Source organism: Myxocyprinus asiaticus, chromosome 46 (assembly GCF_019703515.2).
Source record: "Myxocyprinus asiaticus isolate MX2 ecotype Aquarium Trade chromosome 46, UBuf_Myxa_2, whole genome shotgun sequence".
In the NCBI taxonomy this organism is placed as follows: Eukaryota; Metazoa; Chordata; class Actinopteri; order Cypriniformes; family Catostomidae; genus Myxocyprinus; species Myxocyprinus asiaticus.
The window spans coordinates 5,013,986-5,086,074 of record NC_059389.1 but is presented as its reverse complement, the minus strand read 5'-3'; the positions used below and the strand labels follow the sequence as shown (position 1 = coordinate 5,086,074).

At 38.5% G+C, this 72,089-nt stretch overlaps 3 protein-coding genes across 4 annotated transcripts in view; 1 reads left to right on the top strand and 2 right to left on the bottom strand.

Moving 5' to 3' along the window:
• Positions 1 to 24,517: 24,517 nt before the first annotated feature.
• LOC127436253 (beta-1,4 N-acetylgalactosaminyltransferase 1-like) lies at positions 24,518 to 35,583 on the bottom strand. The gene is made up of 12 exons (XM_051690293.1): positions 35,555 to 35,583; positions 35,181 to 35,305; positions 34,284 to 34,343; positions 33,153 to 33,290; positions 32,908 to 33,014; positions 30,598 to 30,635; positions 30,007 to 30,187; positions 28,623 to 28,709; positions 28,300 to 28,481; positions 27,937 to 28,080; positions 27,622 to 27,847; positions 24,518 to 27,317 (listed from the first exon to the last, which is right to left on the bottom strand). Exons 2-12 carry the CDS (start codon positions 35,297 to 35,299, stop codon positions 27,136 to 27,138), a joined length of 1,464 nt encoding a protein of 487 aa, XP_051546253.1. The 5' UTR covers positions 35,300 to 35,305; positions 35,555 to 35,583; the 3' UTR covers positions 24,518 to 27,135.
• An 8,987-nt stretch (positions 35,584 to 44,570) lies between these two features.
• On the bottom strand, positions 44,571 to 60,426 carry LOC127436254 (beta-1,4 N-acetylgalactosaminyltransferase 2-like). Of its 2 annotated transcripts, none has more exons than XM_051690294.1 (10): positions 60,304 to 60,426; positions 59,473 to 59,610; positions 59,200 to 59,306; positions 58,969 to 59,006; positions 55,172 to 55,424; positions 50,923 to 51,009; positions 50,466 to 50,647; positions 45,995 to 46,138; positions 45,681 to 45,906; positions 44,571 to 45,161 (listed from the first exon to the last, which is right to left on the bottom strand). In XM_051690294.1, exons 1-10 carry the CDS (start codon positions 60,396 to 60,398, stop codon positions 44,980 to 44,982), a joined length of 1,452 nt encoding a protein of 483 aa, XP_051546254.1. In that variant the 5' UTR covers positions 60,399 to 60,426; the 3' UTR covers positions 44,571 to 44,979. The 2 variants fall into 2 exon arrangements, with proteins under 2 accessions (XP_051546254.1, XP_051546255.1); XM_051690295.1 differs by having other exon boundaries at positions 55,172 to 55,352.
• Positions 60,427 to 69,546: 9,120 nt separating this feature from the next.
• LOC127435676 (uncharacterized protein K02A2.6-like) overlaps positions 69,547 to 72,089 on the top strand; it is a 2,838-nt gene continuing 295 nt past the window's right edge. Inside the window, exons 1-2 of the mRNA XM_051689314.1 lie at positions 69,547 to 69,585; positions 69,670 to 72,089. The exon at positions 69,670 to 72,089 is cut by the window's right edge and continues 295 nt beyond it. Of these exons, the coding sequence (XP_051545274.1) occupies positions 69,547 to 69,585; positions 69,670 to 72,089 (2,459 nt within the window). The remainder of the gene's footprint in view (positions 69,586 to 69,669) is intronic.

Here is a 72,089-nt window from a genome sequence, read left to right as displayed (position 1 = left end):
CCCCCTCTAGATTGTATAGGCTTGGTCTTAAAGACACACCCACCTGCTGGTGATGCCAATCAGAAGATAGAGACACAACCCATGTTTTTTGGGGGTGTGTTAAGATCCAAGAATTTTGGTTGAAGGTTCAGAGTTTTATATGTGACGTTTTGGGCACTCAAATTTCATTCTGCCCCAGACTCTATTATGGGGGGTTAAATGTAAAATGTTGATTCGGTGTATATATGTTGTGTTTTTTATTTTGTTATATGTTTATGAATCAATAAAAATGTTAACTGAAAAAAAAAAAAAAAAATGATGAAGGTCTGGTAAAAAGTTTCCAAATAAATTTTAATGTGATAATCATTTAACAAAATTAAAAAGTTGAAATCTGTTAGTTGTAATAAAAATCAGCCATTGGGACTTTTTTTTGGCAAAAAACACCCACATAGGGTCATTTTGGTAGGGTCACTGTTGCCCAGATTTTCCAATTTGGGGCATGTCATATTAAGAATCATGGCAGAATGAGCTAATATTGGTCATAAGTTGTAATTTTAAATGTTGAATGAACAATTTAGTTTTAGTTTCCAATTTAGCATTTTGCGTTGCACTTACAAACTGCACTTACTTCCTGTTTTTGTCGGGAATAGAAATAAAGAGATAAAGAAATATGAAATTGCACAGCATGTTTATTTCATTCCGAATAAAATCACTTGAACACACTGTGATGAGGAGGAGGGCGGGGCCGGGCCGTGACTACACGCGCCCGGCCCCCAATCAGGCTAATCAGCCGAGGAGAGGGATAAGTGCAGCAGGATGCGGCAGTTAGAGAGATAGAGAGCCACACGCAGCTGCCGTGTGTGCATTTATGTTTTGTGTCTTTTTGTTTAAGTTTAAATTAAAATATTACTTTGACTGTTTTGCCGGTTCCCGCCTCCTCCTTTCCCATATTAACTTACCTTGTTACTTTGGTGCCGAAACCCGGGAGGGAGGAGGGATGCGCTGTCGTGGAGTCCTTGACACTGCCGTACGCCCAAAGGAGCAGCCGTGGTCCCCGGGGGACGGAGGAGACGCTGCTGGCTGCCTGGACGCGGTAAGTTTTTTTCTCTCTCTCCTCAATCTCTCTCACTATTGTTGCGCCTTGCCTTTCCCTCTCATTTTTTTTGTTTTGTTTTTGTTTTTCCCTCCCCTTGTCCCCCTCTCCAGCTCTAGAGAGGTAGGGAAAAGCCTGCCGTGTGTAGTCACAGCCCGGCCCCCAATCGGGCTAATCAGCCTAGGAGAGGAATAAGTGCAGCAGGATGTGGCAGTTCGAGAGAGAGAGAGAGAGCCAAACGTGGGTAAGTTTATGTTTTGTGTCTTTTTGTTTACATTTAAATTAAAATATTACTTTGACTGTTCAGCCGGTTCCCGCCTCCTCCTTTCGCATATTAACTTACCTTGTTACACACACATTGCGTCATTATTACAATTTTTGAATGTGCAAATAAGAATTCCTAGGGCGACTTAAATGCAACATATGCATACACATTTTGGAATCCTTGTTTATTTGGCTGAAACACAGAGAGGGAGGGAGGGAGGCTGAGTTCTATAGCTTCATTGTTTACTGAGTGTCACTTTTTGCTTAGTGATTTATGAATATGCAAATGTGCACTTCTGGGAAGAGAGCAGACACTGCCCCAAAGACTCATGGGATGAATCAAGAGTGGCGGCCCTGAGTCACACTAACACAGCTGAGGCAGCTGTACACATGATGGAAGTGAGAGAGAAGGAAAGACAGAAGAAGAGGCAAAGATAGCAAGATAAGGAAATGAAAAAGGGAGATCTAGTAATGAGATCCTTGCAGAGAAACAGTCTTCACCGTCGTCCATGGTGAGTGATGAGTTACAGGCCAGAGCAGACAGCACATAGAAGAGAGTAAGACACACAGTGTGTGAGAGAGAGAGACAGGGCCCAGGGTCTATATATGTTGGTAGTTACTGTAACAGAGAGACAAAAGGCAATATGAATGCAAAAGTATGTTTATGACTCATAACTTTTAAGTGTGATTGGATTGTTTACAATTTTGCAACACACCAAATATGACTCTATGTCTACACTAAAAAAAGGCAATTAAAAGTACATTTTAACTGTATAAAATTAAGTATAATCCAATTTATGACAAAATATTGATTATACTGAGTGAGTAAATTTTACTTAATACAGAAATTTTACTTACAAATCTGATGAATGTGGTACTTAAATATTCTTTTTTTTCCTCCCCCCTTTATCTCCTCAGTTTGGAATGCCCAATCCCCAATGTGCTCTAAGTCCTCGTGGTGGCGTAGTGACTTGCCTCAATCCGGGTGGCGGAGGACGAATTTCAGTTGCCCGGTTGAAGATCATCAATCCGCACATCTTATCACGTGGCTTGTTGAGCACGTTACCGCCGAGACTATTCACACTATTCTCCGCGGCATCCACGCACAACTTCACCACGTGCTCCACTGAGAGCAAGAACCACATTTTAGTGACCACGAAGAGGTTACCCCATGTGACTCTACCCTCCCTAGCAACTGGGCCAATTTGGTTGCTTAGGAGACCTGGCTGGAGTCACTCAGCACGCCCTGGATTCGGACTCATGACTCCAGGGGTGGTAGTCACCATCTTTACTCACTGAGCTACCCAGGCCCCCGGTACTTAAATATTCTTAGTAAAATAGTAAAACATTTTATTAGAACATTACACATTTTGAACTTTCCTTATAAACACATGTTTAATCATGTACCACATGACATATGAAATCCTTCTACATGAAAATGCAATACATGTAGTCTATGAGACAACATCACCTTGCATAACAGCAAAATAATTTAGGGCTGCGCAAAACACTATGATGTTAACAATCAACAGACTTTTTTTGTTTTATTTTGTAATGTCCTGACTATACTTTGTGATCAGTTGAATGCTACTTTGGTGAATTATAGTACCAATTCCCTTCTGAAACAGCAAAATCTGTACATTAGATTTTGGTCACCAGTATATATTACTTATATTTAAGTTTAATTTATTTTGTAGTAATAAAAGCTCACTTAGTGTGTGAGACTTCAATGTAAATTACATGTTTGTCTACACTCTATGTAATGTAGTGTTGTTTGTTAAAACTGCTCTGTGTGAGTAAAGTTATGTATTTGTGCACACTTCTTTTGATGTTGCTGCCGTTTTGCGCTGAATTTCCCCTCAGGGATCAATAAATTCCATCTTTTCCATCTGTCTGTATTTGGGTCTTCACACTCAACACCGTTTGAGCTCACTCTACCGGTCCAGAGTATGTATGCACTCGACGACTACCCAAGTATCCGTCATATCTCACCTGTCAAGACACCTTGATTAAATTTAACTACCCATAAAAATGTGAATTCCTCATCCATCCTCTTTCAGACCTTGAGACAGTAAGTCGATATAGCCTTACTGCTCATTCCGTTCTCACAGACTAATTCATACTAATTTACTTCCCTTACAGCAGAAATTGCTGCATCTTTTCCCCCTCAGTAACTTATGAAACCTTGGACTTGTGTAAAATAGAAGGACTTGGCGCCTGTAAAGCGGAGAGGTATCCTAGGAGCCATTAGAAAGATTGTGCGGCAGATGGAAGGCCCTTACAAGCGGGAAGAGGCATTGCGTGAGATCGCTGAGCCGAGAAAAAAACATCACACATTCTGTGGTGGCTTATTTTAGACACACGTTGCGTTAAAGCGTCGCATCTGATTCATCATCGCACACCTTTGCTGATCAGAGACTGTCTGGATAACTGTCAGTCGATGTAAAATCTTCCCAATCAAAGTGGAGATTCTAAAAATCCTTCTGAAATTGTGAATGTATGAAACACCTGTTCAACTAGTTACTGTGTAGGCTATATCACTGCGCACCTCTAACAGATGTCAGAGACTATATCTTCTAGCAGGAGGATGGCACTTAATCCATTTATTGAATAAAACAACATTTGGATGAAAACATATGTCTTTAAAATGTTTATTATGTAGCAAAACATATTGTTTTAATGCAATAAGGCACTCGTGGCCGTGCTAAATTGTGATTATATCCACAGCTGAATGGGTTGCACGCGCTTTAATTTGGAGGATTAAGAATATTTCTAGAATCAATTGATTTTTCTAGATAGCTGCAGCTTCACGGGGTGATAGTGACCTTAAAAACAACGTACCATGGTAACCATATTTTCCCACCAAAATGTCAGTTTCTACATTTGTTGCTAGTGTAAAATCATCAAAGGGACAGTTCACCCAAAAATGAAAATACTCTCATCATTTACTCACCCTCATGCCATCCCAGATCTGTATGACTTTCTTTCTTTTGCTGAACACAAAGATTTTTAGAAGAATAGAGCTGTTCAGTTTGTAGTCCAAAAACCCAGAAGTCTAATTCATTAATTGAAGCCGTAGTGAGTTGCGAACTTTTTTAAAAAAACACACGGAGGCTTTATAATCCACGTTTGAGTGTTCAAGTGTGTAAATTATGTTGTAGAATAAAACGTCTGTGAATCGTCAAGTAATGTTTACCACAGACCTTATTTTACACATAAGTTCAAAAACCCCATTATAAAAACCAACAGGAAAATCTTAAAGGAACCCATAGCGAATTAGACTTCCGGGTTCGCTTACAAATTGACGTCACGGCTGAACATCTCTATGTCTCATCTCTTTAGGTCCATACAATGCTTTGAAAATCCAAAAGGCACAGAAAGACAGCATAAAAGTAATCCATACGACTCCAGTGGTTTAATCCATGTCTTCTTAAGCGATCTAATTGATTTTGAGTACTGACCAAACTATAACTCCTTTTTCACATACATCTTGCCTTTGCAGTCTCTAGTAACGATCATGATTTCAAGCTCGATTACATTTCCTAGTGCAGAGCGCTAGATGGTGCTATAGGAATTGTTATTGAGCTTGAAATCATGATCGCCAAGGAGACTACTGATGTCAAGATTTGTTGTGAAAAAGGAGTTATATTTTGGTCTGTTCTCACATGCAAAACCAATTGGATTGCTTCAGAAGACATGGATTAAACAACTGGAGTCTTATGGGTTACTTTTATGCTGCCTTTATGTGCTTTTTGGAGCTTCAAAGTTTTGGTCACTATTCACTTGCAGTGTGTGGAGCTGCGAAATTCTTCAAAAAATGTTCGTTTGTGTTCATGAAGACATTGGAATTTTGTCTTAAAACGACAGCTATTGCTCACAGAGAGAGACAGAGAGAAAGTGAGAGTTCTCGTGTGGGCACAGTGTAAACCCCCAGCGATTTCATGGTGCAGGAAGTATGGCGTGGGTACGGCCTAGCTGCTCAGCCTGATCCAGTGCCATCACTCTGCCATCTGTTAATCTCTGTTTCCATCCCTGAGATCCGTATCCCAGTCAAAGGAAAGATGATGGGACCCTCAGGCTGCTTTCATATGCTCTGATCTTCAGTGGGTTTTAACATGTAAACCTTCTTACTGGACTAAAGCACAAACCAGACTAACAGACCAAAGCAAAAATCCTGCTTTTTATATTCTATAAGAAAAAAAACTGCACATTAGGAGCAACACATTTTGACATAATATTTGTTTTGGGTGAACTATTCCTTTAAAAAATATGATAAAGTATCAGAAACTCTATATTTTCTTTTGAAATGCAGGGCTAAATAGCACTGACACCACATTTACACCTTTAGAAAAAGGAGGTTTCTAGAGTAGAAAATGTACAATTACCTCTGAGATACAATTTGGATAGAGAAACTTTTGGACAATATATCAATGACAGATGTGGCCTACGTTTATCAGACCTAAAAACCATGCATTTCATAGAATAGAAAAAAAAAAAGTGTTGTGAATAAGTTCTTATCTGAATGATTTATGAGTTTAAAGAATGGAGACACAAATCTTTTCCATTTCGTAAGTGGGCCAGCGCTAGAACAATACTTAAGAGCTGTGTTCCTAGAAATAAAATTCTCCTCATGACTGGTAGGATTGAACATTCTGCTGATCCTGAAGACTTCATTCTGTCAGTCAAAGTGCTGACATCACATCACCACGGCGATCAGTCATCGTCGGCCTGTCTCGCTGAACTCTGTCACTTTGGCAAACCACATCAGCACAATGGAAAAAACATCAAAGTGACAGACTGACTGTGAGAATCCGATTGAATCAGACAGTGGACAATCTAACACTCAAGCCTCATATTACTGAATGTGTTTACAAAATAAATTGATTAAACAAAATAACTTTTATTATTATTATCAGGGTCATTCCTACTATGCAGTATGTTTTGTTCCCATGTTATATAAATATTGAACTCATTTTTAATGATGGAAATCAAATTAGTAAATTAACAATATAAACTGATAAAAACATACTGTTATTATTATTAATACTATTACTATAATAGTAATAATAATAATAATAGTTATTATTATTATAATTATTGTTGTTGTTGTTGTTATTATTGTTAGGGATCCAGACTTTTAAAATAAATAAATAAATCTGACACTCAGGACTCATATTACTGAAAGTTTTTTCAAAATAAACTAATAAAAAATAACTATTATTATTATTATTATTATTATTATTAGAGGTCCAGACTTCTAAAATAAATAAATAAATAAATAAATAAATAAATAAATAAATAAATAAATAATACATCTGACACTCAAGCCTCATATAGCTGAATGTTTTTACAAAATACACTGATAAAAAAACTATTATTATTATTATTTTATTATGACTAAAAATAATAAGAATTGTTGTTGTTGTTGTTGTTATTAGAGGTCCAGATGTCTAAAATGAAAAATAAAATAAAAATAAAATCTGACACTCAGGCTTCATATTACTGACATTTTTTTTTACCAAAAATAAAATAATAATAATAATAATTATATATATATATATATATATATATATATATATATATATATATATATATATATATATATATATATATATATATAAAAATTATTATTATTAATATTATTATTATTATAATTAGAGGTCCAGACTTCTAAAATTATAAATAAATAAATATAAATAAATAAATCTAACACTCAAGCCTCATATAGCTGAATGTTTTTACAAAATAAACTGATAAAAAAACTATTATTAACTATTACTATTATTATTATTATTATTATTATTATTATTATTATTATTAACATAGGTCATTCCTATGCCGTACTCGGTAAAATAAATATTCTATAAATAAATATTCCAGGTCTTTCTTCTTTTTCTCACTTCTCTAATCAAAATAATTTTTTCAAGCAAAACATGCTTTCTTGGGAATATTCTATATAAGTATATGAAAATCATGCCAAATAATTATTGTAAATTTAAATAAAATTACCCTGAGGGTACCAAACAGTTTAAAAAAATATAACAGTTTATATATATATATATTCTTTTTTTCTTTTGTCAACATGAACTCAAGAACATAATTTTACTATGCAACAATTATTTAATTAGGGCCATTTTAAAGATATATACATTAATACTGATACACATTTATATGTAGAAAAACAGTACTGTACAATAATTCTGTAGGTTTTAACTTCTTAATAATGCATGGATTGTTTTCAGTTGCATTTAACGTTCACTTAATAGTTTAATGTCACAATAACAATCAATTACTGACATCTAGTGGTGGTTAAGTGTACTACAGGTGAAAGTGACGTTTACATAGCCGTGATGACACTGAGAGATTTTGCCATTACTTTATGATTCATGCCTCTCATATTTCAGATTTTTGGTATGTGTTCCGCGAAAATGAGCACCTAAACGGGTCACACTAGGCTTAAATAGACCATCCTGATTTGTGATTTTTTTTCACAGATCAGTTTTTGCCATTTAACCAATTTTTTTAGTCCTTAAGTCAACAGTTTACCAGAGTTATAGGCTAAGTGTTATAATTGCTCTAAGACAATTAGAAAATAATACAATAAAATATATTTTGATGTTTTATTTTTCATATATCAAAGAGCTAATGTAACAAATCTGGACAAATCTTGAACAGGATTCATTACATTCACACTGAAATTTCATGTGACACAACTGGCACATAAGCTACATATAAGTATTTTCTCAGGCACATATTGAGTCCAAATAGATTAACAACTTACATAATTTCAGTAATACACCCAAATTACAATAGTCATATCATACTGTTCATGTGTTTTACTTGCTATAGTTTATTTCCATGTTGTTTCTTCATCAAATAGCAATATCAGATGTAAATCATGTCAATCACTGAAACAACAGCGCCACCTTGAGTAAGAAATAGAGTGTATATTATGTCTGTGTACACGCAATTGCTGAAGCAACCAAGTCATTTTGTGGTGCTTCTATGACACGTTCAGCTCAAGTGTCGACTCGTTTTGATGTCATTAAATAGCATTGTGTGTGGAACAGGGCAAAAATTAAGTGTTTTACTTGTGATCTCTGTGAAAGGGAATAAAAGTTGTTTTGCAAAAATGTAGGAATAGTTATGTGTTTCTCTGAGACCATGGGTAGGTATTTACAGTAAGGTCTAGGGTTATGGGGCCTTTGCTCAAAGGTTGCATTCTAATTCATCCCAATGATGTTCAATGGAGTTCTTTGCAGAGGCCAGTCAAGTTCTTCAACTCCATCCTCAATAAATGGTTTCTGTATTAATCTTGCTGTGTGCACAGGGCCATTGTCATGGTGGAAAAGACCAGGGCTCTCCCCAAAGAAAATATTGCATGGTTATGCTTGTTTTGACACAAGTTAGTAATGGGTGCAGCTGAAATATCAAACCTTTTAATCAGAACAGCCTTTGGCCATTTAGTGCAATTATTTAACTAGAGATGCTGATTTTCGGTTTGTCCTGTCCAATAAAATTACTTTCATTTCAAGTTGTTTCTGACTTAAACATTTACTGTATGCCTTCAGAAGGCTTTGAATGATCCTTTTTGGTCCTTTTTATTTAGTTGCAATGAAAATACTGACAGTGATACTCACTAAAACATCTTTTGTGTTCCTCATGAGAAAGAAAGTTGTACAGGGTTGGAACATGAGGGTAAATTATGACAGATTTAACATTTTCTTGGTGAACTATTCCTTTAACCTGAGGATCATAAACACTGTTCTCAAAAATTAAAGTAAAAATACAGTAATACAGAATGTAAGTTTTACTTCAAGTTTTTCCATTGGCACACAATAAACACAAAGGCCTATTTGAAGGAGTGATATCATCACAGAGGTAAACAAAACGAACCCCATTCCAGAACTGCAAAAGAGTACTTTTGTCTTGTTTTCCAGTAGAAATATCTAAACAATCTTAAAGCAAGCAAAATTTACTTGAGAAGCAAAACTACATTAAGTCTTGTTTTCAGAGAAATTGTCTCGGTTAGTCTTGTAACCTTGGTTTCCTGAAAGGAGGGAACGAGATGCTGCGTCAGAAGCTGTGGGAGCACCTCCCAAGGGCAGTGAACTTTATTAGGAACACTGTGGTCCTAATAAAGTGCCCAATGTAGTATTCTGCTTTTGTAGCCTGTCCGCCTCAAGGTTCGACATGTTGTGCATTCTGAGATGCTATTCTGCTCACGACAATTGTACAGAGTGGTTATCTGAGTTACCGTAGACTTTGTCAGCTCGAACCAGTCTGGCCATTCTCCGGTGACCTCTCTCATCAACAAGTTGTTTCTGTCAGCAGAACTGCCCCTCACTGGATAGAAGCGCACCATTCTGAGTAAATTCTAGAGACTGTTGTGTGTGAAAATCCCAGGAGATCAGCAGTTACAGAAATACTCAAACCAGCCCATCTGGCACCAACAATTATGCCACGGTCCAAATCACTGAGATCACATTTTTCCCCATTCTGATGACTGATGTGAACATTAACTGAAGCTCCTGACCCATATCTGCATGATTTTATGCACTGCTGCCACATGATTGGCTGATTAGATAATCACATGAATATGTAGGTGTACAGGTGTTCCTAGTAAAGCGCTCAGTAAGTGTAATATTACTGATTTTTAATGTGTATCTATATTTAATATATATTAATGGATATTTTATAAAAACCAAAACACTGACTCCAAATTTGACTCAAATGACAATTAGATATAATTGTTTTTAAATAAAATTATATTATACAATAATAATCTTTGAAATCCCTTTAAAAAACAAAGAAGTGTGGAGAACAGAGTGTTGTAAGAGTTTTACACCTAAGAGACATGTCATCTGGAATGTTCCTTTGTACTTCATGCATTTTAGATGGTTCTTGAAATAACGGTGGCTCATTTTATTCACCAGATCACTTTTTGGAGGATGCCAGGAGGAACCATACTTGCCTGAAAGTCTGCGTTTCTGGTGACCAATCCTCAGACCTTTGCAGCTGACAACTAACAAATCTCCAAGTCCATCGACAAAGAATTCTGAAGACAGAGTTAAAGGATGAGGAAAACAGAAAAGATGCAATTTAAAAGGGAAAGATTGTTTATTCTTGCTGATCACATGCTAATATAATTTTATTGTTAGGTGAATTGAAGCCTATGTTGAGACTAAATAATGAAAAATGAATATTCTGTCATAAATTTAAGTTCACTAGTACATGAGAGACGCTTGTTCATAGTGTCACGCATTCACACGAGAGTTGTTTTTTGTGCTAAATTACGCAAGTTCTTGCATGAACATGCAAGCCACTGAGAATGAGCTTCTCTCATAGTGATAATGAACATGCAACAACATTATAGGTAGACAGATATGTTGGTTTTACAGTTGCTTTTTGGAACTATCGGTTATCGGCAAAAAACTAAGCCGATAGCTGCCAATAGTTTTTTTTTTTCTCTTAAAATTACGTTTTTAAATTGAAGCAAGGGCATGCAAAGAAAAATGCGACTTAATAGAAACGTCCTTCGTTAGCACATAAATATTTGCCAAATGGAGCACTACAGTGGGAATTACGGCTGCACGGGCACGGAACCATACTGTACACCAGGAGTACGGTCAGCCTGGTCCAACCCCGGATGATAAAAGAACAGCTGGGTCGGTCCCTTTTACCCATTACCTGCATCCATGGGGATACTCGCTATGTTCCAGCCCATAATGTGACTTGCTGCTGAGCTGGGTTCTTGGACTGTGGAAGTTGGTGTGGTGGAAGATTTACCAGTCCCTTTGCTGCTGGGGTGGGACCGGCCCATGTTGGACCGTCTTCTCGCTCCGGGGAGAAACACCCCCTCCAGGAGATATTGGAAGGCCCACGCCCAGCTGGCACTTCTGGCCATGGGAAGTTAACGGGAAGTTGAGTCAGCTTCAGATCACTTCAATCTGTATTCTGATCTGTTCCAACAGATAACAACAGGAGGTTTCTTTGGATGTGAACAGCAGGAGGACGACTGATTGAAGCACTGTTGGACCCAGGTCAGGAGCATCGAAAGAGTAGAGCAACAACTGCCGCCTCACCCCACTCCCCACTTTGTGGTCCAGAATGGCTTATTGTACTGCATGGTGATCAGGCAGTGCAAGGAGAAACAGCTGTTGGTGGTGCCACAGACCAAGACGGAGGCGGTTCTCATGTTGGCCCATACACACCCATCTGGGTGCCGAAAACACTCTACAACACCTTCGAGATCGGTTCCACTGGCCCACGATGGAAGAGGAAGTCCGACAATACTGTTGCAGTTGTGAAAGTTGTCAACAAACGGCCCCTCAGAGACTGCCCTCCAGCTCCCTGATCCCACTGCCCATCATCAAGGTACCCTTTGAGCATATAGGTATGGATCTTGTGGGCCATTGCCAAAGTCTGCCTGGGGACATGAACATATTTTGTGATTGTCGACTATGCCACATGGTACCCAGAAGCTGTACCTCTCTGAAAAGCCACATCGGCGAATATAGCCAAGGAGCTGTTCATGTTATGCAGCCCTGTGGGAATTCCAAAAGAAATCCTGATGGACCAGGGAGCTCCAGTCGTCACCCGGCTGATGGCAGAGCTGTGTCGGCTACTCAAGGTTAAACAACTCCACATCTCTATATATCACCCTCAGACAGATGGCTTGATAAAATGATTTAATCAGACACTGAAGGTGTTGGCACAGGAGGAACTGCCAGTGGTAGATAATCAGTTTAGCAACATATTTTCAACAATGTCAGGGTGGACCAACATAATCTCTAACAACATCCATACACCCCCTGGATTTATTGTCAGGCAGCATCCCTACAGGGTCCTAGAAGCTCGCCGAAAGGTCAAAGAGGAAGAGGTAAAATGGATGTTAAAGCTAGGAGTTATAGAAGCCTCCAGAAGCCCATGGTCCAACCCGATAGTGATGGTCCTGAAGAGTGATGGCACCTTCCGGTTTTGCAATGACTTTTGGAAGCTAAATGACTCCTCAGCTTTCGACAGTTATCCAATGACCGAGTGGATGAGCTGGTGGAATGACTAGGGAAGGCCCGGTATATTTCCACACTAGATCTCACCAAAGGGTATTAGCATTTCCACTAGCCCCAGCTGCCAGAGAGAAGACCACCTTCAGTACCCCAGCTGGCCACTGCAGTACCGGGTCCTCCTAGCGACGTTCCAGCGGATGATAGACATCATCTTGCAGCCCAACCACCAGTATGCTGCTGCTTATCTAGACGCCGTGGTCATCCACTCGGAGAGTTGGGAGGACCACCTAGACCATATTCGGAAGGAGTTGTCGGCTCTACGTCGGGCAGGACTCGCAGCAAACCCCAAGAAATGCCACCTGGGACTCACAGAGGCACAGTACCTGGGATACCACATCAGCCAAGGGTGGGTCTTACCACAGGAGATTACCCTTGCCCCATCACGAAGACCCAGGTACCTACGTGCTTTTCTAGGGTTGGTGGGATATTATCGGTGCTTTATCCTGGGTTTTTCCTCTGTGTATTGTCCTCTTACAGACCTGACCAAGAAAGGAACAGACATTTCAACATCTCAAGATGGCCCTGATGTCTCAGCACATTCTGCACGCACCAGACTTCTCACTGCCCTTCATTCTACAGACTGAAGCATCTGATACAGGACTGGGGGCCATCCTTTCCCAGCGTGTTGGTGAGAAGAAACATCTAGTAACTTACATCAGCCGGAAGCTGAACCCGGCTGAATCCAAGTATGCAACAGTGGATGAGGCCTTGGCAATCAAATGGGCAGCTCCGGTATTACCTGCTTGGAAGATCTTTCACTCTGGTCATGGACCATGCCCCGCTCCAACAGATGGCCAAGGTGAAGGACACTAATGCCCGCATTACCCGATGCTTCCTGGTGCTTAAGGACTTACATTTCACTCTGAGACATCGGACCAGGCCAGCCCACTGAAATGCGGATGGCCTCTCACGAATGTTTAGCCATGGCTTAGGTCTGGTAAGATATTCCCCTCCCTGCAGGAAATATGTGGTGACAAGTCCCGGGTCGACGTTTGGGGGTTGGGGGGGAATCTGGCGAGTCACCTATAAACAGATCAGCATCTCCTCTGGCAACAGCAATCAGCGGCATGGCTCGAGTGGATGAGACATATCTGCAGCGGATTTCTCTCATTAAGAGAGGAAGATATAAGCGGCAGAGAAGGAAGCAGTGGAGAGTGTGGTCTAGCTCCTGCAACTGACTAACGCTTTTCTCTCTTTATGCTTTTGCAGGAAGTGATTAACCAGACGAAGACACCCAGAAACTTCTCCTCATGCCACCTCTCACCCACTGCGAGCCATCACCAACACAATGCACCCCACACTCTTTAAAGGACTTTGAATGACAATTCACCTCTGCTTTACTCATCTGTTCATTGTAATAAATCGCCCTTTGGGGTAAATTCACTGGCTTTCGTTGTTCGTGTCTCTTTACCCCGCTACACAACATGGCGACATAGTGGCTTTACTATTATGACATCATCAGCAATCCAGTTCTATATACTGTATATATCAATGGTACCAACTCATAATTACAGTAATTCCAACATGATTTAACATCCACTGTTTAGCATAAGCAGTATACAGTGTATACTATGCAGTATTTTGTAATAAGTTGTCAAGTATTCCATTCTGAACAAAGCCCTAGTCTCACCCTCAGACAGCGCAAAAATGCAAAGCAAGCAGAATAAGCTTTAATGTAGTAAGTCTAGTGACTCCATCTGATCTGAACCTTCCAATAAACCAGAAGACTTTGCAGTTGACTTACAAGTGTGACCCACTCTTTTGAGGAATGAGTCAAAACCGACCCTCCTCACTGCATCCATCCGACCCATGAATTAGTTGACGACTCCATCAGCAAAGAAGCACCCATCAAAGCCCGGCAGGGGTGCATGTGTACCCATGACACGTGTGATACAACTGCCATCCTCACTGTTCCCTTCTTCATATTCAAGTTTGAAGAAGAACAGATTTTCTTGTACCTCACCACCAACCTGAAAGTATCCAACTCAAACTCAGCAAACGTCTATAACTTTTGCAGAAAAAAGACTGATGTTGCTTTGTCATGCATGTCATCCTTATCGATGTAATAAATTATCAATACATTGCTTACTGTACGGCACGTTTTTATATTGATACATTTTTGAGCCATCGATATATTAACATCAGCCGACATTTAAATTAGAAGCCTAATTGTGTGCTTTCAATTCTCTGTCAGTTGCCTTCCATTCAAAGTAGTCTGCCAAATAGCTTTGGGAGACCACTAGAGGGCGACATAACATTTACTGAAGCCGGTCGCAGCATATCACACACACATTTTTGAAGGTGACGTGAGTAATTTCTGCACCACTAGAGGAATCAAATGAAACTGCAAAGATAACAATATTTTCAAACAACATTTATGATTATTAGGCTAAACAGACAGTCCCACCTCAAACTTACATCATTGGTTCAACTGCTCAAACACACTGTAATTATGTTTTGTGCCACTAGTGGCTAAAAAATTACATAAACACTTTGCCTTTAAATGTACACTCAGTGACATCGCAACAAACACAATAATTACTGAGAGCAGCTTTAAATGAATTACATCAACATTTCATTATAAATACACATTATTTAAAAAACATGAGGAGCATCATCAGGCATAGAAGATTGTTTATTTTTTTCAGCTGTGCAGGGGGCATGATGTAATGTTCTATATTGTCTCCAATGACCTTCTCTGGGTTATGACTGTCATCAGCAATAATGATCTTTATGTTTGAATAGAACTGACGGATGCTCTTGATGAGGACATTTAGCTCTATATATCTCAAAAATGCCTTTACTAATATGGTCAAGAGAGAGAAGAGAGAATTATGCGCACATAACAGAATGAACCAGACAGTGATCAGAGAGTCCCAAAGCAATTTATTGCTTACCCAGACCATGCATTTTTGTTGAGCAAATTTAACAACTTGTCGATGTGGTCCGGTGACAGATGAGACCTGGCTCACTTGCGTCACATTATGTTGTGAACAACATTATAATCAATGATGCTGTCTACACTGGAAGCATCCGTTGTAGTGAGTCGCGTCGACAATAAATGGATGCCCCGTTTATTTTTCGCTGTATGCGCTGGCAGGAGTGCCCTGCCAGCAAGACAAATGGACCACTATAGAATGTTTGCCTTGTCCAGTGTAGACAGCTGTAGCATCGTGTCACATCAACAGACGCACCCGGATTAGACAGGTGACGCCGGGTTCACACATCCTCCATGAGCGGGGCGTGAATGAGATGTGAGCAGCGCTGTCAGGTCGGGCTTTCACATTGGCCACATTCAGCTGCAAGGTGAACAAAGGCTTTATTGTTCCATCCGAACTAACCTTTTCAAGTTCAGGGATTAATCGCCTCAAGCCGGGTTCACACATCCTCCGTGAGCGGGTTGTGAGCGGCGCGTTTTAATTTTGGCGCCCATATTAACAGATGACACCATTTACACTGCAAGCGTGAGTCGCAACGTGACATGTCCCAGAAGCGTCCCAGACGTGGCAGTGAGTGGATAGCTTCGGTGTGGAGCCTATTTTTGCAGCGCGGCTCACGCTGAGCTCAACGACTCTGGGTGCAGTACAACACTAAAATAATCAGGAGATTATAGAAAACACACAAAAGTAAATAAAAATGATTTAAACCGAACATATGGTCCACTACAATTTATATGTCTGCAAGCAAGTAAACTGAATAAAATAACTTAAAGGAAATAATTAATAAACCGTCTGACATTTTGCCATTCTGTGTATATAGATGTACAGTATAGGCACAACATTAACCAATCACAACCCAGTGTGCTGATAAAGATGAAGTGCACGTGACTGCCCGCTGCTGTCCTTGAAGTAGGGATGTTTGATTTCGAGTTTTTTGGAGTCGAACTCCAATTCCCCAACTCCATTTATTTTTAATCAGGTTTGTCAAAATTCAGGGCCGTCACCAGGGGTGGCCATTAGTGGGCAGTGCCTTCCCAACTGACCTATTTTCACCCACCAAAATTGCTTGTTAAGCATGAGTGGAAAATCAATGGAATTATAGAAGTCATCATTAATTTTCACTCGTATATATCTCGCTTAATCAACTGCTTACTGCGTCCGATTGCTGCTCCGTGATAAAGCTGAAGTTTTTCTGTAACTCCTGGTCAGTTTCTCCTACCCAAATCAGAACCCTAACTGTGAGTGGGATGGGAGAAACTTACTTTAGTCTAGATGGCTTCCATGCCGATGGAAAAACGAATCGCGAATATATTCTTGCCTGATTCACTTCAATAATTATCAATATGCATAGTATGGAGACGTAATCAAATAGGAAAATAATTAATCTGGACTGTTGTTTTTAATGGAACATAGAGTATGGTAGGTGAAATCGCTTTTTTATGGAATGTGGTGAAAATTTTAAAACGGCAGCTTTTTAAACTCAACAGTCTTGACCTCAACGGATTAAATAGCAGTGGATTTAATTAAGATATTTTGGTGTGGTTATTGCTTCGAAAAATATCAAGTTTACCCGTATGTTTAAGATTATATTGTTTCCTATTCCATATGCTTACTTTCAAAAAACTTTCAGGCACATGTTTTCTCTTACCACTGCTAAGCTGATGACATGCAACTCTACTTGTCTTTCCAGCCCAATGACACCACAGTGACTGATCAAATTTCAGACTGTCTGGCAGACATCTCGGCCTGGATGAAGAAACACCACCTGCAACTCAACCCAGCCAAGAGTGAAATCCTTGTCTTTCCAGCCAACCCTGCTGTTGAACACAACATCACTTTGCAGCTGGGTGCAACTACAGTAACGGCTTCCAAAACGGTCAGAAATCTAGGGGTAACCATCGACAACAGACTCAATTTCACAGACCACATCTCAAAGACCACAAGATCATGTAGATTTACACTCTGCAATATCAGGAAGATAAGACCCTTCCTCTCTGAACATGCCACACAACTGCTTGTCCAGTCACTTGTCATAACTAGACTGGACTACTGTAACGCTCTCATTGCAGGCCTCCCTGCATGCGCAATTAGACCCCTGCAAATGATCCAGAATGCAGCAGCATGTCTGGTCTTTAATGAACCAAAGAGAGCACATGTTACACCACTCCTTGTCTCTCTCCACTGGCTGCCGGTTGATGCACGTATCAAATTCAAGGCTCTGATGCTGGCATACAGAACAGTCACTGGGTCTGCTCCAGCATACCTAAAATAATTTCTGCAGAGCTACGCGCCCACTAGAAGCCTGCGGTCGGCTAAGGAACGTCGCCTTGTTGTACCAACACAGAGAGGCACCAAAACACTTTCCCGGACTTTCAGCTTCATCATACCATGATGACCTTCCCAACTCCATCCGTGAAGCTGACTCACTCTCTGTCTTCAAAAAACGACTAAAAACACATCTTTTCCATGAGCACTTAACCAGTCATTAATAAAAAAAATAAATAAATCTTGTTGCACTTTAATCTGTTTTGAACACTATTCTGATGCTAGTGAAACTTTGTAGTATGGCACTTTTCATACCATCTCCTTAAGATGATTCGCTTTTGTAAGTCGCTTTGGATAAAAGCGTCTGCCAAATGAATAAATGTAAATGTAAAAACACTCATAGCAACTTTAAACTTTAAACATGACAGAAACTCCTCTAAACTGCAACATAACAGAACATTAAACACTAAAAAGTTTCCTACTTGTCTTTGCATAGAAATACATTAAAATAACACTTAACTGGGGGCCTGGGTAGCTCAGTGGTAAAATACGTTGGCTACCACCCCTGGAGTTCGCTAGCTCGCTAGTTCAAATCCCAGGGCGTGCTGAGTGACTCCAGCCAGGTCTCCTAAGCAACCAAATTGGCCCGGTTGGTAGGGAGGGTAGAGTCACATGGGGTAAACTCCTCGTGGTTGCTATAATGTGGTTCGTTCTCAGTGGGGCACGTAGAGAGTTGAGCATGGCAATGCGCTCAACAAGCCATGTGATAAGATGCGCGGGTTGATCCCTCAACTGGGATTTGTCCTCCGCCACCCAGACTGAGGTGAATCACTACATGACCACAAGGACTTAAAAGCACATTGGGAATTGGGCATTCCAAATTGGGAGAAAAAGAAAAAGAAAAAAAAATATATATATATATAACACTTAATTTTAAAATTTACTCTCCAAATCCAATCCCAAGCAAAGCATGCTGGGAACTGGATATCCCCTGCCCAGTTTTTGGGACAAATATTATTTACATAGTCCCAACACATTTGAATTAAGTGAACATAGATGTTTTACACAATGAAATTAAAGTTGAGACCAAATGCTAAAGAATTGTGTTGCATTAGCTCATTGTAATAAGTTAATAGAGCAAGCAGTATAAATCACGTTGAGTCAACAGCATCTGTTAGAAGTCTGAATCCAATTTAACATTTCAGTGTGATCATGTCACATTGCAATGACTGTGTTGAATATCACTTGGACTATACGAAATATAATTATGTTTTAATCTCAAACATAAATGTATTAAGTTGGTTTCAAGTGTACTGTTTCAGTATTTTCAATAGAGCTGCTTTCCCTTTTTTCAGTGTTGTTTATGACTAGCATAGACTTCATGACACTCACTGAGATAAGTTAACCTTCATTTTGCACTTTATTTTTACTTGCAAACCAACTCGTGCACACACAAACTCCCAAGCCCTGGCTTTTTTATATGTTGTATTTATAAATATCTCTGTATGAGATTTTTGAGGGGTCATATAGACTAACTATGGAAATCCCACCACAAAGTAGCCTATGCCTAACTTCTCTTCCATGTTTTCAGGATATGAGCTCAGTAAAATCTTGTATGATTGGATGTGAATTAGCATTTCAACGAATAGTTAAAACGACGTGAATGCGCAGCCGCTCAGAAAAAGGTGAAATATTTTTAACTAGTGGCAGGATTTGGGGTGTACGATTACTGCTCGAGTGCCGCCTGCAGTTTGCCGTTTTTTGCATGCCTCTCATCGAAAATGAACTAAACACTTGCACTTGCCGCATCCCGTAACGACCTTTGTTATATGGGAGATTTTTTTGCAACACTTTATAGTTTGTGTAATACTTTTCCACAATCATTTTTTGTTTTATTTACATTAAAGGTTTGAAGTGCAATGCATATTTTTTTAGAGGAAAAAATAAGTACAAAGTAAAGCCTTACTTACAAAGTAAAGGTGCTCAAAACAAGAGAAAAAAAAGCTTCACACAAAAGTCCAAATACTCTCATTCAATAGGCTATACATAAAAAAATCAAAACCCTAGTCTTATGGCAAATTTGCTTTGTAAATGTATCTTAAAAATGATGCTGAAATATTTTCCTGCAGTATCTGACTTAATTACACTGTTTTACAACCAGATAGCTTTTCATGTGGGTCACTTGTGTGCAAAATATGTAGTTATTGTTCTACTCAATATTTGCAATAATATTTTATTGTAACATAAAATGCATAAAATATTGAGCTTTGTTCTCATGATACATTTTTATTTTGTAGCGTGCAGAAGCTGTTCAAATTCAGGAAAACCTGCAAGCAGCTATTACGAGAATCTTTTTTTAAATTATTATTATTATGGATGACAAGAAATTATACACCTCATCATGATCATCGCCAATACTGTGTGTGTTATGCCTCAGTTTTGCCATTGTGATGCCCACTGAAGTGACTCTAACTGAACTGGCTACATCACTCTACTCTCCACCAATAGGTGAGCGTACTGGCGCACTATGGCTGCCGTCGCATCATCCAGGTGGATGCTGCACACTGGTGGTGGTTGAGGAGATTCCCCTGTTCACTGTGTAAAGTGCTTTGATTGCCTAGAAAAGCACTATATAAATGTAAGGAATTAATTAACTAACTCCACCCAGTGTGCAACAAGGAAATCGCTTCAAGTTAAATGAAAATATTAGACTATACAATGTGCAAATTTTCAATATTCAAAACAATGCAATGGCTCCTACACCCTTGTTCCACAGAAGACAACATATTTGTGCTTATTGTACAGATTTGACATTTGAGTATGTTTATGTGAGAGTTCAAGTTTTATTTCAGTTTGCTTTAAGTTTACAACATTAATAAAATGAGCATTAACCTAAAGTGATCTTGTAGGAGTATATTCATACATGTGATCTTGTAGGAGTATATTCATACTCTTTCAGACTGAATATTAAAATGGCAGTGGCTGGCACTACTGGCAATGTGTGATGCAGGCAAATATTGAAGCTGTTTTCATTTGTCTAGAGTGCCAAGGCCCTGCAATGAACTATCAGTTGGGACACCCACCTAATCATGTGTTTCATTGCACAAATCGTTTAGAAGCTTTCTTTATTTTTCCAGTAAGAGGGAATTTCAACTTGTCCCTCCTTTTCTTTGAAAAATGCAAAAATCGCGGTTTCAGTCAGGCACTTACAATGGAAGTGAATGGGGCCAACCTGCAAGCGTTAAAATACTGTTTCAAAAGTATAGCCACAATATGTAAACAATGTGTGTGTTAACATGACTTTAGTGTGATAAAATCTCTTATAACTTTCCACAGAAAAGGTTAGTATCCAATTGTAGGAATTTTTTGGCATGGCGACGTAACGCCGTAAACCCTAAAACAAACGTAAAAACAAATCGAAATTATTTCTTTGTGATAACCAACAACACAATGCCAAAAATGCTTTTTATTAAGCTTAACTTGTACTGAACCCAGAATATTTCTTTAAAGCAAACGGGGACATACCAAATACCAAGATATTCTGAAATTCACATTATTAAAAAATAAATAAATAAAATAAAAACAATCCAACTTTACACAAATCGATTTGCTGATAATTTGTAATAAACATTTTTGTATTAAAAAAATTAAACTTTCACTAGTGGTCTCAGACCTTTGAACCCCACTGTATCCTTAAACTCTATGGACCCACAGCAGGTCCAAAGGGGGGCACTATATTGCAAAAAAAAAAAAAAAAAAAAAATACGTTTATGTTTACATTTACATTTATTCATTTGGCAGACACTTTTATCCAAAGCGACTTACAAAATTTTAAAGTCCCCGAATACATTAGTCAGGCATATGAAGCATCATTTGAAAGCTTAGAATTTGAACTTTTCAGAGATAACCATCACTTCTGCATTTATTTTACATAAAATAACAAAATAAGGCCACAAATCATTCGCATCGCAAATTAGTGCCCCCAAGATGTTATGAGGTAGAAATATTTATATGAACATAAGATTCCTTCACATAGCACCTAAATGGACAATATATTATATATCAAATAAAAGCTGTCTTTCTCAGGAATGTGACTGTATAGTTGATTTTGTTGCCCTAATAACACAGTTTGAAAGATTTTCAAAAGAATCACAAAGTGAAATATGGTTTCTGTAAGTCATCATATACAAACGGCTGTTTTATGTGCCGATCACTGCTGCTGTAAGCCACAAGTAGCCATTTTTTTTTTTCCTGCTTTTACCTTAGGCAGTTCTCTAAAAAATGAGACATTTTTTTTTAATTGTCTGTGAGCTTGCTTGGCAGAATAATCCAACGTTATTTATTAGATGTCCAGAACAAATTATGCCATCCAGCAACAAAAGCATGCTAAACGAGTCATCAGAAAATACTTTTTCGACTATTGATGATAAAATGTTATACATGATCGCAAAGGGGAGACATTTTAGATTTCATATGACACCTAATTTGACGTTCTAGTCCACTGAGAGACCGAGATATTCAATGAAACAACAAGTGGTGCTTGAACTGAAAATTAGACTGAATATCTATGGACAAGCACATCTGTGAGGGCAAAAATGCATTAGAGCGGCACCTAAATTTCAGATCTTGTGATGGATTATTTTTGAGAAAATGTTTTTTTTTTTCTCTAGTGCTTGCTGCCATCTACTGGAATGAAATTAGACTTTTCAAAGTGAGGTAGAGTGGCATCTCATGATAGGATAGGTATTGCAATACACGTCACGATTCGATATTTTGCTATACATCACAATATCATAATTTGATTCAATCAAGAATCAATTCCAATTTATATTCCAATTCATTTGGGTACATTTCAATTATTTACACTGATGTCTGATGAAGAGCATGTAGCTCGAAACATCACGTTTTAATTTGATTTGGGAGTAACAATGTGCCAACTTTGTGTTTACATTATATGAATACACAAATAGTTTAATATAAATATTGATACATGGATCTAAAGTATCAATACAATATCATGAAACAAAGTATCGCGATATTTGATTGTGTCAACACAGCCCCAATTGAAATCCTGATTATCTAAGAGCCGTTTCCACTGAACCTTAAATTTACATTCAAACAATAAGCTTAATGGTTAGTTCTTGGACAAATCTTACACATCCTTTTATAAACATAATAGCTTTGGATAAAAAGCATTTGCAAAGTGACAAAGTACAACATTTATCCATTGATAAATGCAAGATGATCTATTCTTTCCCATAATAGTCTGATGTATTGAGTTGACGTTGCGATGTACCTAAGATAAAATTTGTCTGTCCTTAGATCATATTACAGGAAGTTTTACTGTGCTTATCTGAGCTTAATTGTCTTCTGAATTGGTGTTATTTGGGTTGTTTTGACCTCAGTAGTCTGCAAACAAAACCTTATGTTGTGAGAGGGTATAGTCATCCCATTAATAATAATAAACTTTTCTAAACAAACAGGTGGTCAAATAGACTGTACTTTTAATGAAAATATTTATATCAAGCAACCAGTTTTAGTACTTTGCAATACACAAGAAAAAAAAAAAAAAAAAAAAAAAAACACATGATAGCATCGATTTCAGCAAATTGTATATTTTCGTAGTGTATTTTGTAAGTCTCAAATTGCTCTCATGCTGTCAAAATGGGCCTCAAACGGAATATTTGTCTAAAGGAAATTGTGCGGCTGCTTGATTTCACATGCCGATGCAGCTTAAATAGCCAAACTTGTTAACTAGAAGAGAGTGTCCACTTAAGTTTGGCTAAGTAATAGGTTTGTAGATATGCAAACAGTCAGAGACGGAGATGTAGATGGGTAATCAAAGAAATCCGGATCTTCCAGCTTGAAGAAACTAAAATGTACATTTACTTGTTTGCATAAGAATGCAAATATTAATAGGAAAATAAAGGTTGAGAGATTTCCTTATTATAAAGCAATTGCTGGCATAGTTCTGGCAAAAGGTCATGGGTTTGAAGCCCATGCCGAGTCACTTTTGAAAAATGTCAGCCAAATGGATAATTTAAATGTTATCAATGCAGGGGTCATTCTGAATGTACATTGAAGATATCAGAAATGAACTTGCAAAACTCCAATTACTTTAACAAATCATGGTTAATAAAAATTACACTATATGCCTATAACAATAAGAATTTAGGCAACAGATGATAAAATATTGTTTTGCTAATTTTGCAACATGTTATAAGCCTATTTGCAAGAAAAACTGATTAATACGGAAAAAAATTACACATTTTGTAAGCTTGAAACCATCTTTTACTATGACTAGCAAGCACAAATGCCACACTGAAGCAAACATACAGTATAAACATGTTTTCTTTATTTTTTTGCATAATCAGCATATGCACAAAGGCATGTTTTCATGTTTAAAGAAAAACAAAAACATTCAGGTCAGTCCTGACCTTAAGCTAAGATCAACAAGGACAAACACTTTGGGTCCTCAACGAGTGAAAAAAATATTTTTTACTCCAGCATTACTCAGTTTCTTCATTGGCACACAAAAAACATTTTATTGGACACAAAGGACATTCTAAAGGAGTGAGGATATCACAGATGTAATAGAAATTCCAGATACTTTTTTGATTGATCGTATGTAAAAATGTACACTAAACGTATTTTTAAAACTTAAACTAATCAAGTGTGAAAACACCTTAGAATTGCGCTTTATAAGGGGAAAGCAGCACAAAAATAAACGTTTAACTGATTTAACTACACAAGCTCACAAAGCAATACAGCACTGCAAATGAAATGATACCTTTTCTGTTTTAGAAATACCTGTTTATGTAAGGACAAAGTGAACGAAAAAGGCAAAAATGCAGAATTAGTGAAGCTAAATGAAGTATTTAGTCGAATTTCTAATACATTTTGCATTTCTGCCCAGCTCTGTAGAGATTAACATTTTAAATTTTGTAAGGGTTTTAAAGACAAAACAAACAAAAAAAAAAAAAAAAATTCACACTCCACATGCAGAAAGAAACACCGAGATCCTTTTTATTACCCGTTACCTTCATGAAACATCTAAACTAGGGCTGTTGATTTAACACATTAAGTGAGATTAATTTATTAAAAATAACATGTTAAATAAATCTATGCAATTAATCATGCCCCTAACCCATACATAACTTCCATAGTAAGGAATGTTCCCACCATTGGAGCAGTTCAGTCTAGATGTTCCACCCTGAAGTTAAAGTAAATCTGTTGCAGTAGGGGGCAGTCAGCGCTCCAGCTGTACAGGCAACACGCCTTTTCAAACCAACGAGCAGCCAGCACATCCTTCGACAGACATGCTTTAACAGTCAGTTACAGCTGGGCCGAGCACAACAGAATGAATGCATCTCAAGACGTGTTTTTCAAAGTTTCAAACTACGTTTAACCCTGAAGTCCCTTTCAATGCAAGTCATTCCACTCTGCAGTACAGCTCCTATCTACTTAAATGGGGAAAGACCAAAATCTCCAAAATGGTTGAAGATAATCAATTAACATTTTTCAAATCAGAATTTAAATCTGACAATGGCATCATAAATTGTGCTTAGATCATGTTTTTTTTTTTTTTTTGCTAAATGCTAATTTCTGATTTCTCCCATTAAATTTTTAATACAAGTGCTCCATCTCGGGGCTAAACAGTCATTGGGTTAACTTGACACATTGCATCAAAACCTCTTATGACTACTGTAGTGACACTGAAAACAAGTGAGACACGACACAACCAAACACACTCCAAAAGCCACATACTGTTGCCACAATATATTTATATGATATAATGTATTTGTAATTTAAATTTCTTTTTTTTTTACCTGTTTCTCAACTGATTTTACTTCAGGATGTCTATTGTAAAATGTGCATCAAATGGAGACCCGACAAAGAACCAAAATTGTTTCAGCAACATTATTTCTACAACACATTCTTTAAAATGTAAATGTATTAATTGTAACTGCATAGGCAAAAAAAATATGCAAAATTATTGACGTTATCAAAAGAGCATTGTTATTTTTATATACACTTTTTTTGTTTTAGTCTTTTGATGAAAATGTCCTTTAAGTCAATATTTTGTCATGCCATATTTATTAAATGGTATAATTTGTCAATGAAAATAACATTAGTAAATGGTGATTTGCAAAATGTGTGCCAAACTGTATCAGGCTAAACTTTAATAAAATATTCAAACATTTAGAAAACTATGTAAAAGTTATTATTATCTGAATTCTTCATGCTTTAGAGGCTGTTGTTAATTTTTCATGTTTTAGCCAGTTTAGGATACTGCAATGCATGTAGCGTGTTTTTACAGAAATGGCATATTCATAACGCAAGTTATGCATTCTGATTAGCGCATAACTTAGTTCAAGTTCACCGCATCACTGGCTTCATTGTCGGTGTAGATGTAAATTGTAATATTACATACATGTTGGGATATAGTGCTTAATCTTGTGTATAAATAGCATCCCTTTGAGTGAGGTAATTAACCCTTTGCAACCTAGTCTCACAGAATAAACGTTACTATAAATAAATTTTTGCAAACTGCTTTTACATGCCGCGTTATACATTTCACTGCAGTTTCCTGGTGAAATAACACCAGAGGCGCTACAAAAACTGTGCGTTTTTCACTTTATGGAGTGGTTCGACTCTCCCATCATCAATACCGCCTGTAGATTTGATTATGGCGCACATTCGTCGTGGCATTTTTTTCAACAACCTTATGCAATGTCACAACATTTATTTCCATCCAGAGTTGCATTACTTTTTGACCAAGATCTTGTATTGATGACAGGAGAGTCGAACCACTCCGTAAAGTCTTCTCCAGCACATTCCAAAGACCTTTAATGGTGTTAAGGTCAGGACTGTGTGGTGGTCAATTCATGTGTGAAAATGATTCCTCATGCTCCCTGAACCACTCTCACAATTTGAGCATGATGAATTTTGGCATTGTCATCCTGGAATATGCCCGTACCGTCAGGGAAGAAAAAAAATCCATTGATGGGATAACCTGGTCATTCAGTACATTCAGGTAGTCAGCTGAATTCATTTTATTGCTGCATAAAATTGCAGCAATGTTTCAACATTTGAACAGTATGTTTTCATTAAAATGGTTTGAAAAAATTAGTTATCGTTGCCGAAATAACTTTCGTCAATGAACATTTTTGTTAGCAATTTCATTGACGAGATTAACACTATGCACGATTATGATTATTTTGTATACAATTCAGTTGTATTATTTGCATTTAGCACTGTTTTTCCCAGCTGTCCATGATCATAGCAGATTTTCCCACCAGTTAAGAACCACTGATTTAAAAAAATATATACCAAATTGTACTGTATGTACCCAACTTCAAAACACCTGTAACCAGATTTGACTCATATCAGTTCATGGGTATTCTACAAATAATTGCACCACAGAATTTAGATATACATAAAATATAGAATTATATTATACAGTCAAATTCATTTTATGAGAGAAAAGGTTTTCACCTGGAGGACATGACATCTACATTTTCCCTTAGTACCTGATGCATTTTAGATGATTCTTGAAATAATGGTGGCTAATTTTGTTCCGAGAATCGCTTTTCGGAGGATGCCTGTAGGAACCATATTTGCCAGTGGAACTTTTTTTCTGGTGACCAATCCTGAGACCTTTGCAGGTGACAACTAACAAATCTCCAAGTCCATCGAGGAAGAATTCTGTAGGTAGTGTGGAAGGAAAGAGGTAAAAACAGAAAAGACACAATAAAAAAGGGAATGATGTTATTATTTACTCTTGCTAATCACATGTCCCGTTTCAGATTGATCCACCCCTAAACGTCCTGCAAAAAATGAACTGTGGTTGGTTACTTTACATGTCAATCAGACGACCCCCTCCAAGGGTGGTGCAACTAGGTAACTTCAATGTGGACCAAACTTGTTAGTGAAAAGACTGGTGACTATACTGACTCCATCTGATTTGGATTTCAATAAAGTTTCAATAAACACTTTGCAGTCCACCTACCAGTATGAGCCACTCTTTTCAGGAATGGGTCAAAACCGACCCTCCGCACTGCATCAGTCCGAGCCATGAAGTAATTAACGACTCCATCTGCATAGAAGCACCCATTAAAGCCTGGCAGGGGTGTATGCGTACCTCTCACACGTTTGATACAACCGCCTTCCTCGCTGCTTCCTTCTTCATATTGTAGTCTGAAGAAGAAACGATTTCCTTGCACCTCACCACCAACCTGAAGTAGTCAAATTCAGTAAAACTTAGCGAAGGTCTACGATTTTTGGAATAAGATATATTTTTTTATGTAAATGAAGACTTGTTCACCACATCTAGATCAGGAACAGCTTCCAAAATCTTCACAAAGCTCTCGATACGAGTCTCATTCAGGAATACAAAATCATCATCTACCCACAGGAAGTACTTAGTGGTGACCTGTGACACTGCCAGATTTCTGCCGGCAAACCAGCCCTAAAATGCCAAACAACTTAGCTGAAGGTAAAAAGTGTCATTCCTGCATCAAACGCAACTCAAAATAACTCTGGCTATTCAAACAAATTGCAATTCCAATTGGTGCCAGTAGTGTCAAAGAAATTACATACACACTGGAACTTTATACAACACCAACAAAGCAGAGATGGTGCACAGAGGTTATAAGAGTTAATTTAAGGTGTTTCAAGATGATTTTACCTGTGCAGGGGGCATGATGTAGTGTTCTATATTATCTCCAACAACCTTCTCTGGGTTATGACTGTCATCGGCAATAATGATCTTTATGTTTGGGTAGAACTGACGGATGCTCTTGATGAGTACATGTAGTTCTTTATATCTCAAAAATGCCTTTACTAATATGGTCACCTGTGAGTTTATATCTATACAAAGAAAGAAAGAGAATTACAGGTTTGTGTGGCTCTTTTACTGACTGTATGCACAAGGTACATATATAGTAATTGCAAGTGCTGTTTGTTCAAATGCGTAAGTATATCAAATAAAGCAATAAGTCTTGAGCTTACCTTTCCCTGAGTCAAACAGAACAGGAACTGATGGTCGTCTGATAACAATTGGGAATATGACCTCATGGTTCTCAAAAGAAAAGTAAGCTAGGGACAAGACAACATTTGTAAATTAAAATGTCTTGTTTTAACTATGCCAAGAAAGAACAACCTAGTCTCATAGAATGAATGTTACTATAACTACATTTTTGCAAACCGACTTTTACCTGGCACTTTCTACATTTTGATGCAGTTTATGAAATGAACACTACAGGCACTACAATAACTGTGCCTTTTATTCACTTTCACACAAATCACGGGTACTATGGCGTTTTATGACTTTATAAATATATTTTTCACTCTATTACTCACACCCTGCTCACTCACACCACTTACTCTAACACATCATTTCAAAAGAGATACATTTTAATGCTTGTATTACAGACTCTCCTACATTTACATATGTATTCTAATGTGACTGTACTTCTGCTCTAGCTCATCAGATAGAGTGTTGGTCTTTGGACACCAAGCCTTAAGCCCAGCCAAGGACACTTGGATTGAAAGTGATGCGAAAGTGCCATAGAAGTGACATGAAATGACGTGGCTGCCTCATTAAATGTGCTTTTCATGTCGAATTTGGTTTTAAAACACTGTCGGTTGGGTTTAGGCATTGGTTAAGAGTAAGGATGTCTGATTTGTTCACCTATCATTTATCTAAAGTTTTTGGTTGGGGGGGGTACATTTTACTAATATTCACCTTAAAACCTTGTGTGATTACAACACCATTTCACTTGCTTTTGGCGCCCCCCGCAGGACATTTCACTTGGAATCTGCAGCCAAATGTGTAATGAAGCATGTAATTTTGGTTTGCAAAAATGTTGCCACCGTCAAGTAAATTTCATGAGATCAGGCTGAGAAAGAAACAAGTCAGTAAATTCCAAGTAATCTTTCAACTGAACATTTGGTGACCAATTTCAATGCTGCTTTAAAAGTCATTTTAACAGTTAAAAGATGGGCAAGGAGGAGGCAGGAACCAGCTGAACAAAATTTTATGGCAAAACTAAACAAAAACATGAATACAGACACACACCGCGGCCACGTGCGTCTCTCTCTCTCTCAAACTGGCACCCCTGGCTCCCCTTTATCTCGCTCTCCCGCTGATCAGCCGATTCGGCGCTGGGCGTGCACCATCACGGCCTGGCCACAGTCATTAACGGGTAAATTAGTATTTTCTTAAATTAAATCTTTAAGGTTACCAGTCGGTGCTCGAGTATAATGTAGTTGTTGCGTTGGCCTGTTGCTTCCTCTAAAGTACTGAAATAATCAATAACAGAATTAAGGAACTGGGGTGGTTAAATTCCCTATGATTCCCATCCCTAGAAGGACTGAATCACAGGTTACTTACCGAGGTCTTCTGTCTTGATGTGGTAGACGGTGCTGGTGTAGGTTACTCTGTTCAGAAGGTCATTGAGTTGATGGAGACTGCTGGATGAGATGGTCAGATTTATCGCATTCTGGCCATCCACATGTTCTCCCTCCTGAACGTCCATCACTGAGAGCACCCCTTTCTGAACACTAAGTGACACCTGAAGAAGATACATATCCCATGAGCTCATATTAGAAACTTCATATAAACTTTCTATACCTTCATGACCCACTGCCTTTGAAACACATTTGCACCTAGAGACACTTGTGTGACACCTACATTAAAGGCAAAACTTTTAATCAAGTGATTAAGAAGCGAATAGCAGCTCTGTTTTCGAGTTTTAAAGGAGTTTTGCATTCAACAAAAGAGTGGGGAAAAGTAGACCCCAATACAGAGACAGCTTCAAGCAAACAAATGATTGAGATAGAAATTAGTAAGAAAAATTAAAAAAACCCTCCACCTTTACCAAGAAAACCAATATTAGAAAAAGTAAACCATAAGTTTTGTTTGCAGAGTTAAATAAACCCACCCTCCACCTTTAGTAAGAAAAACGTATTAAGCTAAACAAACCTTGTAAAGTGTTCTCATACGAGTTTGCAGAACTAGACCTTTAACAATGATAAATTCCTTTCATTAATACAGATTAAAATACATTATGTACACATTGTTAGCACAGAATTGCATTCAGGGCTGTTTTTACACCTATGGCCAAAGTAAACTTTGATTTTTCATGTGTCGTTATGTCTAGAGCAGTGTTTCCCAACATTTTTTTCTGCCAAGGCACACTTTTTACGACAAAAAAAAAAAAAAAAAAAAAAAAAAATTCTATGGGTATCCCACATAGGCTAACCATTGTCAATATTTTTCCTTTTCAAGAACTTGTCCATGTTTTCTGTCCGTCTTAGTAGTGCGTTTACTTGTAATGTTTGAAATTTGGCTATGCAAAAAACAAGTCACATAGTGACCTGTGTGAGGTCACAGGTGGCAAGAGTGCTAAATGGGTAATGAAAAACAACAAATTTGCTTCTTTTCTAATTTGTAGATTTGTTCTTGCAATGCCACAGCAAATTACAAGGATGCAAACTCATGAGGGGTGAAAAAGATAAATAACTGGTCCACGAAAACGTTTCTGGGGATTTATTCTTTTTTTTTTAAAAGAATAAGCTAAAAGCATAAATTCCAGCTATTTCAAGTTTACAATTGTGCAGAATTAGCTGCAAAAAATACAAATAGAGTAATTTGGTGTGGCTTGCTTCCGTTTCACAAATTTGTTCAATTTAATTAACTGATTAGTTCAGTGACCCCCTTCTGAAAATGTTACTAGGTGGCAACAAATGAGCATCTTATGTGCTATGAGTGAGTCAGTGAATCATTTTGAGTCGTTCATGACCGAAATATACCAAGAGACTTTATAGTGTTTAAGCATTAAAAGATCAAAGCAGATCTATAGTCTTCCTCCAGTCTGAGCAGTATTTTTCATCCAAAAACAACAATAATAGTGAGTTTCAATAATGTCCTTACCTTCTCCTTTATTAAAACTTGCATGGCTACAAATCTGACTTCAGTATAAGAATTATAAACAAAGCAAATCTACAGTATCATTTTCCTACAGTAGCCTATTTAAACTGCTGAGCATGGCTTTTATCAGAAAATTCCACAATAAGACAAATAATAATAATAATAATAATAATAATAATTTTGAGTTTCAATAATGTTCTTTCGTCATTGTAAAGCGCATTTCACATGAGTTGAGACGAGGCGTCAACGCTCCGTTTAACGCCAGCGTCAAGCGCCGCATTGCCCTCCACATGACAAGTGTTGCAGAAAGCGTCCCAGAGGGGCAAATTTACGAGTTTGCCACGTAAAAAAGTGGGAGGTGTGCACAAACATTGAAAACATGTATTTGGAAGAGCGAAAAAAATAAATAAAAAAAAATAAAATAAAAATAAAAATAAAAAATTGCAGTTGCTTTGATAGCAGAACGTTGTTTTTTTCTGACTTTGTGAACAAAAAGACAAATTCGCCCATTTTCTCATTGGAAATGGGTAAATTTCAAAATATCACTGTCCTGGTCACAAAAGCAAAGTTTGTGGGGAATAATAGCCATTTTCTATACTTTTGAGGCATAAGCAATTAGGAAATAACACTTAGTACAAAAGGAAAAAAAAAAAAGTGTTAGTGTATTTGTAAACGATAAGGTAATATTTAATTAAAAGAAAGGAGTACAAATTATGCAAATTTCATAATCAGCACAAAATGCAAGGACTGTCCAAGTGCAGCCTAGTTTTTCTAAACATGTGGACAATCGCACGCGCCTGCCGTTGACTGTGCACAAAGCAGTACTTTACGCAAGTACACATTCGCAGATGTGAGCGCTTAGCCAATGAATTGCCAACGTGTGATCTGGTTTAACATCATAAATAATGTGTGTTCTTGCGTTACTGTGGCCGTAGCAAACCTCAGTACTCAAGGGGGCAATACAGTTACCTTAAATTCTACCTTACCCTACTTGGTCAGCAATATTTTAATCAAACTGTTGCTTCGCCAGCAGATGACTTTGAAAGAGAAAAATCTGATGCATTGCAAGAGATGCGAAGAATGTGAGGAAATTTATTTGGAGACAAGCATTAATGAGAAATGCATTATGTGACTGGAAGCATGAAAAGATGCAAATAATCTATATTATCTACTGTATAGTGGTTTGCATCCATGAATTATGCGAGATAGTTTTCAAACCAATTGCAAACTGTATCGACTTTCACATCCAAAAGCTCTAATGTGAAAACGCCCTTACATAGAATCTGCAGCAAATGTATTTTATTTGTCTCAGTGTTCCTTGGAGAGATATGCTTCTGTGGAAATCTCAGATCAGAAACTTACCAGGAATTAGTGTTTTCTTCATGGGAGTAACTCTGAATCCTTTAATTGGATACTGGAGTGGAGTGTTGGCAGGGGCCAGAAGAAGAACGTCATTCTGTTTCCCCATCCTGGGAGAGACAAACGAGGACAAAATTTGTATGAAATGGTTGATTTAGCCTCTGTGCAATCAAAAGTGTGGTGTTCAAAGGTGTTACAATGTAGATTGATTAGATTAGTTCATAAGATAACAGTGAATCCTAAAGTACCTGATCTGGTGTTGTCTGTACTCCTCTGCTCTGCGTTTCTGGAGGTCTTCAAGTTCATCTTTTGACACAAACTGGTTTGCAGGCGGAGCATTTTGGCAGGTACAGGAGGGGGGATTGCCATTCAGAAATGGCCCTATACTAAGGCAATAAGAAATGACAATGTCTGATAAACCAACACGATCACACAGGAAGACGGCACGTTGTTTCCGACAGTTCCAGTACCCTATGATCAGCCACATCATGCCAACTCGCTGACAAGCACAGTCTCCTATCAGAGATGTTTGCACTGGCTCTAGCATGTTTACCTTCACCTGGGGCGCAACTGGAAGCACGTTGCGTCAGCAGTGTGGGAGACCTGGGTTCAGATCCCGCGTTGAAACCAGGAAGTAATTGTGCAAGCATAAATTGGTGATAAGTGTGATTTAGAGGTTGCATTTTCCCCTCTATCATTAAATTTTTATTCTACTGATGGTACAGCCTGTACAGCTGAAAACTCGCATCACAACTCACTTTTGGCGCCCCTCTCTGGGCATTTCACCCAGAAACTTGAGAAGGGTATAGCTGCAGGCAGTGCTCCAAAAAGTGGAGGGAGCTCCAAACTGGATTTAAAGATATAGGGAGCCCCTTACCTAACCCTTTCCCTAACCTTAACTGTGAGTGGAAGTGATGCCCCCTTTTGGAGTTGCCACAACCCACTAGGAGTACACACGCCCCTTCTGTAGAAACTCCGCCCTCTTTTGGAGATCCCACCCCCATTTGGAGGTCTCTGGACTGCAGCTATACCTATTGGGAAAACTGAGCTCACACATGCCTATATGCCCAACAACACTTCCCGCTTTAGCCACTGACTGCTTTTAGTTAAAGAAAGGTCAACCTACAGTTTCCTATTTCACTGTGAGATCACTCTGCATAAACAGATATAGATCACAGAATAATTTCAGATAGCACACCGAGACATTTCCAAAATATCTGTTTTATATCTTTTCATCTGGAAAGCATCACAATCTGCTAAACATCTTAAAGATCACATTTACAAACATTTTAAATCATAAACATCTCCAAGACATCTGCAGATTAACTATTGACATACATGTCTGTCTTCAATTCTCTCTGTGAAACAGATTCACTTACTTTGGTTTGGGGAAATCTTGGACCTGCGCGTGAGTTTTGCAGCTTGAGATCCTTGAAAAGCTTGAATGAGAAATGAAAAATAAAAAACAAACAAATGTAACTATAAATTAGGCCTATTGCGATTATTTGATATCTATTCTATTGAGGTAACAACGATCATTTTGCTCCTAAAATTCCAATCACTCACACAAAATATTTTTGGCCGTTGTCATAAAAAGTTGATTTTACAATGACACAGAAGATGAAGGAGACGGGATGAAGAATATACATAAACTTAAAAAGCATTGTTAAATACACAACTCAAACGTCTTCATGTGAAATAAAGACTAGTGGGTTTAATAAAACAGCCTTAAATTAAATTACTATTAAATAATAATAATAATAATAAACACAACAGCAACTGTATGAATGGAGAGTGGACTAAGAATAAAGTGGACCATAAACAGAAATATTTTAAGTTGCATTTTGAATATTAACAATATTATTCTTGTCTAAAAGTCTAAAAAGGAAATTAGTATGTGATTCCAAGTTCAATATGAATACATTAATATTTAGGGTGCATGAGCAAAATGTACTATTAAATAATGAATCGCAATTATTTCCATAAGTAACAATAGGACACATGGATTGTAGGCCTGTTGTTTGTAGGTTAGGGTTAACCAAATTACAGTCAAATAAGATGGCTCAAAAAGCCCTTCGTCCAACACAGTAGACCGTCTATTATTATGATATTTTATTCGTAATATGGCTTTTGTAAGGTTCATATGCAAATTTAAAAGACAATTTCTCCAGCAGTTATGAATTCCACATTGAAATGTGCTGTCTTAAATAAAAATGGAGAAGTGTTTCTAGAATGTATGCTGAATGTAGACACTAATCAAATATACTGATACATACCTCCATATCTGCGTTGAAGTTTTATTCCAAAAATCACCGTCAATATAAAATAACGCGAGCAGGAAGACCGGAACGATTATAAGAATAACAATGAATGTAATTCGGTGAGATCGATTCATGATGATCTGTGTGGGTAAATAAAACGGGTTTGATCAATAACTACGCGACTGATTGAAAAATACATACATGTTATACTATATTTAGATCTACACATTACATAGAATTCTGAAGCATCATATCACGTCAATCAAATGACGGAATTTCCTGAATTTATCCATCAAATATTTAAAAATCCACAGAGAATGTAACGCCCATAGAAACCAGAATAAATGCATATTTTACTTAAAGATTGTGAAAAGGAGTTTAAATGTTACCCGATGAAGAGCAGCAGGTGAATGTGGAGCTCCTGTGCGGGTGTGGCAAAGACTATACACCGCATGCCCAATAATTAGGCAAGTGAGTATTCTGATCTTATCAATATTTCCGTGCACATTTTCCAACTCCAAACCATATAAACTTGAATGCTTATTTGATTCAATCAATATCAGGTGATATGTATTTGTGTAATGAGGGAGGGTGTGGCGAAAGTGACTAACACCTTATATCAAGGTGTGCATACATAGCTAAACTTTTGACGCGTGACTACCGGACAGTCAAACGTTTTGTTGTGAATAGTCAACTGGGGCGCAAAAACGCATGGAGAAGAAAAGGAGCAAATTAACTGCAAAAGACTTGAAAAATTAAATGTGAAGCTACCAGGAACCCCTTATCCTCCAGTGTTACCATATTCCAGAACTGCAACCTACCTGGAGTGTCCAGAAGTACAAGGTGCCAAGTGCTCAAACATCGTCAAGGTCAAGAAGGCTGAAACACGACCACCACTCAAGATTGGGCAAAGAAATACCTGAAGATAGATTTTTCAAAGGTTTTATGGACGGATGAACTGAGTGACTCTTGATGGACCAGATGGATGGGGCTCGTGGCTGGATCACTAATGGACACAGGGCATCACTTTGAGTCAGGTGCCAGCAAGGTGGAGGAGGGGTACTGGTATGGGCTGCTATCATTAAGGATGGGGTATTTGGACCTTTTCAAGTTGAAGATGGTCTGAAACTCAACTTGCAAACCTGCTGCCAGTTTCTGGAAAGTACTTTTCTTCAAGCAGTGGAACAGGAAGAAGTCCTCAGCATTCAAGAAGGCTATGATCTTTATGCAGGACAGTGCTCCATCAAATGCATCCAAGTACTCCACTGCTTGGCTAGCCAGCAAGAGCCTCAAAGATGCCCAAATGACTTGAATCCTATTGAGAACTTGTGTGCTCTTCTCAAAGGGGAGATTTACAGTGAGGGAAGACGGTACACTTCTTTGAACCACATTTGAGAGGCTGTGGTTGCTGCTTCAGCAAAAGTTGATTGTGAACTGATTTAAAAAAAAAAAAAAAAAAACTGACAGACCCCATGGATGGAAGGCTCATAGCAGTTATTGAAAAGGGTGGCTATATTGGTCACTGAATATTTTTAAAAGACCAAAAATGCTATTTAATTGTAATTTTGTATTAATTTGTTGCACTTTCCAAACTGAGAATAAACAATTGAGTTGGGAGAATTTCTTGTAATTTGGTTTCCTAATAATTGTGCACACTATATATATTCCCCTGGGAAAGACAAAACTAACTTTTTCCTTTGTTAAACATTCAGGTTTGAGGTTCAATTACATTTTGGATTGACAGAGCATTGTTTAAACAATCAAATTAATCATGAGGAATACAATTTGCCTAATAATTGTGCACGCAGTGTATAGTGGGACTTTCTTCATGCACTCACCTCATAGATTTTGCATAGCATTAAATTAACCCAAAAGGTAAACAAAGACTGAAATGGCAACATATCACCTACATGATGACTAACCTCATTTTCTGTTTTAAAGGGATAGTTCATCCAAAAATGAAAATTCTCTCGTTTACTCGCCCTCATGCCATCCTAGGTGTATGACTTTCTTCCGCAGAGCACAAACATTTTAGTAGAATTTCAGCTTTGTCGGTCCTCACAATGCAAGTCAATGGTGACAAACTTTGAAGCTCTAAAAAAAACTCAAAGGCCACATAAACGTAATCCATATGTATCCAGTGATTTAATCCCTATCTTCAGAAGCGATATGTTAGGTGTGGGTGAGAAAAGATCAATATTTAATCCTTTTTTTCTATGTAGTGCATTCAGAAAGTACTTGGACCCATTCATTTTTCACATTTTGTTATGTTGCAGCCTTATGCTAAAATGCTTTAAAAAAAAAAAAAAAAAAAAAAAAGTTCACATAAATCTACACTCCATACCCCATAATGACAACGCAAAACCCAGATTGTTTGATAACTTTGCAACTGTATTAAAAAGGAAAAACTGAAATATCAAATTGACAAGTATTCTAGTTTAATAGTTTAAAGCATTTAAGCATAAGACTGCAACATAAAATGTGAAGGGGGTCTGAATACTTCTTGAATGCACAGTACATTCTCCTCCCTACCCAGTAGGTGGCGATATACATGACTAATGTGAATCGGCAAAAACAAAAGAAAAATGTGAAAGTGGAGGTTTGTAGTAAAAAAAGGTCTTAAGTATTGATCTGTTTCTCATCTACACCTATCATTTTGCTTCTGAAAATATGGATTTAACCACTGGAGTCTTTATGTGCTTTTTGGAACTTCAAAGTTCTGGTCACTATTGACTTGCATTGTATGGACATACAGAGCTGAGATATTCTTCTAAAAATCTTTGTGTTCTGCAGAAGACAAAGTCGTACACATCTGGGATGGCATGAGGGTGAGTAAATTATGAGAGATGTTTCATTTTTGGGTGAACTATTCCTTACATTTAAAAACAAAAACAAAAACAAAAAAGCGTTTAATATTGAAGAATTAGGTTACTTGACTTTTCTAAGAGTCATTTCTGAGACTTGACAACATCTGAGGCTAATATGGGTGTCTTGGGTACACTTAAAATTATTCTTAGATCATGTGATAAATTGCAACTGAAAAAGTAACAAAAGCGTGATTTTTTTTGTTTATTTTACTAGTTTAAGAACGACAAAGTAGGCTGTCAAATTTAAAAATAAACTAGTCACACTGAAATTGAAATATTCCTAATTTAATAATCAGCATCAGCCTATACTTGTGCCTCAACTGTGCAATGCCAAGAGCATGGGTTTAATTCTCATGCATGAAATTCTATGGATAAAAGATTCTCACAAATGCATAAATAAAGTCAAATGACCACAAACATAAGATGCAGAGGACAAAATGAGCATGTGTGATTAAATAGACTGACGTGATGATGAGTTGTAAAATGTGTCAAAACTGTTTGAATCTGTTTATTTCATTATTGTAAAATTATTTCTCTACACGTAAAACTTGATGGGTAAAGTCTGTCAAGTCAAAATTTGATGTTGGCTTGATAATGGCTTGTCTGAAAGGTCAAACTAGTTTTAAAATTTTAAGCTTGATGGTTATACAGACATACAGCCAGACAGCTAGCTAAATAGACATTCAGACAGACTGTCTTGCATATGCTTTTCACATTATCAAAATGTGCATTTGTCCACAGTTTTAAAGGAATAGTTGACCCAAAAAATGAAAATTCTCTCATCATTTACTCACCCTCATGCCATCCCAGATGTGTATGACTTTCTTTCTTCTGTGGAACACAAGTGAAGATTTTTAGAAGAATATGTCAGCTCTGTTGGTCCTTTCAATGCAAGTTAATGGTGACGAGAACTTTGAAGGTCCAAAAAGCACATAAAGGCAGCATAAAAGTAATCCATATGACTCCAGTGGTTAAATATACAGTTGTGCTCAAAAGTTTGCAAACCCTGGCAGAAATTGTGAAATTTTGGCAATGAATTTGAAAATATGACTGAACATGCAAAAAAAAAAAAAAAAAAAAAAAAAGTGTTTTATTTAAGGATAGAGATCATATGAAGCCATTTATTATCACATAGTTGTTTGGCTACTTTTTAAATCATAATGGTAACAGAAATCACCCAAATGGCCCTGATCAAAAGTTTACATACCCTTGAATGTTTGGCCTTGTTACAGCCACACAAGGTGACACACACACAGGTTTAAAAGGCAATTAAAGGTTAATTTCCCACACCTGTGGCTTTTTAAATTGCAATTAGTGTCTGTGTATAAATAGTCAATGAGTTTGTTAGCTCTCACGTGGATGCACTGAGCAGGCTAGATACTGAGCCATGGGGAGCAGAAAAGAACTGTCAAAAGACCTGCGTAACAAGGTAATGGAACTTTATAAAGATGGAAAAGGATATAAAAAGATATCCAAAGCCTTGAAAATGCCAGTCAGTACTGTTCAATCACTTATTAAGAAGTGGAAAATTTGGGGATCTCTTGATACCAAGCCAAGGTCTCCTTGTGCTCCTTGAAACAACCACACCATCTTTCTCCAGAGCAGCCTGTATTTCTCCTGAGGTTACCTGTGGGTTTTTCTTTGTATCCCGAACAATTCTTCTGGCAGTTGTGGCTGGAATCTTTCTTGGTCTACCTGACCTTGGCTTGGTATCAAGAGATCCCCGAATTTTATGTTTACTAAGCCATTTCCCTCCTGGGGACCGCTGGCTGGGCCCCACAAGGTAGGTGATCTCAGGATTTACTATCCTTGTGGGGAAATTTGGTCCCCACAATGTAGTATAAACATGTACACACACGCACACACATTAATGGGAGGGACTGGGAAAGGCAGAAACATGGGACAAAGGAGAAACAAATCACCGTGATGAATAATGATGTTACGTAGTGTGTGCCACGAGCAGTAGATGGGAATATTTGACAGCTGTTATTAGTGGTCGGTCGTAAACTGCCTGGCCAAAAAATAAGTTACGTACTCTAAAATTTTGTTTAGCTTTGATTACAGCACACATTCGTCGTGGCATTGTTTCGACAACCTTATGCAACGTCACAACATTTATTTCTGTCTAGAGTTGCATTCATTTTTGGCTGAGCTCTTGTATTGATAATGGGAGAGTCGAACCACTCCGTAAAATCTTTTATAAGTTCTTTTAATGATTACACTTTTCAGTGTAACCAACAGAGACCAACACATACAAACATAATCGCGCTTTTCAGTACACTAACTACACATATTGCTTTTCAGCAGTACAAATAATATCGACACAAACACAGCTCCGTGCGTCTCCTCTCCTTAAAAACTCCCGCCGCTCCTCACTGGAACATGAGACCGGTGTGGTGCACAGGTGGAACTCGTTCACCAGTCATCTCCCCGGCCTCACTCTACCTAGACGCCACTTAGCCACGCCCTGCTCACCACACCTGGTCATTCAGTACATTCAGGTAGTCAGCTGACTTTATTTTATTACTGCATAACATTGCAGAGCCTAGACCTGACCAATTGAAGCAACCCCAAATCATAACACTATCTCCAGAGGCTTGTACAGTGGGCACTATGCATGACAAGTGCATCGCTTCATGAACTTCCCTTCTTACCCTGACGCACCCATCGCTTTGGGATAGGGTAAATCTGGACTCATCAGACCACATGACTGTTATGTTTTAAACATCACGAAAGAGAGCTTCAGTACCTTTTCAGCTGTCTTTATTCAACATACAACTTGCATCTCTTAAACAGCTGGTGCACACTCAAAATCTGTCCGTCCAGCAACACCACAAACCGGAACCAAAGTTGCATGTTATCAGACATAACATCCCAATGACCTTTTTCCATTGCTCCACAGTCCAATCTTTATGCTCTCTAGTAAAGTGAAGTTTTTTTTTTCCGATTAGTCTCACTAACAAGTGGCTTTCTTGTAGCCACACAGCTGTTTAGTCCCAATCCTGTAAGTTCTTGTCGCATTGTGCATGTGGAAATGCTCTTACTTTCACTATTAAACATAGCTGTGAGTTCTACTGTTGATTTTTTTATGATGTGACATTCAAGCGTTTTAGTGATCTCCGATCATGATCATTCAAGATTTTTTTCCCGATCACATTTCTTCCATGAAGCTGATGGTTCACTACTATCCTTCCAGGTTTTAATAATGCCTTGGACAGTTCTTAACCCAATTCCAGTATTTTCAGCAATCTCTTTAGTTGTTTTCTTTGCTTGATGCAGACCAATATTTTGCCCCTCCTGAAACACAGTAACATCTTTTCCACGATCACGGGATACGTCTCCCGACATGGTTGTTTAAGAAATGAGAAGCTACACACTGCATCAGTTAGGGTTAAAAGAATTGTTGCCAGCTGAAACGTATTAATCACTGCAAGAATGATCCAATCATTTTTTATTTATGTTTTGGCCAGGCAGTGTATTTTATTGTGTCTATGAAGGGCAATACTACTCTGTACTATCAAGCCAATGTAGGGTACTTTCTCCTAGCGGCCAGTATTGGTCACTTGGTTGGACTTTTATTTTAAAGACATGTTTTAGGTTCTTGTCCTGTCTCTGTTCTCTATGTTCCCCTTGATTGCTCCCTGGTGTGTCTCGTTTTATGCGCCAGAGAAACTAGACCGCAGCCATCTTGAAAATATTGTCTTTGATATTTTGGTCTAGTGGTTGCTATATAGATATCTATGGTGTTTTACAGGTTATAGAGTTGCCAAAAGTTATTATGAGTATTTTAAATTGTTCAGGGGGTGTCATAACAACTGGAAGCAGAGGGGGAGAATATAAAACAAAAGTATAGACCACACAAAGTCAATAAAAATACAGTATCTCTGTACGCAAGGAAGACACTTTGTTTTAAAAAGTGGTGTGGACAGTCAACGTCACTGATAACAGCCACAACGAGCACTTATAACATTCAAAATAAAACATTCCAGTGCCGGATCGCCACTTCTAACAAAGGAACTAAATAAAAACTCTGAATAATGAACATTTACAGTGACAGCAAAACACCTCACTAGCATTTTTATGTAGTAGAAGAGTGGTGTAGACTCTCAACATCAACTCTAGGTGAAAAATGCTCCCACGCGTAATCCATTTTGATTGACTCTCTTGTCTGAAATGGGGTGGGGCTGAATAAAGTGAATATAATGCCCTCATGTTCTCCTTGTCTTGGTCGGTTCTTGTCCTTATTGGATGTAGTGGTTTGTGTTGTATTCCAGTTTACAATGTGTTTCTTTCATTTATAATAAAAGGTGCTATATGTAATATTATTACTGTACTAAATCATAAAATGACCATAATGTCATTAGAGAATTAGGAAACAAGCCAAGTTGAAATACTGGCTTCTCCGATAATAATGCTACAGCCAGTATATTCTACTTAGAAGTTTCCATTCCAGAATTTCTGTTTATGTTTTGGCCTGTGATCCCGCCCACTGCCCACTCACCAATAGTATTTCGACATGCCCACTCACCAATAGTATTTCAACACCGCCGGGCCGCCAGATTTGAACAAGTTTGCAGGCAAAAAACACTGTATGCTGCAGCCATGGAAGCCAGCAAATGAACTTGATCAGAGATAACAGATTCCATCCAACATAAAAAGCCTCGCCATCCATCTAAAAACTACCATGACCAGAGGCGTAGTAAAACAATGATAAATATTGGAGACATTTTCAGTTTTGCTCGTTCCTGTTGCGTGTCCTCATTCTAGCAACCCGCATGAGCTTAAAGACTGGGACGGGGCAGACAACTCTCCAATATTTTGAATTTGGACTGCAGTACCCATTTCAAATGCTTGTTGTCAATCTTACATAGAGCAACTTTAAAGCTTGCATTTAGATGCGTTTTCTCATCCTTCATCTCTACAAACATTACAGCCAAAATATGCGACTGGAAACAAGTCAATAAAACGACAACCCACGACTGTATTTATATGCGACTTTATGAAAAAAGTCCACTTATAGTAAACGGACTAGGCAATAAGTGTTTATTTATGGTGAGTTATTTATGTGATCTGAAATTATTTTTCAAAGTTCTCAGAATGTTGCACAACCAGCTGTCTCATTGTTCCTCATTGTCAACAGCACTAGCTCAAATTATATTCAACAACAATAGACCTTTCTCACAGCGGTGAATGGGAGTGAATGGGAGATCACAGCAAATATTATTTTCACTTACCCATTTGTTCCAAGACCAAAAGAAAAAATGCATCTTTTAAAACTAATTCCAGGGTAATATAACACAAAGCATAATGTTATACATTTACACTCGGCACTCAATGGGGATTTAACCCTATTGAATGGCTTTCTTGTTTTGCTCTGCACATTTAAACAGCAGTCACATAAATAAACACCATGCAAGCTAAGTGGTTAATAACCATTTAAATGATAGCAAACCCTCCTCTGCTAAACTTCAGTTTAAGTTTTTCCAATAATAACTAAATTACTGTAAGATAAGCTAGCGTTGGTAATGTAGACAACTATCAAATTAAAGGACTAGTTCACCAAAAAAATTAAAATTGTCAGAAGCTCTTTCACAACAATTTCCATAGTTATTTATATAACTATCTACACCGATCAGCCACAACATTAAACCCACCTGCCTAATATTGTGTAGGTCCCCCTCATGCCGCCAAAACAGCGCCAACCCACATCTCAGAATAGCATTCTAACAGTCTTGTGGCATGGCCCTTTGTGAAAAAAATTCATTTTCTTCCTTACCCTTCAAGATACGTCCCCTTCTTGCAGTGCCATTCAAGCGTGCAAAAAATGCAGTTTGGAAAAAGCCCAAAGCGTTGCCAAGATACAGCACCACTTCCTGTTTGGGCATCCTTGCCTTTAACTTTGATGTGTTACAGAAAAATAGATTGAAATATCACAAATAATTTCATTAATTTTTGACACGAATGGTCTAAAATAATTCTCTGGCCAAAATTAGAGGAGGATTGGATGAAGATTGTGGGACAAGTCCAAAAAAACAAATTTCAAAATGGTGGATGGATAACATGGCAGGTACCGATAACAAGATCGAAACTGTTGTTTATGCTTTTTGTGCAGCTAGCATGAAGATCTCAAGAGCAAACTTTGGTGAACATGGACAAAATCAGAAGCAGCAAAAAAATTGATCAAAATCCAAGATGGCAGCCTTAAACAAGAGACTTCTTGTGAAACCTCAGCATCAATGTAACAAAACAAAAAAATTCTTGAAACGGCAAGCAAGAAAACCCACCTGTAAACAGCAAGGTCTGTTAATAGACCAAAATAAACGTTCCTAAGGTAATTTTTCATTTGCTGTAACTTCCTGAAACATTATCCAGAAGTAAACTACCTTAATAAAATTTTTTTAATACAACTCATTTACGTTCTCTCCGAATGTAAGAAGGGAGGAAAAATATTATTATTATAACAACCTTTATTTAACCAGGATAACCTCTCTGAGATTAAAAATATCTTTTACATGAGTGTCCTGGCCAAGATGGGCAACATGTAAATCAAAAATACACAACCTAATTCAAAACAAAACTACAAACAGGGAACAGGCATTTAAATCACTAAAAACATTTACTAATCACTGATTCATCTTCCAGTTGCTGAATGATAGATTTAAAATGTTCCATAGACACCAAGTTTTGTCATTTCTGTTTCACTTGGAGAGAATTCCAGTCAGATGGTGCTGCATTGTTAAATGCCTTTTTACCTAGTTCAATTCGAACATGGGGAACAGAAAGAGTATAACAATTCTGTGAGCAAAGGGGGTATTTCCCAACGCTGTTCCGTTGAATCAAACTGCAGAGATACAAAGGCAAAAATCCCAAAAGAGCCTTGTAAATATAACTGGTAACCAACATATAACAGTGTGTTATAAGTGGCAACATTTCACCTGAAATGCTCCTTAGTACTTAATGCATTTTAAATGGTTTTTAAAATAATGGTGTCTCATTTTCTTTTGTGAATCACTTTGTGGTGGATATCTGTACTGATCATAAATGTCCGTGGAATGCCGTTCCTGGTGACCAATTCTGAGCCCTTTGCAGGTGACAACTAACAAATCTCCAAGTCCATCAACAAAGAATTCTGAAGATAAAAAATAGGAAGTTATTCTTTACTCTTGGTGATCACAAGCTGGTATAATCTTATTGTTAAAGACCCCATGAAATGGCTTAACAAGCACAGTTTTCTTTCTTGCATTGACGTATTTCTTATTGAAACAGGAAATTGGGGTGGGACATATGGTTAAATTAGCCAATAGCCTTTAGTTTACCTAACAGTCCTGAATGATGATTGCTGCTAGCTGTTGTTAACCGAAGCGGGTGGTTTTAGGGGGAGGCATGGTTTTCAATCTAAAGAACATTTGATTGGACAAAAAATTTGGATATGCCATTGAGTACAAGGAGTCAATATTTTTAGTACATTTTCCCAGATGAGAAAGATTGTAAATTTTACCTACTGTATAAATGACCTTTAAGCTAACAGACATGGTTTGAAAGCAACAAAAATTCCAAGTTCATTTCATGGGTTCTTTTTAAAAGAATATAGACTCAGTTTTCAGATCTGGACGGTTCATTAAACCAGAACACTTTGTGGTTCACCTACCAGTGTGAGCCACTCTTTTGAGGAATGGGTCAAAACCAACCCTCCGCACTGCATCCGTCCGACCCATGAAGTAGTTGACGACTCCGTCTGCAAAGTAGCACCCATCAAAGCCTGGCAGGGGTGCATGCGAACCCATGACTCGCGTGATACAACCACCTTCCTCACGGTTTCCTTCTTCATATTCAAGTTTGAATAAAAACTTATTTCCTTCTACATCGCCACCAACCTGAAGTAGTCATATTCAAACAAACTCAGATGGTCTACGATTTTTAAAATAAGATGGAATTTAAAAATGTAGAAAAAGTCTTGCTCACCACATCTAGTTCAGGAACAGCTTCCATAATCTTCACAAATTTCTCGATACGAGTCTCATTCAGGAACACAAAATCATCATCCACCCACAGGAAGTACTTAGTGGTGACCTGCGACACTGCCAGATTTCTGCCAGCAAACCAGCCCTGAAAAGCCAAACAACTTAAGGGGCGTTCATGGACAGAGGAGAAAGTGACTGTGAATGATTACACTGTCTTAGATGATTTGTCTCTGCCCAATTACAAGAAAAACAAGTGTGGAAAACCATGTCAGAAATTGACAGCATTCTGAGCGAGTTTTATTCATGCATAGGATCGGACATCCAGATAATTAAATATTACATTGAGCACTGCTGCAATACACTGTCCCTTTAAGAATGTGCATTTTAGCAGTAAGAAAATGTATTTGTAATTAGATCTTATTTTTACCGACAAGATAGTAACTCATCTGTAGGGATGGGCATTGTAAGGAATTTAATGATTCAGGTTCCAATTCCTCCTAACGATTTTCCAGGTCTTTAACCATTCAATTTACTTTTCAGGAAGAAATATTTGGAAATAAGAACTGAATTTTTTTTAGTGCATTTACTGCCCTTAGCAGTCTGTTCACAAAAGATGAGATCATTTCAGATTTCAGAAAAGATAAAACAAATAAATTTCATACATTTTTACACAGACTTCTTAAAGGGATATTTCACTCAAAAATGAACATTTACACACCCTCATGCCATCCCAGATCTTAATTCAAATTGCAAGCGTAAAAATAAACTGCATGCGTACAGAACGTTTTGTAAAGATGTAAGTCAAGTTGCAAGCGTAAGAAAAAAATATTAGCAATACTCTATTTTTTTTGCATGAGTGTAATTCATGTGTTGTGAATCTGTAATTTCGTATTAACACGAAGTAAATTTGGTGTGTATTCTTCCGACTACATTTTTTTTTTTTTTTTTTTTTGAGCTTCCACGAATTTCTCACTGAAAAGAGTTTTGCAAGCGTGAGGGGGAAGGCGAGTCTACCTGCTTCTAGTAACCAATCAAATGAGGTTTTCGTTGACCAGTTTACTCTGACCTGATTGGTTTAATAACGTGACAGACAGCTTCTTCACATGGCTCAGTGTCATTCCTCTGGTTCTCTCTCCTCTCTTAAATATTAAACTGAAATTTTAATACATACACATTCTTTTATTGCGAGTGAAAAGTTGAGCTGACCTCATTTATTGATATAAATCTCAATCTGGTGTTCAGATGTTTCTTGTTGCCATTCATAATTTTAACTATATTTTAATTACTTTCAATTATCATTGACATGGCAAATGGGTGGACTGATGTGTCACGACCACGGTCTGATAGCCCTCTCCTTCTTATTATCTGCTGATGTGTTGATTTCTGTTGTGTTGCAGCACATGGCTCTGTTTTTTGTCTGCCATGTGCTCATCTGACCCAGCACACTTGCTTCCTCTTGCCACGCCTCCTCGTTTAGTCCTTGTCATGCTGACTGTCTGCACCTTGTCATGTTGACTGTTTGCACCTATCCCTCATGTGTCTTCATCTATATATTGTGCCTTCTTCCTCGTGTTTGTCAAATCGTTTTTGTCTGTCAGTCCGTCTGTTCCCGTCTTATTCCTGTTCCCGGTCTGGCCTTGTTATATTTATTCTGGTTTGTCTAGATTTGTTTTCTCTCCCCTGTGAGCGTTTGGGTTTGCCTGTTTTGTTTTTCTTTTGTTTAATCAAATTTATTTTACTCATTCCTGCATTTGGGTCCTCCTTACTGCTTATGTACCCTGACAGATGGATTGAACTTGCTGGTATCATTGAACTCATTCTAAAAAACAATGATATAAGTAAACTATCCATCTGTTCACAGAGGGTTTTTTTAAATTTTTTATATGGCTTACTTTAATTGTTTTCTAGCATGAGTTCTGTGATACCAGTTAATTCCATCTATTCACCAAAATGCCTTTCCAATGATCATTAATAGTAAATATAATTAAATTGTGTACGTATTCATATTTCAATTTAACATTTAAGAGAGGAGAGAGACCCAGAGGAACGACGCTTAGCCATATGAAGGAGAAGCTGTCACATAATTAAACCAATCAGATCAGAGTAAACTGGTCAATGAACACCTCATTTGATTGGTTACTAGAAGCAGGTAAACCCACTTTCCCCCTTGTGCTTGCAAAACTCTTTGCAGTGAGAAATTCATGCCAAACGTGTGAGCGCAACAAAGGGAAGACAGAACCATGCATATCGGATTATTTCTGGAAAATATTTGTCATTTACATGTTTGCAGTAGTTTTACACATATACAGACTGATTCTTCACAGTCAATCTGTTTTGTTGTACATGACACCCTTTCTTTGCTTGCATATCGCTGATAGCAGGTTTGTAATATTTTTGGCCATGGTTAGGAGCAAAAACAGTGCCAAAAGTGTAAGTGTGGAAAAAAAGGATGTCAGAAGAATACACACCAAATTTACAGACTCACAACACATGAATTAAGCCCAAAGTACACTTTGCCTGTCCGTGTTCCGCACGGACTGTGCATGGACAAATGCTCATGCACAAGGTTGACTGTTGAGATAGAAGAGTCCACCAGGTGGCAATACGCACAGCTGGGCTGTACTGTCAATCAGTAGTCGAAGAACATATCCTTCTCCATTGTTTTGTTGAAGTTGTTCTTGCTTCCTCTAATGGCGGATCCTCAGTTTTTCTTTATCCTTCAGAGTGGATGTCCTGTAAATGACATGACCGGGTGCTGCCTTCTAACGTCTGGTAGCGTATAACAAAGCAATTGTACAGCGCATGTGTCGAAAGCGTGCATTCGCGCTCATCCGTGTGAGGTATACTTTTCAAAACTGTGCACACAACTGTGCGCGAGACGGAACGGAATGCGCAAAGTGAAGTATACCTGGGCCTTTACACTTATGCAAAGCATTAAAGTATTGCTAATACTTTTTTCTTACGCTTGCAACTTGATTTACACTTTTACAAAACATTCTGTGTGCATGCAATTTATTTTTACACTTGCAATTTGATTTACGCTTTCGCAAATCTTACTCTGTGTATGCAAATTTTTTCTATCACGCTTGTAACTTCATCTATGCCTTTACAAATCTTACTTTATGCATGCAAATCATTTAGACACTTTTACCTTCATATTCTTGGTTCACTTCAAGCTGAACATGATGGAAGTCAGATTCTCTAAAAAGATCTGGATCATTAGATTCATTCGTTCAGGAATTGGACTATACTGTGTGTTCTGCACTGTAGATTCAGTAGAGAGGCAGCACTGTCACTAAATAGCACAACAAAGTCCGTCAGATTGTTTTAGTATGGTGTTCTATACGTGTCAGTGGAAAACGCTCTAAGAACAATTAACGGAACCAAAAGTAATGAAAATCATAAGTTTCCAGATGATTATTATTAATTTTTGTTACTGTTTCCGAATAATAACTGGGTCCGTATTCACAAAGATTTTTATCTTACCACTAGGAGTTCTCCAAAGAGTTTCTAGCTAGGAGGTTTTGTTTAAAACCTATTCACAAAACTGCTAAGAGTTTTACTAGAGTCAGGTGGAGTTGAACTTGTTGCTATGGATGACGTCAAATTTTATTAATGTGCTTTTTTAATCCGCCCACAGTGAATTAGTAGACAGGGAACTGCTATGCTATGCTAGCTGGCTGGCTGAACATTTCATCCTGCGTTGACGTCAACAGCATCACAACACCGGGTAGCCCTGCGATTGCCTAGATTCCCAGTGAATGCCCCGTTTTCTCTGCCGCGAGTGCGCATCCACAGGAAAAAATACGCTATGAATTTTCGAATGATGTGCGGTCTGGAGATGGCATAGTTTGATAGATTATTCTGCTAAAGAATGACAGAAATTCCTAATGCATCCGTGCTACAGTTTTATTTTGATATGGGCAGTGAGCGCAGAGTTGTCAACCTGTATCTCCAGTATAATTGGGTTGTTTCAGTTTGTGGGAGAGGTAACTGCATTTAACTTAGTTTACAATAATGAAAACACCCTCGCAATTCAGGCGATACAATGTCCGTGTGCCATCCGCTCTAATGGCCCAGAGAGAGAGAAAGGGAGAGAGATGGGGCTCACCGACTCCCGACTATGCCACCATATACAAGGTTTTAGTGTTAAACTCAAAGGGACAAATACTTCAGTAATTATGAAACTGATGTGTCTGTTTGGGAGTCATTACCCAGCTACAGTGGTAAACATCTGCCACCAACACACCAAAAAAATACCACAGTTCAGTGTGAATTGGGAAGAGAGACCAGTGGAAGCAGGGATGTAATCGAACTCGGGGACAGGCCAAGCAATCAAACCAAGTTTAAAAATGCCATTTTTAACAGTACCAACTCAAATATGGTAAGCATTGATTGCAACAGTGTGTTATCACTTTCTGTTAATTACAGCACATTCAATATCTTGAACACTGAATAGGTGATGTTTTTACCTGTGCAGGGGGCATGATGTAGTGTTCTATATTGTCACCAACCACCTGCTCTGGGCTATGACTGTCATCCGCAATAATGATCTTTATGTTTGGGTAGAATTGACGAATGCTCCTGATGAGGACGTTTAGTTCTTTATATCTTAAAAATGCCTTTACTAATATAGTCACTTGTGAGTTTATATCTACACAAAGAGAGACAGAGAGAATTATGCACCCATAACAATGTGTGGTACTTTCTCTAACATTGACTGTATTCACAAGGTACAGATATTGTAGTTCAAATACTAAGGAATAGTTCACCCAAAAATGAAAAGAGATGCAAAAGTAAATGGTGACTGAGGCTAACAAGTCACAAGGGGGATTGGAAAAACATAGGGGTGGGTAAATTAACAGCATTTTAATTTTGAGGTGAACTAATCCTTTAAGTATACTGACTCGTGATAAGGCTATAACTCACCTTTTCCTGGGTCAAACAGTACAGGAACCGACAAACGTCTGATCTCAATTGGGAATGTGACCTTGTAGTTCTCAAAAGAGAAGTGGCCTAAGTAGAAGGCATTTGTAAATTTCCTTAACTATACATAGAAAAACATTTTCAGTACATTCAATGTTTTATTTTAAATGAACTTTAGCGATAAAGTGCAACTCTGAATTATTTAATTATTAACCTTAAACATATTATTGAATATTAACCTTAAACCAAAGCTGTACAGTGCCACAGTTTTGCTCACAATTGTGATTTAAATTAGGAGTACGCAACAACAAATTTTAACCCGTTCGCAGTCGCACATGTGCGAAAGTGTAATTTCCACCTACGTGGAGTGTTGCAACAAAGAACATGCAAGTCTGATGACTGCTTTGATATACTGAGCACTCAAACTTTAGCGGGTTGCCGTGGGTTGACAGGGTCACATTAATCTTTAGGCTTAAGCAGCTCAAGCAAGAACATAAACAGTGTCAATTTTGACATTTTGAATGCATTCTTCTAATAGGCTATTCAGATTAGTAAGCAATGTATTTGGGTTTTTGCAGTGGTCTATTCTTAAACCATTCAAATTGAAATGTTAATAAAATCAAAAATCAAAAACCTAATTATTTTTATTACATAACAGGAAATAAGGAAATATTGGTGGGGACAAATGGGCAAATGCCCATTCAAGGAAATAACAAGGTTGTTGCAGCACCATGATTTATCTTGTGATGTATATTTATTGTAATAAAAATATATAATTATTCAATCATTATACACTCTGCTGTGTGCTCACCGTTTTATTTTTTTAAACACCTAAAAAAGCATACAGCCCTGCCTTAAACACAAACAATCAGATAAAATATGAGGTGGCGACTCTTTCAAGAATGAATGAGAAAAATTGCTACGGTCAACGTACACTCAAAAAAAAAAAAAAAAAAAGGGTTTTTGCAGGTTGTTCAGTTAACTTAAAATGAACTAATGTAACAATTCTAAAACATTGTCACAACTTGATTTCATTTTTTACTTAATCCATTTGAGTTGGGACTACACAAATACTTTTTGTGGCATTGATGAAATTGGGCAGGGGATTTCCATTTTCCAGCATGCTCTGCCAGGGACTGGATGGGGTGAACAAATGTTGAAATTAAGTGTTATTTTATGTATCTGAGCGAAATGAAAATGGGAGAAGATTTGTTCATGTTTAATGTTCTGTTATATTGGTATATAAAAAGACTGTCTGTTAGGCTGGAGTTTTGGAGGTTACCATTGTGGTGAAGAATGACGCTTGAGCTTTGGTTAAGGATGGACTTTCCATTTCAAGTGATGTTTGATTTGCAAGCTGCTTAGCTCCATAAGCAGTTGCTATCAAACTGACAATGCAACAATTTCACTGTCCTTACACTTGCTCACCTGGCATATACTAATGATTAATAAAATAAAGTTGGACCAACATAAGAAAAATAAACATTATTAAATTGAGTTTGACTAACCTACTCAAGCAGAGCTAAAACTACTAAAGTACATTGATTTGACCTAATTTACTGTAAGGTATGTTGGCTCAATCTGAATGGCAGAAATTAAATTGCTTGTTGTAATGATGGGGGCATGGTCAAGCACCGGCCTGTGAATGGAGAGCGAGATCGGGAGGTGAGAACGGTGAGGATCACCACCTGTTATTGATTGTCTCTAAAAGCTGTTTGTCATTGCAGTGAGAGTGAAGATGGTTTTTAAGAGCGAGCCAGATGCCAGTGAGGAGAGAGCTGCCCACGCGCACACACCCAGAGAGTGTGTTTCTGACAGTCCGCTGAAAGTGAGAGTAAAAAAAATACAAAATAATAATTCTTGAGTTGAAATTTGCCGTCTCCCACTTCCTCCTTTTACCGCTTTGTGAACTTGTTACACTGGTGACGAAACCTGGGATTAAGGAGGAAGAACGTCACCATGGAGGCCTCACCACTGGAGGAAGTCTTCAAGACCCTCGCCAGCATCCAACAGGCACAGCATCAGGCCCTCCTCGAGCTGCGATCAAGTGCAGGAGCTTGCTACCCCAGGAGGGGGCTACTGCTGCGGCCCCAGACCCCGCGACCGCCCCATGTTCCGCTTGTCAAGACGGGGCCCCAAGACGATCCAGAGGCCTTCTTGGAGCTCTTCGAGTGGCGGGGGCATGCGGTTGGCCAAGCACCCAGTGGGCGGTCCACTTAATACCACTGCTGTCCATGGAGGCCCAACTCGCAGTGAAGCAGTTACCAGCAGAAAACATCATGGTGTATGCAGATCTTAAAAAAAAAAAAAGTCATCCTGCAATGGGTCAGCCGGACCCTAGAGCAACAGCACCAGTGCTTCCGATTGCTGACCCTTGGTGAGCACGGCTGCCCATTTGCCTTCGCCCAGCAGCTCCGGGATGCCTGCCAGAGGTGGTTGCTGGCTGAGCAACACGATGTTGGGACAGATCGATCTGATGGTACTGGAGCAGTTTATTGCTCGGCTTCTGAGAGGAACGTTAGAGTGGGTCCAGTGCTATCACCCTGTGTCGCTCCAAATGGCCATCCAGCTTGCAGAGGACCATATGGCGGCATATTCGGGAGTCAGTGAGCCCCATCTCTCTCCCTTTCTCTCTCTCTGGGCCATTAGAGCGCATGGTACACGGACATTTGCTTTGTGCTGGTTCTGGTGGACATGATACCCTGAAGCAGTACCTCTTTGCAATATTTCCTGGTCATACAAACCTCAGAACACCATATCGAAACAACCCCAGGGGTAGTGGTACGAAGTCGTCCCTACCGATTACATCCGTGTGGATTATAGGAAAGTAAACGCAGTTCTAATTTTGATGCATATCCAATGCCTCGTACTGACAAACTGCTCGATCGATTGGGTGCGGCTCGCTTGTACTCGACACTGGATTTGACAAAGGGATATGTCAGATCCCCTTAACGCCAATGACCTGCGAGAAAACTGCTTTTTCCACACCATTTGGCTTACACCAATTTGTGACACTTCCGTTCGGTTTGTTCGGGGCCCAGGCTGTTTCAGCGCCTTATGGACAGAGTCCTCAGACCGCACTCTGCTTATGCCGCTGCCTATCTGGATGACATCATTATATACAGTAATGATTGGCAACGGCATATGCAGCATCTGCAGGCTGTTCTGAGGTCGCTGCGATGTGCGGGACTCACGGCAAACCCTAAGAAGTGTGCAATTGGATGGGTGGAATTTCGGTATCTGTGATTCCACTTGGGCCATGGAGAGGTGCATCCCCAAATTGAGAAGACCTCAGTGATTGCAGCCTGCCCGAGACCTAAGACCAAAACGAGGTTACAGTTCTTAGGGCTGGCTGGCTACAATGGAAGGTTTGTGCCTAATTATTCATACATACCGGACCAGTGGACAGAGCCATCCAACAGGCTTTTATGCAGGTGAAAGCTACGCTTTATGGTGGGCCGTTGCTTCATTCTCCTGATTTCGCTCTCCCTTTTGTTTTACAGATCGATGTGTCAGATGGAGGGTTGGGAGCAGTGTTGTCCCAGCTGTTGTGGAATTCCTCTCCAGAAATGGCGGGGCGGGGGGGGAGACTGGGCAGGCCAGATGGCTCCCTGGCCTAAGCTGGGAGATGGGGGTATGTGGTGATGGGGGCGTGGTCAAGCACCAGCTTGTGAATTGAGAGTGAGATTGGGAGAACGGTGAGGATCACCACCTGTCATTGATTGTCTCTAACAGCTGTTTGTCATTGCAGTGAAAGTGGAGCCAGTAAGGAAAGAGAGCTGCCCACGCACACCCAGTGAGCGTGTTTCTTATAGTCCGCTGAAAGAGAGTTTGAGTTAAAAAAATAAAATAAAAATACAATTACCTTTGAGGCTTCCTCCTTTTTACCTCTTTGTGAACTTGCTACACTTGTAAATTTTCAAATTAAATTAAGGGTAATGACATAATTTTTTTAGTACAACAGCTATAGGAAAGCCATGTTTCAATTAAAAGAGCCAAATAGCCTTATTGACCAAGGCACTGCATGGTAACATATTGCTGTAGAATGTGCATGCACATTGCTTGGAAAAAAAAAAAGTTAACAAAAAGTACAGAGGTCCCCAAAGCACTGCTTGGCACAAAGGGCCCCGGAAGCCTTTGTGGTCAGCTACTGGTCTATGTGCAGAGTGTGTTCAGCCTTTTTTCCCATCCTAAACTACCCCTTACAGTAAAAAGAACCCATGATATTCTTTTAAAATCACGGGTTGCTTACCGAGGTCTTCGGTCTTAATGTGGTAGACAGCGCTGGTGTAGGTCACTCTGCTCAGAAGGTCATTGAGCTGATGGAGGCTGCTGGATGAGATGGTCAGAGTTTGCTCATTCTGGCCTTCCACATGTTCTCCCTCCTGAACATCCATTACTGACAGCACCCCTTTATGAACTCTCAAAGACACCTGGAGAGGTTTCATATCCCTTGAGCTCATTTTATAAACGTTTCTTTCATGACCCACTGCCTCGGAAACACACTTGCACCAAAATATCAAGACAAACTTTAATGAAATCACATGAACAATTTTTGATCAAGAGAGCATGAAGCAAATTTGTGCAATTGCAGCTTTATTTAAATGGACCTTATTCAGAGTAGCACCATCTTTTCCCATCCTTCAATGGAATGATATGGGTTGTACTATTGTTTAAAATGTTTTGGATCATTCTGCTGTACTAAAGATCCCGTTTACACCTGGTATTAAGATGCGTCTAGGGGGATCCAATCACATGTGGTCAGGTGAGAAATCTCTTTACACCTGGTTGCTTAAATGCGTCTCCTGCGACCACTTGTGTTCGGATTTGGAGGGGAGGGTCTCTGTTTTACGACGACATCTCACTATTTCAGTGTGTTACTGCATGATGTTAAAGCGCAACAAAGTCAGAAAAGACTTTAAAAAAAAAAAAAAAAAAAAAAACTGCGCCGTTTCTGCCAGATGCGGCTGAAATTTAATTTAAGCACAAACGCAACATGTCAAGCAGAATTGTCTGTTATTTTAGATGATCACCTGTATTAAAGAGGCCCTATTATGATTTGGGGGATTTTACCTTTCCTTTAGTGTGTAATATAGCTGTTTGTGCATGTAAAATGTCTGCAAAGTTACAAAGCACAAAGTCCACGCCAAAGGGAGTTACTCTTTCCCACAGAAAATACTGCTCCTGAACTGCCTGAAATGCCTCGTTTGCAGTCCAGCCATTACTTCCGTGACATAGCCAAGTCACTATGTAACACATTTGCATAATGCCTGCCTCAGGAATGCGCTGCTCAGGAAGCCTCGGGAGCTGAAACTCTGTTATGGTAAGGAGCGTTGCATTTCCGACACACTCTTAGCGGTTGACCAATCACAACATGCTGGGCCAGCTGACCAGAGCAGAGCAGACTGGGCTTTTCGTAAAGGGGGGCTTTAAAGAGACAGGAGCTACAACAGAGCATTTGAGACAGAGGGCTGCAGCAAATGTACAGTATGAGAAAAAGAATATTCAAAAAACACATTAAAGCATGTAAACATATTCTAGTAGACCCCCAAAATAAAATTATGAACCTGTAATTGAGCATAATATAAGCTCTTTAATGGAGCTTCATGTCAAGATTCTGCCTTCTGTCTGGTTTCTTTTTTACCCTTTATTGGCAGGATCCTGATACACAGTTCTGTTTCTTTTATTTTGTCTCCATGGGTTTCTCTACCCCACCAGTTTCTATTCTGTCTCTGGTCCCGCCCCCTCTCCTCTATGATCTGTTCATTTCCCTCACCTATCCTCCTTGTTTGCTTCCCTTTTATATTATTTTTGTTTCTTCTGTGCTGATTCATTTTCTCTTCTGCCTATTGTGTTTGGTCCAGTTCTGTCGGGTTTTCCTTGCTGCCCCTCCTTACCCATGTTGGATTATTTTGGCCAGGTCTGTTCTCAGTTTTTATTGGGCATCTTGTCTTGTTTTGCCCTGGCCTTTTCAGTTATTGTTTCCCTCACATGGGTCATTTTGTTTCCAACCCTGTTGGCTATAGTCTGGACTACTGTTGTATTTTCTGTTCCCAGTTTTGTGTTGTATTTTGTTTATTTTCCCATTTAATAAATAATCATTGTTGTACGGCTGTCTGCGACTGGGTTCAATCCTTAACCCCCGACTCTTCAGGTCTTCATGCTTCTCATCTGTCTTTATATCAGACACACTAAAGAAGATTCGTGAAGATGCTGATTGTGTTTGTATCTGCTTTTTTAAATTTTATGATTGGACAGTTATTTCCTTTTAAAAGCACTCATAACTGGCAAAGTTAAAACTCTTGTTTTAGCGCAGCGGTTGATTGACAGGTGAGGGGCAGTGCTTCACTGCTGCCAGGACGCATACAAGACGGATTAGCGATAACACCTCAAATGTGATGTGGTCATGTGTTTTTGACCACATTCATATGTGGTTTTTGTGATCCAATCACAAAACTATTTAGACCCCATTTAGACCAGGTGGAAATGGGGTCAAAGAGACTGTCTATCCCTCAAAGCCTCGTTTTCATGCCCGTTGAACATCAAATATGGGGCTACTGTGAATAATGCCTATCATTATAAGTGTTGTTAAAGTCAACGTGAAATAAAAATAACCCTATTTACTTTCTAAATTCTTGGGTTTTGGTGATATTGTGCATGATTCATCAGCGCAGGCTATTCCAAAAAAAATAATTGTCTTTGTAATCTTTTATGAAATTTTATGTCATAAATGACGTTCCTTTTCCACTGACATCATCTAACCGAAAGCCATAATTTTTTTGCATACTTTCAGCAAAAAACATTTCAAATTCTGCTTTTATCGTTTTAGCATTCAGATCTGGCTCTATAGAGCATTAATGCCCACCCATGTTTTCAACTGTCTTGGTTGCAGAGGTATTTTTCATATTAATTTTTTCCATTGGGATTTCACAAAATCCTTCAATCAATTTTAAACCAAGAACCAAACCAACCAGCTCTGAGGTGAATCACAACATTACGAACAGGGCCGTAACCAGGGTTTGAAAATGGGATGCCAAGAATTGTACCAAAATTACAATTATGTTTTTATGCAATGACATTGTAAAATATTAGCTACTAAAATGAATGAAATAGCATAGCCTTCATCATCACCAGTGTTCGCATTTCATATTGTAGTCTTTAGGCCTACTACAGATGGTGTACTAGTGTAGTGTGCTACTGTTTTAGATGTTTCAGATAATGTCATGATGATCATCAGAGATGGATTAAGACTCTGTATAGACTATATGTAGACTTTTATTAAGAAGTTATTATTTTTTTTCCCTTCAATGTGCATTTTCCATGTTTTCTAAAGTCATACAATAGCTGTATATATGGAACAAACCAAAATTGCAAAGCTATTTCCTTTGAGACACAATTTCTTCCCCCAGGGGGCGCTTTATGGCTCAGAAAACCGAATCCTCCATTGATCTGCATTCAAATTTCAGGATATTTTTATGTCTAATTTAAGAAATGTTTACACTGGATAGTAATTTTTAATAAAAACCAATAATTGCAAATGATTTGTACCGACGGATGGAAACCCTTTGCAGCAGTATCTGCAAAATCATTTCTCATCAACGACTGTGATTGGGCCATCCTGACCAGCACTGAGAAAAGTTACAGGTGCCACGTGACACCACAGTGATTGTGCTGCTTCAGACCGATGTCTTCAACAGAAGCATTTACCATCAATTAACAACCTCAGAGGTCACTTTAAGTCTGTCTTTAACGGTTTAGAAGTTATTTATAAAAATAAATTCCCCTATGGAAAAAATGAAAGGAACTTTTACTTACGGAACCAGACTGTTGCACTATTCTGGTTTGGAATGCTCATATTTCGTGATCCAATTAATTCCTGATGGATCAAGTGCTGTCCATAATTTCACATTGACTTTAACAAACAAATAGACAGAGAAATACAACACAGAGAAAGCCCACAAAGGCAGCTTGAAGCAAACAAATGATTGAGATGTAAACTACAATCAAACCTCCACCTTTAGCGTGAAAACCGTATTCAGCAGAACAAACCTTATAAAGTTTTCTGTTTTGTGTTTGGAGAGCTAGACCTATAATAATAATAAATCCCTTTAATTCATAAAGAGAAATACACATTATGGAAACATCACATGAAAAATCACACTCAAGTTTAACAAAACAAGTGAGACCTAATAAATCTAATTTATTAATTTGTATAACTACGTAACTTTAGAGAGATGTGGTTCTGTGGAAATCTCAGATCAGAAATCAAAGCAAACTCACCAGGAATGAGTGTTTTCTTCAAGGGAGTCACTCGGAATCCTTTAATTGGATACTGGAGTGGGGTGTTGGCGGGGGCCAGAAGTAGAACGTCATTCTGCTTCCCCATCCTGACAGAGATCACAGAGACAATCAACCTACAAATGGCCTACTTATAGTTGACTCTGTATATTAATCTGGGATAAGAGATTTTTTTTTTTTTTTTTTAACATCAAATAAACATCAGCTTTAAAGTTATGCCACAATATCAGAAGATAATGAAGAATCTCGCAGAACCTGATCTGGTGTTGTCTGTACTCCTCTGCTCGGCGTTTCTGGAGGTCTTTGAGCTCATCTTTTGACACATACTTGTTTGCTGGCTCAGTGTTTTGGCAGTTACAGAGGGGTGAATTGTCATAAGGAGAAGGTTTTGAACTGAAACAATGAGATACTAAACACTGTCAAATAACAGATAAATAGATAAAAGCACTCAACGCTGTTCAGAAGTTATAGACAAAAGCGAAACTTTGATCTGTGGATCAGTGCTGCAGCTACTGTAGAAAGTCTTTGAAAAGCTTGACTGAGGAAGCAAAACATTTACATAGACTTTATTCCTCGCAAACAAATGATAGTAAAATGAGACAAAACTGCTTTAAATATCCTTTCCAGTAACATCAAACACAGTGCAAGTTTTATATTCCTCGAATTCCAAAAGAACTCACTCTTACGAATTTGGTTTGAATATACATTCTAAATTCTAATTATATTATTCTAATTTACATTCTATTTCTCAATTATAGGGCCTGTACATGCAGTAGCTATTTCTATTGTTCTTGTAATGTCAGCAAGAGTGCGAATGTAGCTATCCTATGAAAACACCTTAATATCTGAAGTTATTGATGTATTAATGACACTTTGACATTATTTCATGTATAATAAAAACACAGAATAGTATCCCTAATGTAATCAGTATGGTCTAATTCATTTTTTTATCATTGCATTTCATTGTTACTAGTGTAGAATGAAAATTCATAAAAGAACGACTGATGCAAAAGTTGTTTAAAAGACGGTAAGGAAGGAAAGGTCACTGAAGACTAAGACAGTCAGTAAGACAAGTTAATTTCATACCTCAGTATCGGCGATGGCGTTTTCCCAAAATCACCGTCATTATATATAAATACAGCAATTGTTATAAATACAAGTAGCAGAAGAATTCCGAACATAAGAATGGTGCGAAAAGTTCGATGACATCGAGACATGATGAAAAATTATCTATATGGACAAATAAAAATGGGTTTGATCAATAATAGCAGCAACTGTTTTGAAATAATATGCTAGTAGTAACCTATATACATTTTACATTTCCATGTATTTTTTTAATTTTTATTTATTTATTTAATTTTTTTGCCAAGTCAATTCGCCGAAATCCAGAACTGACTTATCCCTATTAACATTTTCAGATCCAGTGAGAAGTCATAGGATATTTTATGTGAAACGGGTAGTAGGCTATGTTACCTGTTGACGAGTGGCAGGTGAAACTGAGCTCCAACGGGGAGTGTCTCAAACTCTTGTGGGGTTATGAAGCTAGGCTACATCATCCTTCACATCTTATGTCTCACTATCCCCATATATTTCATTTCAATTCATACAATTACCCTATGTCGTGAATCAGTATATCGTGAACACGAATTCGGACACTGTTAAGAGTGTTCATCCACTGAACACTGAACACTTATGACTCAATCACTTGTCACACGATAACGAGCTGGCATTCAAGCGCATCTGTTATAAATCAACAGCATCGCTGTATAAATGACACTATTGTACATTTTCGTTGAAGATGTTCAAACGTACATTGTTATAACAGATAAATGGCATAAAGAAATAAAAAAGATATAGGTCATGAGGAATCAAATGCTCCTTAACATTTTGACAATTAAGATATCACTGTACTATAAAAACATACTGTAAGTTTCAGAACTCAAAATTCTTCTCACTGCAAAAAGAGCATTTGTTGAAAACAAACAAACACATTCTCTAGTTCCTCCACATTGTGATCAGATGGAAATAGATAGATAGATAGAAAGATATGTTCTGGTTCAGAGATATGTGATTTGTTACTTGGTTGCTAGGGTAACCCCATCTGGTTGCTAGGCAGTTACCAGAGCGATACTTAATGAGGCTCCTTGCTATCCTGAGTGAAATAAGTCAACCCAGAAGTCTCTACGATTTTCTGGTGCAGAGATATGTGATTTGTTACTTGGTTGCTAGGGTAACCCCATCTGGTTGCTAGGCAGTTACCAAGGTGATACTTAACAAGGCTCCTTGCTATCTTGACTGAAATAAGTCAACCCGGAAGTCTCTATGATGTTCTGGTGCAGAGATATGTGATTTGTTACTTGGTTGCTAGGGTAACCCCATGTCATTGCTAGGCAGTTACCAGAATGATACTTAATGAGGCTCCTTACTATTCTGAGTGAAATAAGTCAACCCGGAAGTCTCTACAATTTTCTGGTGCAGAAATATGTGATTTGTTACTTGGTTGCTAGGGTAGGCAGTTACCAAGGTGATACTCAAAAGGCTCCTTGCTACCCTGAGTCAAATGAAAGAAACCCGAAGTCTCTATGATGTTCTGGTGCAGAGATCTGTGATTTGTTGCTTGGTTGCTAGGGTAACCCCATCTGGTTGCTAGGCAGTTACCAAGGTGCTACTCAAAAGGCTTCTTGCTACCCTGAGTCCAATGAACGAAACCGGAATTGTCTACAATGTTCTGGTGTAGTGATATGTTATTTGTTATTTGGTTGCTAGGGTAACCCCCATCTGGTTGCTAGGAAGTTACCAAGGTGATACTCAAAAGGCACCTTGCTACCCTGAGTCAAATGAAAGAAACCCAAAGTCTCTACAATGTTCTGGTGCAGAAATATGTGATTTGTTACTTGGTTGCTAGGGTAACCCCATCTGGTTGCTAGGCAGTTACCAAGGTGATACTTAACAAAGCTTCTTGCTATCCTGAGTGAAATACAGGTGCATCTCAATAAATTAGAATGTCGTGGAAAAGTTCATTTATTTCAGTAATTCAGCTCAAATTGTGAAACTCGTGTACTAAATAAATTCAATGCACACAGACTGAAGTAGTTTAAGTCTTTGGTTCTTTAATTGTGATGATTTTGGCTCACATTTAACAAAAACCCACCAATTCACTATCTCAAAAATTTAGAATATGGTGACATGCCAATCAGCTAATCAACTCAAAACACCTGCAAAGGTTTCCTGAGCCTTCAAAATGGTCTCTCAGTTTGGTTCATTAGGCTACACAATCATGGGGAAGACTGCTGATCTGACAGTTGTCCAGAAGACAATCATTGACACCCTTCACAAGGAGGGTAAGCCACAAACATTCATTGCCAAAGAAGCTGGCTGTTCACAGAGTGCTGTATCCAAGCATGTTAACAGAAAGTTGAGTGGAAGGAAAAAGTGTGGAAGAAAAAGATGCACAACCAACTGAGAGAACCACAGCCTTATGATTGTCAAGCAAAATCGATTCAAGAATTTGGGTGAACTTCACAAGGAATGGACTGAGACTGGGGTCAAGGCATCAAGAGCCACCACACACAGACATGTCAAGGAATTTGGCTACAGTTGTCTTATTCCTCTTGTTAAGCCACTCCTGAACCACAGACAACGTCAGAGGCGTCTTACCTGGGCTAAGGAGAAGAAGAACTGGACTGTTGCCCAGTGGTCCAAAGTCCTCTTTTCAGATGAGAGCAAGTTTTGTATTTCATTTGGAAACCAAGGTCCTAGAGTCTGGAAGAAAGGTGGAGAAGCTCATAGCCCAAGTTGCTTGAAGTCCAGTGTTAAGTTTCCACAGTCTGTGATGATTTGGGGTGCAATGTCATCTGCTGGTGTTGGTCCATTGTGTTTTTTGAAAACCAAAGTCACTGCACCCTTTTACCAAGAAATTTTGGAGCACTTCATGCTTCCTTCTGCTGACCAGCTTTTGAAAGATGCTGATTTCATTTTCCAGCAGGATTTGGCACCTGCCCACACTGCCAAAAGCACCAAAAGTTGGTTAAATGACCATGGTGTTGGTGTGCTTGACTGGCCAGCAAACTCACCAGACCTGAACCCCATAGAGAATCTATGGGGTATTGTCAAGAGGAAAATGAGAAACAAGAGACCAAAAAATGCAGATGAGCTGAAGGCCACTGTCAAAGAAACCTGGGCTTCCATACCACCTCAGCAGTGCCACGAACTGATCACCTCCATGCCACGCCGAATTGAGGCAGTAATTAAAGCAAAATGAGCCCCTACCAAGTATTGAGTACATATACAGTAAATGAACATACTTTCCAGAAGGCCAACAATTCACTAAAAATGTTTTTTTTATTGGTCTTATGATGTATTCTAATTTTGAGATAGTGAATTGGTGGGTTTTTGTTAAATGTGAGCCAAAATCATCACAATTAAAAGAACCAAAGACTTAAACTACTTCAGTCTGTGTGCACTGAATTTATTTAATACACGAGTTTCACAATTTGAGTTGAATTACTGAAATAAATGAACTTTTCCACGACATTATAATTTATTGAGATGCACCTGTAAGTCAACCTGGAAGCCTCTACGATGTTCTGGTGCAGAGATATGTGATTTGTTACTTGGTTGCTAGGGTAACCCCATGTAGTTACTAGGCAGTTACCAGAGTGATACTTATGAGGCTCCTTGCTATCTTGAGTGAAATACGTCAACTCGGAAGTCTCTACGATTTTCTGGTGCAGATATATGTGTTTTTTTACTTAGTTGCTAAGGTAAGCCCATGTGGTTGCTAGGCATTTACCAAGGTGATACTTAACATGGCTCCTTGCTATCCTGAGTGAAATAAGTCAACCCGGAAGTTTCTACGACGTTCTGATCCTGAGATACCCATCTTAGTGATTTTGAATGGAAGTCAATGGTGTTTGGTTGCTAGGGTGCTCTAAATGGTTGCTAGGGCGTGGCTAAGTAGTTTCCATGATGATACTTGAAGACTGATTGCTCACCCAATTCAAACAAGCCAACTCTCATGTCTATAGGACATTCTGATCAGGAGATATCCATCTAAGCCATTTTGAGTGGCAGTCAATTGGTTTTGGTTGCTAGGGTGCACTAAATGGTTGCTAGGTTGTATGCAGATGCTAGGGTGTTAAAGTGATAGAATGAAAGAAAGAATAAAAAGAGTGATGTAAAGATATAAAAAGAAAGTGATGGAGTGATAGATAGAAAGTATGAGTGGTGGAGTTATAGGATGTAGCTTGAATCCTCTAAAGGAGTTATTACAGGAAAAAGTTTTCATACCTTGAATGGAAGTCAAAGAGACATGAGGCCTATTTGGAAGTCCGATAGTGGAATACCGTGATTCCGATCAGTTAGAAAAGATATAGCACACTATTCAGGATTAGTCTGAAGGTCTGTGCCGAGTTTGGTGCATGTAGCTTAAAAGCTCTAGGAGGAGTTAGAGTCAGAAATTTTAGTCTCAGAATAATAATAATAATAATAATAATAAGTTTAAATAGAATATCAGTATGTTGGCTTTCTCAAGTCAACCTAATTATTTTTAATTTAGGTAGGCTTACTTAATGGCATTTCAGTACAAAACATTTTAATTCATGAAGAAATCTTATAGTTTCCCAAGTATATTCTAAATATACAATTACAATTATATTGTAAACCGTAGGGATGATGTTTTCAATATATTATAAATGTATGTAAAAAAAAAAAAAAACAGGGGCCATATGCATAAAACTTCTCAGAAATGTTCCTAAGAATAGTTTTAAGCTTTGACTTAAGTGTCAAAAAATTCTTAGCAAAGAGTAGGACGTGTGTAAGAGTGGGAGCTTTTTATAAAGATGCTATAAGCAACTTTCAGCAAAGTCTAAGACTGATTCTTTAATGCTGACTGAGGTGACACTTAAGTGTTGTAAAATAAGGACTACAGTGATGTTGACCCAAAATGGCCACCCTCAACCACTGAATCAGCCAATTGTGAGTCTGCAAGGGTAATATGTCCCAGCTTTGGTTAATCAAATGAGAAAGCCAAATTGAATTTCCTGTATTTACATTACATTTATGCATTTGGCAAAATAAAAGCAACTTACAGTGCACTTATTACAGGGACAATCCCCCTGGAGCAGCCTGGAGTTAAGTGCCTTGCTCAAGGACACAATGATGATGGCTTTCTGTTTACCAGTTATGTGCTTTAGTCCACTACACCACCACCACTCCATATTCTGAAACATTATTTCACATTTTGCCGAATGTTGTCCTCAAACAATGTGTAAATTGAAGGCTACCAAAAATCCAAATGCCAAATCTTGCAATATAAATATAAATAAAAGAAATATAAATATGAATTTCACAAAATGAAATGATAATAAACCAAACTGTTATAATCCCATTACAGTTACATTTCAGTGAAACACGGTTCTATTTAATGATGAATTTGACATTCAACATATCAACAATATTTTATTGTGTCACTCCGTTTGTTTACTTCACTCAATTCATATTTGTGGTTTTTTTTATTTTTTATTATTTGTTTAATTTCTTTTATTTAACTTTAGATTTTTGGCCTATTTAAAGTAATAATGACTTGCTGTTTTGGAAAGTTGTTTTGCAAACTGGGATTGTAAACTTACATGACACTGAGTTTATAATATTGACGAATAAGAATAAATCAGTAAAATGTAAGTTATGAGCTGGGGTTAAACATCTCTCAAGTACATTGAACAGCAGAAGGAATCTGTTAAAGCACCTGACAACCCACACAAAACTATGAGCTTCTCAAATGTTTTATATCGTGCTTGAGTTGGGCTCTTTTCAGATGCAGCTCTGTACAAATTTTCAAATGTCTTTTTTTCCATCGAAACACGTTTTCACTAATGTAAAGTGGCATCACAGATGGAGGTTTGTCATGCAAGTGCAAAGATTTTCAGCTAATCATAACTGAATTCATTGTAGATTACTTTCATCATTGATTTTTTTATCATTTTAGTGATATTTACACTGGTGATAAAAGTTTGGAATAATGTACAGATTTTGCTGTTTCGGAGGGAAATCGGTACTTTAATTCAGCAAAGTGGCATTCAACTGATCACAAAGTATAGTCAGGACATTACTGATGTAAAAAACAGCACCATTACTATTTGAAAAAAGTAATTTTTGATCCAATCTAGACAGCAGCCATCACTCCAACATCTTATCCTTGAGTAATCATGATAAATTGATCATTTGGTACTAGAAAATCACTTGCCATTATATCAAACACTGTTGAAAGATATTTGGTTCATTAAATGAAGTTTAACATTGTCTTTGTGTTTGTTTTTGAGTTGTCACAGTATGCAATAGACTGGCATGTCTTAAGGTCAATATTAGGACAAAAATGGCAAAAAAAAAAAAAACAGCTTTCTTTAGAAACTCATCAGTCAATCATTGTTTTGAGGAATGAAGTCTATACAATGCTTGAAATTGCCAAAAAACTGCAGATTTCATACAAAGGTGTACACTACAGTCTTCAAAGACAAAGGACAACTGGCTCTAACAAGGACAGAAAGAGATGTGGAAGACCAGATGTACAACTAAACAAGAGGATAAGTACATCAGAGTCTCTAGTTTGAGAAATAGATGCCTCACATGTCCTCAGCTGACAGCTTCATTGAATTCTACCCGCTCAACACCAGTTTCATGTTCAACAGTAAAGAGAAGACTCAGGGGCGCAGGACTTATGGGAAGAATTGCAAAGAAAAAGCCACTTTTGAAACAGAAAAACAAAAAGAAAAGGTTCGAGTGGGCAAAGAAACACAGACATTGGACAACAGATAATTGGAAAAGAGTGTTATGGATCTTAACCCCATTGAGTTTTTGTGGGATCAGTTAGACTGTAAGGTGCGTGAGAAGTGCCCGATAAGACAGACACATCTATGGCAAGTGATACAGGAAGTGTGGGGTGAAATGTCACCTGAGTATCAGGACAAACTGACAGCTAGAATGCCAAGGATCTGCAAAGCTGTCATTGCTGCACGTGGAGGATTTTTTGATGAGAAATCTTTGTTCTCTTAGTTAGAGAACTCTTAGTTTAAGAAGTTCTGAATATATTTTTCAAATTGTAATAGTAATTTTTCATGTTATTAATGTCCTGACTATACATTGTGATCAGTTGAATGCCACTTTGGTGAATAAAAGTACCAATTTCTTTCCATGAGAGCAAAATCTGTACTTTATTCCCAACTTTTGGCCGCTAGTATAGATTTCATTAATTAGTTGTTGCAGCCCTCTGAAAGCTTAGACAAGTAACCCAACAAAATGTTCAAATGCTTAACTCACAGCGAGTTTCAGTGTATTTATTAAATGAAAAAATGCGCAATTAATATATATATATATATATATATATATATATATATATATATATATATATATATATATATATATATTACATATACTGATTGATTTAATTTTGCTTAACTAGGAAACACATTTGCCCAATTTCCAATGTTATAAGTCCAACACATTCTTTCTTTTTTGCAGAGTGTGTTTTCTCTGCAGAACACATTTATCGTGTTACTCTTAACTAGGTTAGGAGACCTCTCCAGCACTCTTAAACAATTTAGGAGCTGAGAACAAATCTTATCACTTATAAACCTTTATGAATCATATTCTTAAGTCTAGGAATAAGAGTAAAATGACGTCATTCTCAGAATTTTGACACACTTAAGACTAAAATTTTACTCTAAGTGGCATTATGTGACGTGAATCCCCCCACGCTCCCGCTCCTGTTAAGCCCCGAACCTCCTCAAGTCCTAGAAACGCCCCTGGTACTGCACCTTTCCCACAATTTGGATACTTTCCACTCAAACACCCACAGAGAGACTATTTTAATAGATCATATGTTACAAGATAAGTTTACTAACATGATTTCATTTGATAGGGTAATGCCGTTTAGTGCAGTTGTACCCTAATAAAGAATTTATGCATTTTGAATGGTTTTCAGTATGGTTAAAAAATGACCCGAAGTACGAAAGGAGGGTGCTATTTCTTACTATGTCCCATAACATCGGCATTTTTTAATTAATCTAAAGTATTGCATTAAACTACAGTGGAAGAGGTCAGATGCAAATGTCTACTACAGTGTGACATCTGATCTCAATGTGGAGGAACTAGAAAATGAGTGTTTTGTTGTTGTTGTTTTTATTTTTTCAACAAATGCTTCAAAAATCTTTTTGCAGTGAGAAGAAAGTTTTGAGTTCTGAAACTTACAGTATGTCAACCTTTATTTATTTATAGAGCACATTTTAAAACAACAGAAGTTGACCCAAAGTGCTTTACAGATCAAACAATCAAAAATATCAATAAAACAGATTGATTTAAAGTTTAAATATAAAACGTAATAAAATAAATAAAAACATTTAAATACAACATCATGTATTAATCCATTTCAACCTATTCAATGATCTATTCAAAAGCCACAGAATAAAAATATGTTTTTAAAGAAGATTTAAAAATGGCTAAAGTTGAAGCTGACCTCACATGGAAAGGGAGACTATTCCATAGATTAGGACCTATCACAGAAAAGGCACGGTCACCCTTAGATCTATAGTGGCAACGAGGAACATTCAAAAGAAGTTGATCAGAAGACCTGAGCACTCTGGTGGGGGAGTAAGGGTGTAGAAGGTCACTGATATTTTGGGGCGCGAGACCAGATAGTGCCTTGTAGACAAAAATCAGAATTTTAAAATCGACCCTGAATTTCAATGGAAACCATTGTAGAGATGCTAAAACAGGGGAAATGTGATCCCTCTTTCTTGACCCTGTTTAAAGCCTAGCTGTCGCATTTTGCACAAGCTGTAGGCGGGATAACGCAGTTTGGGGCAGACCAATGTACAATGAGTTGCAATAGTCTAACCTTGATGAAATAAGTGAGTGGATCACAATTTCCAAGTCTTTTTGGGAAAGAAAATGTTTCATTTTAGCGATAGATCTCAGGTGGAAAAAGCTACCCTTGACAACAGCACTGATCTGCTTATTGAAAGGTAATGATGAGTCTAAAATCACTCCAAGACTCCTTACATTATCTTGTACATTTGATGACAGAGGACCTAACTGGACAACCAGGCCAGGTAAGTAGGACATGGAGGAACCTAAAATCAGAACTTCGATTTTGCTTTCATTTAATTGGAAAACATTGTTTGCCAGCCAGTGCTTAATATCTTTGAAGCAATTTAGCAAAAAATCACTGTGATACTGAACAAACAAGCACACGCAGTGGAAGTGGATTCAGGAGCGGCATGCTCCTTGATTAGTGAGCATACTTATCAATCATTGTGGCCCTCTCAACCCCCTGAAATGCATGCAAACAATGGAATATTAAAGCAGTGGTCACAGGTAACCTTGGAAGTGAAAGAAAAAATATTTGTGGAAGTATTGAACAAAGGAACATGAAACACACTGCCTTTGTTCGTCATCCAGGGCCAGGGCACTAGTCTGTTGGGACGGGACTGGTTTGATGCCCTAGGAATATCAGTTGAAGGGGTACACAGGGTACAGCTGCAGTCTATAGAGGAAATACTGACTGAATATTCAGAGGTTTTTCAGGACACTGGGGTTTGCCGAACCCCCCCGATCTCTATTGACATTGATTCCACAGTTACTCCACGTTTCTTCAAAGCCCGGTCAGTTCCTTTTGCTTTACGGCCACAGCTTGACGAGGAGTTGGACAAATTGGTGGCTCAAGGAATTTTTGAACCTGTTCGACATGCAAAGTGGGCCACACCTATAGTGGCTGTAGCAAAAAAAGATGGGGGCCTGAGGATTTGCGGTGATTACCGCTGTACTGTGAATACAGCTGTTAAACCTGACGTGTACCCTATACCCACAGCATCTGGACTGTTCTCGAAGCTAGCTGGAGGAGTAGTTTTCACTAAACTTAATTTGAAACAAGCTTATCTGCAGCTTCTATTGGATGATGACGCAGCGGACTTATTGACTATTAACACTCACCGTGGGCTTTTCTGGGCTCAACGGTTGCAATTTGGGGTGTCAACGGCCGTTTCAATATTTCAAAGATTTATGGACACCTTGCTCGCAGGAATTCCAGGAGTCCAGCCATACCTGGATGACATCCTGATTTCAGGCAAAACCATAGAAGAACACAACGCACGGCTACGGGCCGTACTGAAATGCTTTGCTGAAGCTGGGTTACGTCTAAAAAAAGAGAAAAGCATTTTTGCAGTTACTCAAGTGGAGTTTTTGGGATTTAGAGAGGATAAGGTTGGCATCAAACCAACCCGTGAAAAAGTGGAAGCTATCCAAAAAGCTCCGCTCCCACGGAACAAAACAGAACTTCAGGCATTCTTGGGGCTGCTTAACTTTTACAGCTGTTTTCTTCCCAACAAGGTCACCATCCTGGAACCCCTGCATCACCTTCTAGACCAGTCTGCTACTTGGCAGTGGGGAGCGAAGCGCAAGATGGTATATGCCCAGGCGAAACAGTTGCTGCAAACGGATAAAGTGCTGGTGCATTATGATGAAAAGAAACCCCTGGCAGTGGTTTGCGACACCTCACCCTATGGACTTGGGGCTTTATTGTTCCACATGGAACGTGATGGCCAGGAGAGGCCCCTTTGCTTTGCTTCCAGAACAATGACCACCACTGAGCGGAATTATGCCCAAATTGATAAGAAAGCATTGGCGGTTGTTTTTGCTGTCAGAAAGTTTCACCAGTATCTCGCAGGCCGCCATTTCATGATTTTTACGGACCACAAACCTATGCTGGGACTCTTACACCATTCCAAGCCAATGCCTGCCATCTTTTCACCACGGATGCTACGTTGGAGTTTGATTATTGGAGCTTACGACTATGAGCTGTGCTACAGACCAGGCAAACACATGGGCAATGCTGACGCCCTGAGTCGCATACCCTTGCTGGCATCTGATGCTGTTATGCCAACACCCTTGGAAGTATTGCTTCTGGAAATGGTGCCAGATGCACCCATGCATGCTGAACGAATCGCTAACCTTACGCTTAAGGATCCTGTCATGTCACGAGTACTGCACTGGGTGCTGCATGGGTGGCCGGCCGATGTAATGGATAGCCGGTTCAGACCCTTCTTTTCACGCCACCATGAACTCTCTGCACATAAGAACTGTTTGCTATGGGGAAGCCGTGTGGTTGTTCCTTGCTTGGCAAGGAGAGAAGTACTTGCTATGTTACATGACGCACACCCAGGCATTGTACACATGAAGGGACTCGCAAGGAGTTATGTGTGGTGGCCGGGCATGGACAGAGAGGTAGAGGAAACTGTCAAGGAATGCAAAACCTGTCAGAAGTCACGTCATGCACCTCCTAAGGCGAAAGTGCACCCTTGGGAGTGGATGACAAAAAGATGGTCCCGGCTGCATATTGACTTTGCAGGCCCTTTTCAGGGCAATATATTCCTCATAGTGGTTGATGCACATAGCAAGTGGCTGGAGGTGTCTCTGATGAGTTCCATGTCATCATCAGCAGTCATTAACACTCTGAGACTACATTTTGCAACACATGGTTTTCCCGATGTCATAGTCTCAGACAATGGTGCTTCTTTCACCGCTGCAGAGTTCCAAGAGTTTGCCGAGCACAACGGCATTCGGCATGTCACTACAGCACCTTATCACCCGAGCTCAAATGGTCAAGCTGAACGCATGGTGCAGACAACCAAAGAGGCCCTGTCTCGCATCACCAAGGGTGAGTGGCAGACCCGGCTCGCCCGTTTCTTGTTGTCACAACACGTCACACCCAATTCGTCAACTGGAAAAAGTCCTGCTGAGTTGCTCATGAATCAACGACTGACCACTGCCCTGGATCGTCTGCATCCTGACCATGAAGGTGATATGCTCTGCAGACAGGAGCT

Coding starts and splice junctions, on each gene's coding strand:
- LOC127436254 (XM_051690294.1), bottom strand. CDS start 60,398: ATGTTCGGAATTCTTCTGCTACTTGTATTTATAACAATTGCTGTATTT. Junction 59,007..59,199: donor GAAGAAAACACTCATTCCTG/GTGAGTTTGCTT, acceptor TTATTATTATAG/GTCTAGCTCTCCAAACACAA. Junction 45,162..45,680: donor CAAAAGAGTGGCTCACACTG/GTAGGTGAACCA, acceptor TTTTATCTTCAG/AATTCTTTGTTGATGGACTT.
- LOC127436253 (XM_051690293.1), bottom strand. CDS start 35,299: ATGAATCGATCTCACCGAATTACATTCATTGTTATTCTTATAATCGTT. Junction 34,344..35,180: donor ACTTCAACGCAGATATGGAG/GTATGTATCAGT, acceptor TTCTCATTCAAG/CTTTTCAAGGATCTCAAGCT. Junction 33,291..34,283: donor CAAGATTTCCCCAAACCAAA/GTAAGTGAATCT, acceptor TTATTGCCTTAG/TATAGGGCCATTTCTGAATG.